Genomic DNA, 72,089 nt, shown 5'->3' with positions numbered 1-72,089 from the left:
CCCATGTCATAACAATGATCTACGACAGCAAACTTTCATAACCTGTCCCTAAACTACTTTAGACTCATACTGTACCTCTCCTTGGCCTAAGACAGACATTGCCCCATGTGAGCATGTGGTCATGCCTATGTTTTGTTTGTCGACTATAGGATTCTGAAATGTCAGTTGTTTTTCTCTAAAACAAAAGGTAATGGGGAAAATCCTGTGTTTTGGAATGGGTCAATGAAGTCTTTCCCAACAGCAATAATATGGATATATTTAGAGCACACCTTTGGGGTGTGCCGTAAGTACTCCCGCTATCGCAAATCAAATCTCAGAGGATCGATCTCCGTCCCTCCTCTGATCACTTCTCAGTTTATTCTTGCCCCGGGATCCGTATGTACTGGGAAATGGATCTGCCTGGGGACAAATAACGTTTTTTTCTCTCAGACTATACATAGGAGGACAGAATAACGAGTTACACGACCATATAGAACCAGGGTACTATGGAGATGAGGATGGTTTTTAAGGGTAGCTCCCCTAGCCAACTAGTGTTGCGTTTGCTGCCCAGACAGGACAAAACCAGGGAGCAAGCTAAACAATAACGTATTTGGTGTGCGGTCTGGTCTTCAATAGTATGCTCAAATAGTATAGTCCAGTAGTATTCAGTCAAATTATTATTTTTAAATATTGTAGGATTGGTTTTGACGATTGAGGCCAAGAAAATGTTTGTAAAAAAATTTAATTTTAACGCACGCGCACACACACACACACACACTCATAATGTTTTCAGTATGTGTGTGTGTGTTTGTGTGTTTGTGTGGGTGTGTGTGTGTGTGTGTGTGTGTGTGTGTGTGTGTGTGTGTGTGTGTGTGTGTGTGTGTGTGTGTGTGTGTGTGTGTGTGTGCTGCATTAACATCCCCTATAGGGTGCTAATTCATTTTCTGTCAAATAACCAACACTTGTTCACCGATCATTGTCCTAATAAAAAACGTGTGAAGGTCTTTAACATCTAAAAACAAGCAACATTTAAATTAGCTTCAGGCCTGTATGCATTTGTAGTCAATGCTGATCAATAGTTATTTAAATTATGTTGTCAATAAAATCACATCCTATAACTGATCAATAAAAAAGGCTGGCCAAGTCAATAGTAAGACTCTAAAACAGAGAGAGAGGTCCGGCTGTCTGTTCATGGTGCAATGAGCACCAATCTGACCAGAATCCAGAATCTTGCTATCGACACTCCCAGAACCCCTCCCACCATGCCCCCCAGCCGGCGGAGCTCAGCCAGCTTGCGTCACGCAATTGCACAGTAAGTAGACAGGAAGCTTTTATTGAGTTGTTCTATTTCTGAAAGACTCCAGCCTACTGACTACACCTACACCGGTTAAGCGGTGTTTGAGGTTTTTCATGTTCCGAATGGCTACGTTAAGCCTGTGTAGGCATGTGCCCCAAGCACATACTATTTCTAATATTATGACTAATTAAGGAAATAACTTGGTTACAATTAGCATATAGCAGGCTAACAGGTTTCCTTATGGTGCTCCCAATGACAACAAATCTTGATGGCTCTTTTGGTCTTGCCGTTTCTCGAAGTGCTACAATGTTCTAATACCCTTGAGAAAATTTAATCTCGGTTGAAAGCAAAAAAGCTGATGCTGCACTCGCTAAACGCCTGGCTGTAGATAGCTTAAAGACATAATAACAACAGAAGGCCTGAACAGTAGGTCATCATCACTGAGAACAACGCTGATTTAAAGACATCGGCGATCTTAAAGGCAAACATGCACTAATTGAACAACGATACAACTAAAACCATAGTACTTAGAATAATGTTGTTATGCCGTTAGTTTTGTTATAATTTTTTTTGTTGATCTGTTTAACTGATGTTTTTCTACTTCATTTAAGATTGCTTGATTCTGATTGGCTGGGAGGAGGGCATTAAGCCGGCAGGTTTCCCGCTGACTTGTCGGTTGTACTTCGGGGCAATCCCGGGGCAAGAATCGATTCTGATAGGCTGCGGGGTGTCCATTAATCCCTGATATATGGACACCTGCTAAGTAGTTCCAGTCAAATTGTCTGTTCAGCCTTCAAAACGAGAGCTGGTAAATTGTGAAAATGCATTCAACTGTAATCAGAAAAGGAGGTTATGTGCGAGTCTGGACCCTATAGTATCTGTGGTATAAAGGCTTGGACGAATTTCAAATTATATATACTTCAATACAAGAGCTGGTAAATTGTGAAAAATGTATTCAACTGTAATCAGAAAACGCAGTTATATGCTATAGACCCTAGAGCAGTGGTTCCCAAACTGTGTGCCGCGGCACACTGGTGTGCCGTGAGGCAAGTCCAAGTGTGCCGTGGGATTTTGTGACAACCATAGCCTACTGCAATATAGTATACAACAATACAAAAATAATTATTTTAATTTACTATATACTACTTTGAATGTACTCATTCCATAATACAGAGGCAAACTCTTTATCTAAAAACTATTTAAAAAATCCTCAAAGAGGATCCCACATTTCGCTGTTTGCGCAGTTGCTTTGGAACAGGGCTCCATGGAGCTGCGCCACAGGCAGCCAGTGAGCGCGCTATATATGCCGAACACCTTCAGACCTTAAAAGAGAGGTTTGAGCACTATTTTCCACGTGTGGCGGACATCGAGGACAATGACTGGATCCGAGACCCATTCAACCAGGAGTCCGAGTCCTCAAACGAGAAGCTCACTATGAAGGAGAGAGAGGAGAGCGCAGAGCTCCGTGCGGACCGCACGCTGAAACTGAAATTTAGTGAGCTCACACTCGATCAGTTTTGGTTGGCTTGTGCATCAGAATATCCAACCATCTCCCACCACACTATCGACCAACTTCTTCATTTCCCCACCACCTACCTTGTGAGAGAGACACACTTGTTTACATGAAGAACAAGACCAGGTCACGGCTCTCTGTTGAGCAGGACTTGCGAGTGGCCCTCTCCTCCGTGCCATCAAGGATTAAAAAAATCTGTGCGCCCCGACAGGCACATGTTTCCCACTGATTTGTTATTAGTAGGCAGAATATTTACAAAAAAAGCCTGATTCTAAATGTTAGTTATAATTTGTGGGTCAGACTCAGGACCATGCAGCTTTCTCATGGACAGTTCTCTGCTGAATTTCTGTTTCATTTGCCTCACCTGTCTGGTTGAAATGGGTGTGTTTGATTAAGCCCAATTTGATCAAGTTTAAATCTTTTTGTGAAGTATTTTTTTATAAATATTTCATGAGTAGAATAGTTGTCTTTGTCACATCTTATTTGGCATTAGTAAATAATTATAAACTTAACAGATAAACAGATGATATTAGTGATAACACGTGTTATAAGGCTATTTTGCACAATAGGTGTGCCTTGAAATTTTTATTTGTCCTTTGGTGTGCCTTGGGCACAAAAAGTTTGGGAACCACTGCCCTAGAGTATCTGGTATAACGGCTGGGAGAACTTTCAAATTATAAATATGTACACTTTATGTTGAATAGACCGTCGCGTTCCCCATTTAAACGAATGGTGCGGCGATTAGTCTTCAAAACGAGAGCTGGTAAATTGTGAAAAATAAATTGAACTAATCAGACAACGCGGTTATATGCTATAGATCCTAGAGTATCTGTGGTATAAAGGCTGGGACGAATTTCGAATTATAAATATGTGCAATCCATAACGTTAGCTCTCTGTCTCAAAGCTGAGTGGACTAGAATACCTCCCGTTGCCAAGTCGTATCTAAGGTCTGTCCTATTTACTGGAGGAGTGAACAACGTTTCCGTTGCATAAGAACCTTAACAGACAGGTAATGATTATTCCAGGTATTAGTCAAACCTGGAATATTAGTCAAACCCTCAGGCATTACCAGGGAAACTTAATTATGGCTTGTGAAAAACTTTATATTTAACTTTATAAAAAACACATGAAAATATAAATGAATGATCATAATTTATTTTCTTTGGCAAGTGACCATGGTATAAGCGGGATAATGCCATTCGAGGTGTCCAAGACATGTTTGATCGATAGTAATCAGAGGGGACTACTTTTTGAGGGAGATGACCTCAAACAGAGTATGCATTTAGTAAGCATGCAATACGAATAAGAAAAAGCATCATTATTATTTGAAATGTTTTATTATGTTGGCAAGCAAGAAATAGAATAAACAGGGGTAATCACCACAAGGCAGGGCAATAAACAGTTTGATATGCCCGGCTCGTGGAAGGTTACCGCCCTCGACTTCGTCCCGGGCGGTAAGCCGTCCACGAGCTGGGTATAACAAACTATTTATTGCCCTGCCTCTCGGTGATTTTCCCTTACGTGTTGAACGGTTAGAAAAGTATTTTGTCAGTTTAAAGTTAAACGGTTAATTGTTGAAATTCCTAGGTCCAAGCTCTTATAACTTCGATATTCATAACGTACATATACATTTGTGTGTGTGATGTGCAAGCAAAAAGGATTACAATAACTTAATATTATTCACATTAGGGATAGTAAAAAAAACGCTGCTAAATACAATGCATGAGTTAACCGTCTATGATTTTAATAGTCTTTCATGAAGATTAATACTTGATGTCGTTTTTGCAGAATTTATTCATGAAAAATCTAATCTCATAGACATCATATCTCCAAACTTGGTAACAAGGGTTAGGAAACAACCATCCCTCCTGGAAATACAACATCTGTACCCCTTTAACCCTATTCAGGCTGTTCATGCCTTCACACTCCTAATGTGTACATCCAACTGCATCATACTTAATGGAAGGGCGCACTCACACTTGGCAAGTTTGCCTGTTCTGTGCTGCAGGAAGATTCAGCACGATTCCCCCCCTGCCCACTCCCCCCGCTGGCCCGTGGTCACACTGCGCCCCATGATTGCTCCTTCATACATACGTCATCACGTCGTAATACGATAAATACGTCATCACCAAGCGTGGTGTCCAGCTGCGACTGAATGCTGCCGTCGGCCCAAATTTCAAGTAAACACTCGACTTCACTATCGCACCAACGTAAACCCACTCGTGAACCGCTTGCCGCCATTGTTTAAAATGATTGTTGTGGGGAAGAAGGGCATGGACCTATAAAGAAAGAAGGGCGCATGGACTACTTCATCCAGCTCACGTTGCGTATCCGCGTGTCATCTCATTAGCATCTGTACTTTGGCCTCGGCACACCTCTCCCAAGTGTGCCGTGGCCAAGGGGCTGTTCTGTGCTGGAATACGGATGGCGTGGTCACACTAGCCAAACGTTCTAGACTTTAGTATGCAAATGAGCTCGGGCACGGGGCTGCGGCCCTAGTGTGAGTGGCCCCTAAGAACATGATTCACATGTTGAAACGATTACTGTTGAAACGATTCTTGCGGGAATTTGCAATATTTTTCATTTTTGTTTACCGTTCGCACAAAATGTGATCACCATTTTCTCGCAGTCTCGATGTTATCCATTTTTAGCAGATTTGGCATTTGGGAATTAATCATGTCAAGCGATTCATTCTGTCAACATGACACTTCAAAGGTTCTTGTGAAAACGAGGTTACTAGCGGTGTCCCCACCATTTAGAGGCCTGAGGCAAGCAGAAGTGAACAAATCTGAGGTTATGAGATCTAGCCATTTATTAATGTGTTTGTGGTCATTGAAACACTTTTCTACAGAAACCTGTACAATCTATCTGGGAATAAATGTCTCTGTATTCCTCATAATTACAAAATAAGCATCCCAAAAAAAAACATAAAACAAGAGCATATCTTGTAATTACGCGATTATCACTTGTTAATCTGAGTAAAGGCCTTCATGTCATTGAGTTCGATATCATTTGAGTTAATCTAGATAATGTTATACCTATGCTTAAAACAATGCAACATTTTATCCACAAAAAATAACCATTTTGAATGTTCTTGTTCAATCTGAACGCTTTTTCGTTTGGATTTTAGTTTGGACTGACAATTCTCCGACCTCTTGGAGGCCTTGGAGGACATTACAATGCAGTTTGCCACAGGTCAATTGTTTGCGATGCCAACTATAATATTCAATATTAAAAAAGAAAAGGCCAAACGCATTAATAAAACAAGTGAGGGTGTCCAGAGTCTTAACGAGTGGGTGGTGTGCTTCAGAAAGGTCCCCCAGGCTGATTCAGAAGAATGAGAAAGATCTGTCAGAAATATGAGAAAAAAAGACATTGGATAGATATATTGAAGACATTTCTGCATGGCTCTCGGGTTTCACATTTCCCCTCATCAATTCTAGCCTCGTGAGACCATCCAAATATTCAAGTTTGTTTTTCTCGATGGAGTCTGTCCTCGGCTGGACAGTAATTGATTGGCTAGGCCGCAGCCTTACTTTGTTAAAAGAAACTCCAGCCAATCATTGCTCTCTTCGCTCCTTGCCAAATCCGGTTGGAAATATAGCAAAAATCTCCTTCGGTGCAGATTTCTGTTCATCCTTTAACATCGTTATTCAGTCTATTTCGTTTAAAAGTTCTGATTGCTTCGTAGATTGCTGCACTTTCCTTATGCACTGCCATTATTGTTTGGCTGACTGCGACTATGGCACTTCGTGCTTCTTCATGAACTTAAACTCCCTCCCCCTCTGTCCTTTTAATATTTTTGGAAAACGGGCTTGAGAACGGACCGATCTGCAGAGAGAAACAGGACGTGGCTTTAAAAGATCAGGATGGTTTTACGAGGCTACGCCAATTAAACGTTATACACAAAATCCAATCATGTATGAATTTATTCTCACATGCACACAATAACATCCACGTTCAAGTTGAAGCTGCATGTTATTCAATTGAATCTTACTTCTCACTTTCAATCTGCATTCGGGATATCTCTGTAATTGGAAAAGCCTGAACGGAAAACATCTGGGAATGGGAACGACTGGATCAGGTGACATAACAAATTCAGTTCCTGTCCTGATGCGGCACATATCCGACATTGGGTTTTATTTTTTACACATCTCTCAAGTTTCCTTGACACTCTTCCTTACAGATCAGTAGTCTTGTGATCCCAACTCGTCTGTTTAATCTCAGACCTCATCTGTCGTCAACGCCTTGTCTTCCAGTGGCTGTCATTGTGTGGCTTAAGACTTCTTTCACATCTTTCTTCCACTTTATTTTGCTAAACCCATGCTGACGGCATTCAAATCGCTTCTTGTATTAATAGTGAGGTAGGATCCATTCGCTGGAGTCCTACCCCATTGAGCATCTTAGACGTTGTTTTTGGAGGCAAAACAAATGAGGGCCACAAATACAAAGACATTGTTGGCCTATTGCTTTCTTGCTATAACTTTGGAATGTTTGCTACAATAATTAGATTGATTGAATTGATTCAAACCACCTTGAAAAGAAAAACCTGTGATTTCTGAAAAGCTGTAATTGTCAGTATGTGTGTGTGTGTGTGTGCGTGTGTGTGTGTGTGCGTGTGTGTGCGTGTGCAGGGCATCAAGTTCAGATAAAGTTTTGCAGAGTTCTAGAACCCTCAGCTCCGAACAGGCCAGAAGCCGCTCTCCTCCCGTGGAATCAGATTCCAGCCTCATCAGTTATTTGCCTATTTAAGTAGGCATTTAATTATTTTCCCTTAGCTGCAGCAACAGAACTGCTGTATCTGCTCCCACTTTAAATGGCGCTATTTTGTTGCGATATTTACCACGTCATTGGAGCTCAAATTGCAGATGATCAAAAATCATCTAAAATTCATCACCTACAACATTGCTTCTCCTATTAAAATTAGAGTGCAAAGGCAGAGTTAACGAAAACAGTTAGTAATGCCAGGCTGAAAATATAATCCGTTGAATAAAACATACTGAGGTTAATTAACGTTCTCACCTAAACAAAAAGGAAACTGAAACCTGATCCTTATTCGGAATGAGATCAAACAGCAGGTTCCGCTCTGGCGGCCTCGTATGCAGACAGCCAACTGAAGCTGTGCTCGTCAGGCACCGAAGCGAGTGCCGGGTCCTGTGTTTTCCTCAGTGACACATGTTGCTGACGTAGTGCTTTATCTCTGGCTGCCAGCTTACATTGAGAAATATCTGCGGGGCGTGCTTATCATCTTGGAGTCGTTCTGTCAGCACAGACAGACAGGACAGGTGGCAGGCAAAAAGCAGCATCCTGGACCTGGGCCCCTCAACTTACATGCAATCTGTTGCACTCTGTGGCGAAGCAGCAGATGGATGAACATCATTATATCACAGGGTTCACAGCACCATCCAAAATTAATGTTCGAGGGGTTGGTTGAAGAACCGGTTAAAATAGTTGTTTATTTTCTTGTGACCATTTCTTAACACGAGAAGTAGCTTGTGAGGTAATTCCCCAAGCCTTTTATCAGGGTAAGTGATGCAAATGTATGGCAGTGCAGAGGTCACCGCACTAAGGGATGTACTGAGACATATGGGCAGCCAAGGCAGGGGCAGATGTTTTCCTGGGATGGGGGGTTTATTGGATGGTTATTGGTAGAAAAGTAGCCGAGTAGGATGGATTCAGAGAGCGACGCGGAGAGGGACGGAGAAAAAGTGTGAGATTGAAGGATTACCCTAATTTATTGTGCTTAATTGCATGATGGGTTTTTAATTTTGGCAATTCATCATCGAGTTCAATGGGGTTCATTCCTTTTGCCAAAGGCATTCCTCGCGACTTAGAAGTCATCCCAAAATTCATTTCAGCTCTGAGAATGCTGTTTGAATAGCGTTTAGACGAGATCACCATGGCACATAAGTACAAGATCAGTAACCTAAACTTCAATCAACTCTTATGAGCTCGTTGTCTCCAACCAGAGCATACCAGCGCTGTTCAGCATCATCTTTTAAGAGCACCACCATGACAACCCTAATCATGACTGCCATCCCGTCGGTCCTTCCCCTCTTCTTCACCGGCGTTGGCCTGCTCGGCATCCGGGGGCGATGGCGGCGATGCGTCCTCTGGCATAAGACCATTCCCCTATTCAGGGCCTTCTCCTAATCCTGACATCAGTACCAATCCATTACACTCATGTACCACTCACACCTACACACAATTTCGAAGGACTCAAATTGGCCGACCACGTCTTGGTGGAGGTGTGTGGGCAGAGAACCGGAGAGGCTGGCCAGCAGCCAGGTGAGAATCAACAGAGACGGGGGCCCGAGAGAGAAATCAATCGGGGCTCCATGGAGCTGCAGCACAGCACTGTGCCCTGCAACACAATGATGCCCCTGTTCAATTATTTGTGCGACCACACAGTGCTGCTCGTGAATTTTGTTTACACAACCCATATGTCATCCGGAAAGGAATCTGAGCCGAACTAATCGCTAGGTTTTTGAGACCCAGCAAATAAGATGAGGCTGATCCAGGATCAGCAATTATGAGGTTTATTTGCATGCAGAGTACATTTGTTTAAGAGCTCTGCAGTTCTCTGAGGAGATCAGAGAGGAGAAGTATACATGAACTAGCGGGGAGGTTTGAGGCGATACTGTCTCACGGTGACATGTTGTTTATGCTTTAACTTAACTTTAACGGTGAGATCATCAAAGCTATGGAAGCGGTCTGTGCGGAGAGACAGACAGTGCTTATGTAGGGTTGCCCGGGGATGAGGGTCTTCTGCTAGCCTGGCCTCGGAGCCCCAGGTGTGTATCCAAGTCATATTAAGCAATAGCACACTAATCAAGTGAGATGTGTTATCACAGGAGTGGGGTTTTGAGTTGGATTGATATTTCCCCATATCGCCTGTAAAAAAATTGCTGTAGCAATGTCCATGCTACATGCCACCTAAGGGGCTATTATTGGGCATCTCCAAATCCAGGACACAGGGTGGTGGTGTATAAACCGGTTAATTGCAGTGGTTGAGTATATAATACAGAGCACAAGGTGTGACAAGCTGCCATGCAGGAGATCTCCCCGAGTGTGTGTGGTGATGGCTGTTTAAGCTGGGTGCATTGATTAGTCAATGCACAACAGGTGTGCAGCCTCAACCAGCCCATATTCCAATCAGTCTGACTCGGGTCAGGTGAGGCAGCTTACACCATCCATCAACCACACACACCCCACCTGACTTTATATGCTCATACCGAGATGGGTCATTTCAAGCTTCTTTGCCATTTCATAATAAAGCATATATTTATCGTCTGCATTGTCATCATGGATTGATGAATAATTGAAGAACCCGATGACTGTTGTTGAAAATCAAAACAAAAATGTAATCTGTATCAACCCATAGCAGCTTATGAAGATTGGTATAGGTTTTCTTGGTATAGCTCCGGTTTTCTTGATTGTAGTATTTATTTCGCTGCGTTGTTATTTTAGCATGTTTGCATTAGCAGCTGCCGCACTGTCCAAGTGTCACCAGCCTCCATGTTTTGACAGTTTAGAATGAGGAATATTGTGTGTATCTTACATCAACCCCAGGATCTTACAATCTAGGTAGCTCCTTCCAGTCGTGTAGTGCATAATGTGTGCAGTGTGCCTTTACCAAGTACTCTATCTCACCCTCCATCTCAGAATGTCAAATAACCTGTTTATAAGATAGAGCTTTTAATACAGGAATCCAAATAAGGAGGACTCCTATTCCTCGATCTTTATCGGAGCAAACCAAGATGGCAAGACGAGGTTTAATGTGACGAGATGTGCCACAGATGACTCGTATATTTACTGAGATATTAAATGCCCTCATCTCCAAATTCGCTGACATCAGGAAACCAATTCCCCCATCTAATGCTGCTGCTATCTGCAAGGCAGTGCTAGCCTTTTGCGAGGGAACAGGCAGGTGAGGCACAAAGCAACGCGTGTCGGATTCAACGGATTCAAACAAACATGCCAGTTCAAAGTGTACAAAGAGGAATATTATTTAGAAATGTGACGCAGAAAGAAAATACATTTCAATTCAAATAGTTGATTCCTGTATTCACGTAAAGGTCAACTGCTCCAACGTGTGGAGACCTTGTCTTGGGAAACAATGGCAACATATATACAGACACAGACACAGAGGAACAAAGGGATGGATACATGCATTTATTGTTGTTTCAACTGAAATGTAATCCATAATGAATGGTTGTGGGGTACACTGTACAAATGAGTGCGTGTTGGCTTTCCCTATTACCGCTCTCCCACAGCTTATTGATCTGTCTGGTCTTTCTTGAACTCATGAACTTTGCAACAGCAAGACAAACCAACTTGCACGCAGACATAATGGATGAATGTAGAACACATTGTAAATCATAGTAATGATCTTTATTTATATCCTCTATATATGACATCTCTACCTAATATATATGGATATTGAAATATATTTATCTATATATATTGTTATATTTCATGCTCCTGTGATTGACAGCCAAGATGTATTCCCCGGAACAATCACGGAAGAGGCGTACTGATTTGTCAGAAATTGGTCTAGTAGTCTAAAATCTTAATGGGCTGGAAACAGATATTGTTCCAGCGCATTTCACTCACTAATAGCTGTCAGACTAGGCTATTTCTAACATATTCACTCTTAAATATGTCCTGCAGAACCTTACAATTGGACATCTTTTAGTCAGTCGATAAATGAACGCAACGACAGGTCAGAACAATTCCCCTTGCTATAAATATGTGTATTGTTTGTGTTAATCTGAACTTTGTTTGGTGTGACTTTCTTCGAGAAAATCCAGACTTTTAGCGTGACAATGGGACGTCCTCCATCCTCTTCCTTTATGTACGTCTGTAGTATATGTGGTGTCACTGGTAAGGTGTTTCCCATGGCCTTACCATTGCAGACATCAGGGTGAGTTGCTACAAGGAGATCTGCATGCTGAGGAGATTTTGTTTTAAACTCCCCTATCACGTGGTTCCAAGTTTTGCACAGACTACCTGAAATCTTTTAATTTCCTTAGAGTTCCTCCATAAGGGGGTCTGCATTATAGATATCTTGATTCCTTGTGAGTTAGCAGGCCATTAGAGATGCGAAGACAAGTTATTCCTGTTTGTTAGGAGAACAGGCTGAAGAGCGGGTCTTAATATTACTCTGCCTTTCAGGCCCTCAAGGCTCTGGAGCAATCTATTCCTGAGAAGGACGTGCAAGTCAAAAGAAGAGGTTTTACATCACTACTAAAAACCCATTTAAATAGCCTTGCTTTTATGTAAAATCCTTCCTCGCTTGCCTTTTTTAATGATGTCGGGAACTATCAAAAAAACGGCACAAATTGAGCCATTATTTGTAGTTATGTGCCTACTTTTTTCCCTAACGAATATTTTGCTATCAGTTCACGATATTGTTCTTATCCTCTTAGCGTTTACCTATCCTAGACAACAATGAAGACGGAACAACTAATTAGCAACCCAATTGTATTAATATGGGCTGTCTTCATCCAGGTGGAACGATCCAAAATACGACCACATACCAAACGTGCGGCTAAACGTCTCGTCAGCCGTATTTGTATTCATAAGAGTGGAGGTAAAGGCAATGGTTTGCAGCACACTGACTAAACCGTTGGGGACATTATCCTTACTCTGTGCGAAGCTCCTGAACCCTGACATCCACCCAGTGTTTGCCAACCGAGAAATGATGCCGGAATCCACGTGACGTCCAATTATGAGTGGACGTAGAGGAGTGTGTCGCGGGCAGTGTGGCTCAAAGGTCCTCTGAGGTTCTGAACCGGATGAAACGCCGCCGGGACGAGGACATCTCGCCTGCTGACAAACCTCAGTCTCGCGGTCGGACGGACGGACAGGCAGTAATCAAATTTCTCTGATCGCATCCTTCAGAAAAGGAACCGCTAGTGAGTGTGTGTGCGTAATTAATCTGGAGAATTAAAGCACTGGCCGTCTGAACGGCCTGGATCCCTCTCTCTGAGCAGCGTTTAGGTGAACCGCAACGCTCCTCTCCGGTGTCCCCTTGGAACAATGGAGACGCCGGAGACTTCCCTGCTATAACAGTCCATCCCTTTTCCTATCACCGTTATCGTCCACAAGTAGCCAACGGATTGTGGAGTCAGGCCTGGAGTGGAAGGGGAGGCTTGAGACAGTTCATTTGACCGCTGTACCCACACTGATCTACCTGCCGATTAAAAACCCAACCCCTCTTTCCACGCTATAATTACCCCGGCGCGTCCGACGCCTCAGAATAACTGTCTTGTGCGGCACCGATCGCCCTGGTACGCGGTCAGCGCGGCGGTGAGAAGCGGGGAGCCCTCGCGCGGCCTCCCAGAAGCGTGCGACTGCTCATTAATATAGATGGGGTTTTTATAGCAATGGCTGTTGCACTAAATAATTCAGAGGGTTCAGGGAAAACACATGGGCCATCTCGTGTCTGCAGCGCAGCTAGCTCCACGCCTAAATGCTGCTTCGGGGCCGGGTGAACATGCGACCTGGCAGGGAGGCAGGACAGGGTGGGGAGAGAGACGGTGCGGAGCTGTGACAATCCTACATCGTGAGTCATTACTGCATCACCGGTGATGCGGCACTCGCTCACACATACGCAGTGGCACGCGCACACACACACACACACACACACACACACACACACACACACACACACACACACACACACACACACACACACACACACACACACACACACACACACACACACACACACACACACACACACAGGCACAGCAAAGCACACACGCACAAGCACGGGTACCCAACACAGATGGGGGAATAAAGTTTATATTTTTGACAAGCCAAACAGCTTGAAATTATAATTGTTTTAATGTCTTTCTCCTTAAATGACTCAAGCTACACGTGATACCTTTAGAATAGTGTTTAGTATAAGGTGACGTTGACTGTTGCAGCGCCTGACAAAGATACTTCAATAGGACCACACAAAGAAGCACCTGCAGCACTACTGCTGGAATTAAGATTCTGCTCAGACATTCATCACACACACAGGAACACAGAAACACACACACAAACACACACACACACAGGAACAAACACATACACACACGAACGCGCACGCACGCACGAACGCGCACGCACGCACGCACGCACGCACGCACGCACGCACGCACGCACGCACGCACGCACGCACGCACGCACGCACGCACGCACGCACGCACGCACGCACGCACGCACGCACGCACGCACGCACGCACGCACGCGCACCGCTAGATGAATGAGGGGTCTATTCCTGCTCGTGTTCCATTAAATCATCCTGTCAACGTGGGCATGCCGTCTTTATTGTGCAGATGGTTGTTGTAATGCCTATACTAAAGCTCGCTCCGTCTATTTCCACCTTAATGTACAGCGGTGTACATCACTGGAATATGAGGTCGCTGAATACATCCCATCCATCAATGATGGTCAAATCGCTTCACCACAGCCCTTTCTTATGTTAAAAATTACAAATTTTGAACATTGTAAATCGAACATTTACACACAGTTGTAACTGAATTTGTATTGTATTTGTGTTTTAGTTTTTAGTTTTCCTTCCATTTATATACGTTTTCTTCACATTACAGAGGAGCTGTGTGCCGTTGTCTGCAGCAGGTCCTAAATGGTTTCAAATCAATGCAGTGTTTCAGACGTTTCCATTTATATTCCCCCATCTTCATCTTCGATTATTTCAACCTTTTCTCTGCAAATAACTATTTGTAAACAGTATTTATTCTACAGAAACAGATAAATACATTGATCTTTACAATGCTGTAGGTCAGGTTATGAACTCCCTTGTTATCTTAGAAGTGCTTTATGCAGGTTGGTTCATTCTTCTGGGGTCGAGAGACTTGATGATGGAAATATTTCAGCTCTAAAGGGTTCCATTACACTGGCCTGTGGATTGTTATGTTTATGTGAGGTTCAGAAAGAGCTACTATTATCCATAATGAATTTCCGCCCGGGTGATTTCAATAGCTCGCTCTAGAAACGTGCTCACTTGAATTTCAATCATCCCTTTTCAGTATTGTGTTATTCTGTAATTTTCTGATTGTAAAGTCAGGAGTAAATTCATTGACTTTGCCATATTATACCAAGGAAATACTTTTATTTTTCACGCTGATAGCATGCTACACCATGTTGTTTAATGATGCATGCAATTTTTAAGGGTCGTCCTTAAAAACAAAACAAGAAAAATATTTGTAATGGTTACTAATCATTATTTTGCCTCGAAGCCAAGCCAGCACACAGCAAGAACTTTCTTTCACCGGATATAAAAACTATGAATGGGAGAATATGTTGATCAATGGTGTGAATGCTTCTCCTTCTTCAGAGGACAGGAGTGTGAGATACTGTGCGTGTCTGTTTGGCAACATGCTTTCCCCCAGTTTCGCACCTCCATCATTTTAAGCACACCAGGGGCCTGTGGTGTCCTTGTCGATGATGTTACTGTCTATTGTATTTCACTGGCAATATCAAAGTAATTGTTTTATCTATTAGGATTTCATTTTTTTCTACTTGCTGTACATTCACTTAATCAGTCTGTAGAGTAAGTAGTTCTTTCAGTCAAACGCTGCAAGAAAGGATCCTTCATTAAATGGAGGACGCGTTTGATTCTTGCAAGGGATGGAAAATGGAACTTTGCAGACAATTCTGAAAAATTGAAGCTCATGTATCAACTACAAGACTCCAGACTGCTAAACTCTAAGCACAATTCCATTGTTTTCACATTTTTGCTAAACTCTAAGCACGAATCTCATCATTTAGCACACTTGGTTCACCTGGATCACATTGGCCTTCAAACGCAACAACTAATTACCAATATGTGTAACTCACTTCTCACCTGTTCAAACTCAACTGGCAAACCACCTCAATCATGTGTCAGAGCATAAAAGATGACTCGGTGAGCTCTACTGTGTCTGGTGGTCCTTTGGCCTGATCAGGATTGGAGGAGGGATACATACTGATTTACATGTAGATCTGTTTCACCTCATTTATATTCTTATTTTTACTTTTTATTGGCCTACGGAAAGCTTTTTATGCAGTCAGTTCAGCTGAACATTTTACTGTATTACAGTAAAAATATATATATTTGCTTTGTTACCTTTTTGTACTTGTTCTTGCACTGATTTCATCATTACATCCCCCGAGAGACAGTCTAAACATTTTCTTATTGTGGTGTTTTTCATTTTACTTATCAGTGCAATTACTGTACTGTAATTTACCAAAATAGGTAACATTGGTGTATTGTCAGAACAATGTTGCAGCATCAAATATAGGTGTAGAGTATGCCTCTGGGAAGCTGGGATTGTGAGTTTAGCCCATTGGAGTTCATTGGATAGACAAATATGCATAGTATCCTATTCTGATACGATTGTGTCAATGCAATATTTATATGATATATTCACAGTATTATATTACAATATGGCAACAGTCTTTATACTATATGTACCACCTAATTGCAACTTTAAAAAATAAAACTATTTCTTAACAATATTATACATTGGAATATGTAACATGGCCTCATGAAGCCAAAACATGTGTAAATAGTATTTTGATGGAAGTGTTTTGAATTGATCACACCAGTGTCTTATTGATGCTCTCTAAGAGATATTCATTTGAGAGCTGTGTTTACTTTTTGGTGGAAAAAATCAATTTTGAGAAGAGTTTTGTGTAGTTTTGACTAAATGATTAACTCTTCTCAGGTTTATGTTTAGAGTTTTGAGAAATTGAGCTATCATTTCAGAAAACTTGTTTAAACGATTGAGAAAAACTGTAATACCAAAACAAAGGCAGTCACAAGCTATGATGACAAAGTGAGTGTTTTCAAGTGAAATATCATACCAAGTGCGATGTATTCCTTCCTTTAAAAGGCTAATTGGTTGCCTGCCTGCAGAAGGAAAGTCGAACGACAAGAACAGGTGAAGAGAAACAGAACAGATCAAGATAATTGTGATGGGAATGTGTGCGCTCAGTGTTTTTCTTAATCTCCCTGGATGTTTTTTCATTTAGTTTCCATTGATGGGGACAAGCCCCCACAGCCATCCCGGGGCCCAAGTTATTGCCTGGTCATTGATCATTCAAGCCTATGCAGCCTCTTATGAGATATGGGATAAATCCACTGCACAAGAGAAAAAAAGTATACTTTTCATTTGGACCCTACCATAACTCTGTCAGCTTTTATGTGGAGGGGGTATCTTCTCAATTTCTGCAAGGCCTATAGGTATTGTTTTGCTGACCATATTGATTGTGCACAGAACGCAAGTTAAGCCAGAGTACTTTGTGTTGTATTGGACTCATTATTCCTCGTGAACCCCTATGCCACACACAGTGTGTCCTGTCGGGCGTTGGGCATTGGGGATATTTCTTTATTAATACAATTAGTTATCCTTTGCTGCCCATTGTTCAGTTCAGCTCTGTGCAATTGTTATAACAGGCAACGCTTGTGAAATGCTGGGAAAGAAACGATTACTGTGTGATGTTGTACTATTTTCTGTTATTATTTAATCTTTAATGACACACATTCCTTTATTCAAATCTAAGATATGGTAGTAATATGCAGACACTGTTTCTTAGGAAAACACTTTTATTAGAAATATCTTGTATAAAAATGAACATGCTCTACACATCTTTATAATTTCTATAGATAATTCATTAATATCCAGGCACTGTCATCTCTTTTTATATATTTTTTAGCTTTACCTTTTTTGTTAAACAAGTCAGTACATAAATAAGACATGATCAATCCATTGTAATAACATACATTAACTTTAAATTTGGTCAGAACTTACATACTCTATTTTTTGCAACACAGAGTGTTGGGGTAAATTAACAAAGATGGTGGCAAAGAGCAGGAAATCGTCATATTCACAAACACAAACAATCTCACAAAATACTCCAAATCCAAACCATTAAATAAAAAAAAAACATTTGCGGCAACACCTCTGACATTTGTTGAAGCGGAGAGATTTGTTACGTAAACCAAATGATTGGCTATATATTTATATCCCCATTGCTGTTAATCCCCCCCTTGAGCTTTCAATAATTTTCATCAAAATATTCCCCTGACTTTGTTATGAGTCTTTCACATGCAACATACAGATTTTTGCATTGCTGAGGGTAACAAAGATGACTCGATGAGACAAACTCCATATGGTTGTTGTGCAAATCATCCTTCCTCCATTGTGCTTACTTAACACAGAACGTCACAAGGAAGCTTCCAGGGAAATCCCTAAAACAAAGATAATCATGTATGGAAAGAGGCACAAAATGGAGACATGGGCCCTTATTTATCACGCAACCACACAAAGCTTCACGTTAGACCAAACTCAAGTCCACTTGAACCGACAACGTCATGATTCAGGATGAAAGAAAGCGTCAGTTGGCAGTAGGGGGCATTATTTTCTGCATGTTGGTAGGGATCGGGGGTGACATACCACTTACTCTCTGGTTATTTGTCTCCTTGGTTATTTTGTCAGCGTTTTCAGATCACCAGCATATCCAACCGGTTAGTTTCTGGATATGGTAAGAGCTAGTCTAGGGGGAGTACATTTTGTTTTGCCTTCAAAATATTATTATTTATATATATATATATATATATATATATATATATATATATATATATATATATATATATATATATATATATAAATAATTGATTTCCCCTCCATTTTTTTTTTAACTCCCAATTTATTTGTTGAAAATACCACATCCTCTTTAGACATACTTTAAATAATCGTCATATTTTACATTTGTGGCATATAAAACGATTGCATGATAGATAAGGGCCAATAAACCTAGACAGTGTGCATGTATGGTAGAATCTCAAAGTGTCTTGGTGTGTGTGTGTGTGTCTGTGTGTCTGTGTGTGTGTGTTTGTGTGTGTGTGTGTGAGAGATTGTGTGTCTGTGTGTGTGTCTGTGTGTGTCTGTGCGTGTCTGTGTATGTGTGTATGTGTTCAACACTAGTCTTATGGAGACGCCACCGTGAATGACCATGACACATGTTGCATTCCATAGACGTTGACAACACAGCACAGAAGACGTGAGGCTCCCACAGGCATGCTTGGGGACTATACACAGGGTTTATCTGGCTAGCGGCACGTCGGACGCCATCATCTTTAGTACCGTCACAGAACGATAACGAGGAAACGGGCCGGTCCTCGCATTTCGTTTCGAGTTTTCCGACGCGGTGCTTCTTTTTTCGTTTTTTCTGATTACAGTAAAGCGAGTGGACACTGGAGTGTACCGCTGTTTGTGTGGCCTTACACTGGCATCTCCGACACAATGCCGCGCACAACTGTTTTGTCTGCGATGTCGCTTGCGTTTGAGCAAAAAGAAACGCTTGCATTAAGAGCAAATAAGGAAATACGCACAGGTTCAAATGAGACTCGGACCTTTAAAAAAAGCAATCGTGGTCATATTCTCCACACTTTAAAAATAACAAATATACTGCAGGCCCTGAACGGTTCGCTCACCTGGCCCGCGTCAGAAAGTAATGTTACTGCGCTACACTCGTATTACATCACAGAAAAGAGTGGAAACAAGGAAAAATACTTTGATGGGATTCTCTCAACAATTCAACCAATCTGCCACCTGACAACGAAATCCCAAACCCCCCAAAAATACCATTTCTTTGCAAGCCTTAATCACTATTCAAAAACAAAAAGACATGACATCTTCTTCTTCCTCCTCTTCTTCTTCCTCTGCACAAGGAGTGACATTTCCCCGTCCCCATTACCCCTCGGTCCCTTCTCTCCCTTGGAGCTCAGAGTTTCTCCGGTATTTTTAGCGTTCTCTCCAGTGTCAGGTGCTCGCTCCTAAGGCAGGCTTCTCGCTCGTGGCTCCCTTGTGCAGCTCTCTGGTCGGTTAGATGGCGTGATTACTGTAGCTTATGTATGTCTGCTTGGAGGCCAATGCTGGAGACGGGGACAGCCCAAGAAAGACGGAGACAAAGAGAGAAGAAGAAGGGGGACATTCAATGTCGCACTTACACAGTTCATCGCGACTTTGTCAACCGCTATGTAGTCTGGACTATGTGTTGATGTACAGTCATATCTCTATAGATGAACGTTTAAATGGTGTCTACTGTAGAGTCAAACCAGGATGTCTAGACACCTGATAGAACTCGCTGGCAGCCAGTATTATCTTTAAATTGTGAGCCAAATCCTATTGCTGATAAATTCTCTCGGATAAATGTTGAAAGAAAAATCAGACTAAATACAAGATTTAATACAACGTAATTTAAGCTCTGACCTTGCACAGCAATGATGCTGATCAATCGGTTTCAAGATTATGATGTGTTGCATAGTAATCATAGATGACGTCTACATTGATGTGGTCCATCTGTACATATAATATGAGAGCAGTGTTTTTGTGTCAGGACTTCACTCTGTTGTCACACCTAGGACCCATTGTAAGGCATTCGAGTGGTATTGTTTTGTAAAATGCACTAGAGTTCTTTCAGATGCAGGTCTCACACCACATGCAAAGAGCTGACATCATGTGGGCACCAGGCAGAGCATGCAGGATAACAGTGCCTTCCTGGTTCTATTCAAATCAACTCAGCGAGAAAAACACAAATGTTAGCAAAACATTTGTGTTAACATCATAGCTGTGTTTAATACAATGGTGTTTTATTTTATTGGTTAAATTCCATGTTAAAAAAAAGTAAATGACAATGGCAAAACTGAACAGGGAGTTTCCACGACACCAAATCTGTCTTTTGACTGCTTTTCACGACCACTTGTTGCAGGAAGACAACACAGTGCACAATAAGTTTGATGTGCACATGCCTGCCCGTGTGTGTGTGCATGCAGCCGTATCACTGCTCCAATATGAAATCATCCTGTGCATGCATGCTTGGAGGTAATCACCCGGCCAATCTGCCCACGGCAGATTTAATTGGTTAAGCCAAAGAGGGGGCGAAGGCAATCAGAAGGCAGTTGAAAGACAGAGGGAGGAGGTGGGGGGGGGGGGGGGGGGGGGGGGGGCTTAAAGAAAAGAGATGTGTGAGGTTGTTAAAAGTCATTAAGTTTCTCTCGGTGTGGGTGCCAGGTTAGGAACGTGCGCACGGGTTACACGATTTCCTCTGCACTTCACCCAGAGCTGCCCGCCGTGTGGCAGCCTTGATAAATGGACCTTATTTGAATATTTATGCGCTGCCAGGCCAAAATAAAAAATAGATGGTCGAGGAAGAATTGGATCTGGCAGACCCATCTGTCTTTCCCTGCTCCCTCTTATTGTTGTTGTACGTGCCATTACCGCAAATCCCCCCTTTTGTCAGCGGGGGGAACAAATCGTAGGGGACATGCAACCATCACTTGTCTGCTGCAGTCAGGCAAAGTGCGGTGATCGTCCGCACGTTAACAGCGGCTGCCATGCTGATTGGTTGTTTGAGGCCTCGCACAACAACATACCCCCCCCTCTCCCTCTTCCCAAGTTAATTTCCCATTGGTCAAAATGTATTTGTGAAGGGAGCGGGGAGAGAGAGGAGGGGTGGGGAAGGAGAGGGAGGGTGGTTTAGGATGTCAAATATTGAGGGGGTGTCGTGTCTTAGCCGGAGGCTACAAAAATGGTGCTCTGTGCATCTCTTGGGCAGGCGTGGAGGAGTGTCCCCCCCCACAGTGAAACATAGCATAAATGAAGAGCAATGTGGTTTTAGAGGCAAGGAAGAGAGGCAAGCTGGTGGTCCACCAGTTTACCTGGTTCTTTACAGTCCCTCACAGGGCTCCCCTCCCTCAACACAGTCTGACACACAAGCACAGAGAGCAGCCGTTAGTGGTCACACAGAGGGGATCTGCTGGTCCCCAGCAGCAGGGAGTCATCATGAGTGCATGCACGTCCTGCCACTCTCTCTCCTCGCTCCTACGCTGTTTAACACAATGTAACGTCGGGCCGAGGCGGAACGCCTGCACGCGGCGCGCCCGCTCCGGGTTTTAGCGTCCCCGCCAGGGCTTGCAGCAGGCTTGGGAGATATGCCCGTTACCATGGTGATCGTATTTCGGAAACACCGCCAGTGTGACTGAAAAGTGTATAAAGCTGCGTGATTATGAAACCCGGTACTATCCCCGGCAGATTAGCTACTCTGTCTGCTATTGGCTGGTCCTGCCCTGCCTTTCTCCCACATCCATTCAGTAGGGTGGAGATAAGGACCTTAAGGCACGGCATTACTTCAATCGGGGGTCAAAAGTATATCGAAACGCATCATCTGCTCATTTTCAACCATTTACTAAAAGATTAAATAGATAACTTCCTTGCGTATGATATATTCATCCTTTTTTCCGGTCACTACTCGAAGCAGATAAACGTTCTGAAATCATTCGTCATCGTCGGGACATGTTCACACGCCTGTTCACACTTCACTGAAACCATCAGATTCTCCTCCGCCGCCTCCCCGATACTCACCCTGTGTCTCGAGGCTCTCGCACAGCTCAGACTTGGCCTCCCCGTTGGGCCGCAGGCCGCCCTTGGGGTTGAACTTGTTGGACATGGTGGCGGCGGTCACCACCGCCTTCAGGCTGCGCTTGTGCTTGGGAATGTTCTGCTCAGGGTGGAGGAGGACCACGTAGACCTTAGGCATGTACAGCATGCCCAGAGAGACGGAGGCGCTCAGGCTGACCGAGATGGTCAGGGTGGTGGTCTGGATGTACAGCTGGGAGGTGGGGGGGAGAGACAAACAGGCACAGTTCAGAGCGCCGTTTCCCAACATGTTTCATTTTTTTTTACATTGTATTGGTTTTATGAGCAGTTATTAGCAGTTAATCAAAATGATTAAATCTAAAGTTGCCGTGAAAAAGAATTGAATCTGAGTACTGACTGAAGTGTTAAGCACAATTTCATGTTTTTCACTAAACTGAAAGTGTTGTTTATTGTTCATACCAAAAAACATGCACCTACAAGATACATTTTCATTGAATTCTCTGTCTGTTTGGGCTGGTGAAAGTGGTACTTGGCTGATAAGAGATGTTGGAATAGTGATAGTTTGAGAATCACTGGCTTAATAATAAACAGATCAGGTAAAGTCAAACACATTCAAGTGCACACACATAAAACAAAACAAATACGGGTGTGCTGAACAACAACGTGAAATGGAGTCAGGAGTTACATAAAGTCCTGCCTTTCCCTTTAGGAAGGAGTAACCAGTTCCTCTTGGTTTAAACAAAGGGGGTGTAAAATCAATCGTAAAAAACATGTGACAGCCGTCTCACTAATAGACCTGCCTTAGGTTGGGACTGACAGTATATTTGCAGAAATCATAAATGAGTTGTGTGGCATGGGAATAACCCTACAGGACTCACTAGCCACGAGCAACTATAAATAATGTTTTGCAGCATAACATATGTTATTTGGATCTGCTCATGCTATCATTAATCTTGTTTTCTGGGGAAAGGGGACAGATTTCTACACAACCTAATACCAAATTAATCCTGGCTAGCTTGGCTACCCGTGTTTAACCCAGCGTGACTACGATCTAACCCTTCGCATGTGTAATCCGTCAAAAGCTAATCAATAAAAGGGCCAATCGATGCACATATAATGCAATATAGTTTCATGGAGAGAAATTTGCGGACAGAGGTGAGACATAAAGGCCCGGGGTTGCGGGAGGCAGCCGTCCGTCCGCCTGCCGCTTTGCATTCATGCGAGCATCCGCACACCTGTGAGGCAGAATGCAGCCGGGGCAGCTCCCGGCGCCCTGACAGCTGAGGGAGCAGAGGTGTGCGAGATAACTAAGAGTTATGGAGCACTCCCCGATCCATTCCACTAGCGCAGGCAGCAGCACATAGCAGCAGCAGCAGCAGCAGCTCTCTGCTTTTTAAAATATATATATATACTATGGTGGAGGTAGGGAGCCATCTCCAGAGAAGATTACACCAAAGTCCTCGGGTGAGTTAGGAACAATATTGCCACCCTTCCCTCGCCTTCCATCTGCAGTGCAGTGTGATGCAGGAGGTTCCTGGACCGCGTGCCTCAAGCGTTGGCCTTGGTCGAGGAACACGCTTTACGGTTGCCGCTCTTGCTTCAGTAACAGACCGAGAACCGGACCGTGGATATACTACCCCACATCCCCGCAGGCATTTGGCTATGACGCTTCTTTGGAGCAGGGTATGCTACACTTTGTCAAAGGCATCAAAGGTATCGGGCATCAAAACCTGATGTTTGATGCCTGGTGCATCAGACCGGCCTTTGAGCGAGACATGGGTTTGCCGGAAGGCCCTGAAGCGATAGGGCGGTGGCATCACTGCTGCATGACTGCACCAAACCCATGCCGTTCTCAGTTTTTTCAGATGGAATTGGTGTGGGTGGTTCAGACGCAAACAAAACAAAGACGTTGAACGTTTTCCCCCCGTGATCCTTCTTTGTATTTGCTGTAAATTGCAAGATTGAGCCCCTTCTCGTTAGTAGGCGGGGGACTTTCAGAATTCCAAAAAACGAAATGACTTCTGTCAACGCTAAGTGGCTCTGCGATTGTGTTAGGCAAAGTGACTCTCTTTGGCTGGCGTGAGTAAGAGGGGTTTGGGAGTGTTTATGGTAAGATGAGACATGCCCCCCCTGCACGACGTTCTGTTAACCTAAGAGAGAGTTACGGGCTGGGCAGCATATTTTATTGGTAGGATGTATCAGTTATAGGATGGGGTTTCATTGATACAATTATTGAAATCAATAAAGATCAACAAGGACTACAGATATGTCCAGGTAATTGAAGCTACAAGCTAGTTCAATTGTTATGTATTTTAACTTTTATTAACTCATCATCATAAAGCTTCCATGAATATCTCAAATGATCGCCAAAATCAGCTGCATAGTCACGTCCTTATTTTGACAATATGCTATAGGCCTACAAGTATTTCCATTGTTGTCAAAAATATGTAGTTATGTCGTCGTGTTTATCAGTGACAGTAATGCATCATTCATCGGAACCTGATGGAACATTAGAAACACAGTTCAAAACAATGTCAAGGTATTACGACTATCACCAGAAGGGATTTATGCTGCCTCGTTGACTTGCCATTACATTGGGCCTTAGATGTTTGCTTACCCGCTGCAGAGATTTATCACACATTGTTGATTTAGTAGACGGGTGACCCTCAACAAGCAAAAACCCTGCTAAAATAACCTTCATCACCCTGTGGCATGTATTCAGCTCTTACTAATCAGATGGTTGACGTTCATATTCCATATTCCTTCTTCTATCTGAATGTAACCTCCCACATCTCAACACTGTTCTTGTTGCGTTGCAGTGGGCTGAGTCGAGGGCACGGGATAACCATTAAACATATTCCCAGATATATCTGCAGCATTCCGGAACAGTTAACGTTCCCATCGTCAAATGGAAATGTTTGTCTGATGTATGGTTTTCATTGTTAAAGGGGCTGTAGGTGAGATTTAAGAGCTATCATGTGGGGGTAATTTGTTAGAAATGGCCCAGCTATCTCTCAGCTATTAGTGAGTGAACCGCTCTGTGAGAATATTCGCTCTGAGTTTACTGGCCTGCCTCCGTATCAGGCAGTTTCGATTAAAGACTTAAGTTAGACTGCTAATTTCTGACAAATAAAGGCATCTGATTGGTCTGGCTAATATTGCCTTTCGATCCAAGGGGCGGAAAATAAATCTCTTCCTAACGGCTGAGAAACATAGGCTGGGAGGGAGCAGAGAGGCAGGGGACTTTTTGGGTTGTTTAGCTTTAAAACCTTGCTACTCTCTTACTATTCACAACTCTCATGTCCTACCAAGACGTTAAGGTGAAAAGTGGCATGGTTCTTTACAAGCAATCAACAAGCCCTGTGATCAGTCAGGTTGTTAAAGCCCTCCATAACGGGTAAAAGAGGGCTTCCATGCATGGCGGTAGATGGAGAGGAGGTCAAGTCAGTCCAGAAGGAGCTGGAGAGAGACCAGAGGGCCGCAGACACCGCAGACACCCCCCCCCCCCCCCACCACCACCATCGCCTTTCTTCACACCTCCGCTGACCTCCCAGTATATTCTTCATAATTTTCAACCTTTTATATTCTACCACTCTCCTGTATTTCCTGTCCGGGATCAAATAAAGTACTATCTTAGCTCATTGAATTGCCTCTAGATGATACAAAGTAAAGATGAGTGAAATATGAGACATGGAATATGGAGACTCTATGGTCAAAACATGGTCTCAAAGTGAAGCTGCTCTGTGGAGGAAACCCGCTTTGCAGCCTTTCAGGGCCGCCACGTGGTGTTGGAAACATGCTAACGGCTGCTTTTCAGAGGGTTATCGTACAACTCTATATTTCTTAGCTCACTAACAGCACACCCTAGCTCTTATAGAAGCCTTATATGGAAAGCTGTGCAAAAATATGGCCTGACAAAAGTATAAGTAGCAGACCTTTGAGGCATTTGGGTTTTAATACCGCAATGTTTTTGGGTTCTTCAACGCAATAATGACTCAATTGCTATTCAATTAGTAGAATACACACTTTTGGGAGATATTTAAGTACGGTGTGTGCTTAACCTTCCATAGGCTGTATTGCTTAATTCTGCAATTTCCTCCTAATTGTCTTCCTCCACAAGCAAGCATCATTTCTATCCATCTGCAGGGATTTAGGGGGATTTACTTTTTTTTGTGTTCCCCAACATAAAGCACACACACACGCTCTCACACACACACATATACACACAATCCAACAAGTTCACACACAATTTAAGAAACTTTGGGGCACACGACTTAGGCACACGTGACTGCTCTTAATCATTGCAATTCCCTCAGTTATTAATCTCATGATTTATGGTGTCACCATACAAAAACGCAAAGAAATTATGATTTTTCAAACAAACCAGAAAAACTGTTTCAAGCGAACAAAAATGAACTTCTAGGAGTGTAACACCTCCCTTTGCTTAGAGTCATTGCACTGCCAAAGCTCCCATATATATATAATTGGAAAACACGTTTTCTATGTTCAAATAACAACGTGCCATCATCACGTCATGATTCGACCCATCGTTTACCTTTTCTGCTGACTGAGAAGTCCCGAAGAAGATGGGGATGAAGGCCAGCCACACGATGCAGGTGGTGTACATGGTGAAGCCGATGGGCTTGGCCTCGTTGAACGTCTCCGGCACGCCTCGGGTCTTGATGGCGTAGACGGTGCAGGTGACCATGAGCAGCATGCTGTACCCCAGCAGACAGATGAGCGACAGGTCCGAGATGTCGCACTTCAACACCCCCCGGGCCATCAGCGGGTTGGAGGTGCGCTGGTCCTCGTAGTCGATGACGGCCTGCGAGGGGTCCACGCCGAACCAGATGCACACCCCCAGGAGCTGCACCGAGATCAGGGTGAAGGTGATGACCAGCTGGGAGGCGGGCGAGATGAAGCGCGGGGCGCTCACCGACATCTTGCCCTGCTCGAAGATGCGGTAGATGCGGTTGGTCTTGGTGAGCAGCGCCGCGTAGCTGATGCTCATGCCCAGGCCCAAGAATATCCTTCGCAGCGAGCATATGCCCACGTCGGGCGTGGAGATCATCAGGAAGGTGGTGGCGTAGCACAGGAAGATGCCCGTCAGCAGCACGTAGCTGAGCTCCCGCCCGGAGGCCTTCACGATGGGCGTGTCGTTGTAGCGGATGAAGGTGAGCACCACGAACATGGTGGCCATGATGCCCAGCACGGCGATGAGCACGGGGAACACAGCCCAGGGGGAGCTCCACTCCAGCTTGACGATGGGGATGGGGTCGCAGCCCGTGTGGTTGGGGTTGGGCCTCAGGTCGAAGCGGCACATCTTGCAGCTGTACGTGTCGGCCTGGTACTGGTAGCCGTCGCAGTTCTCGCAGTGCCAGCAGCACGGGATGCCCTTCACCGTCTTCTTGCGCTGCCCCGCCTGGCAGGGCTGGCTGCAGATGGAGGAGGGGACGTCCTGGGAGGCGCCGGGCCACTGCATCTGGTTGGTCTGAGGGGAGGATGTCGGAGTTGGTCACGCTCGCACCATTTCAGACAGCCCGACAGGACACCTCGTCTGTTATATTCTGTCATTGCTGACGTTTTTTGCAAAAGCGTACCCTACTTTTGAAAATATGCATAATCCTTGCTCATTATCTGGCTTCATGATAGCGATATCGAGCAGACAATATCTGAAAACCATTAACGAGAACCGAAACAATAAATACATATCTCCATGGACACACCATTCAATTTCTGTTTGTTTCTGTCTCCTTGGGTATTTTAAACTGTGAACTCGGGCGATGAGAAGGCAGTCACAGTGGTGTTCACCACTTGACACAAGCCTGATCCTTTTCAACAAAGACATAATTGTTTTATAAAGCCTTGTGTCTACAGTGCTTTATCTTGCCAGAAACATCACCCTTTTTTAATTAGCTAATCAAAAGGCTTGTCGCCCCTTAATTGAAGGCAGGAAATTGAACGAGTTTGTGGCGTACTGATATCTCAGGATGGGATAATGCTTGTTCAACAGGCCTGTGCTTGTTGTGACAGTGTTTTGTTATGTCAGGCTTGCCATGCTTGCGAGGCTTAATAAACTGAAATAGCATTTGGGAAATGAAATCATGCACAATAACATATGGGTGTTCATGTGATTGTTTTGAAATTATATGTCCATATGGTGCCATTTATGCTTCTCCTCAGAGCCTGTGGTGATGGCAAAACGGTTGCAATTTGCATTTCTTCTTATACATTTACCAAGGTGTTTACAAACTGTAGCCGAGCTATATTGAACACTCCAGATCCTCTAACAACATAGGACATGTGTTTTTAATAGCTATTGCACGTTTGACATTGAAATCACTGTCGGCCTATGTTACATTGAAACATGTAATGCACTAATGCAATGGTTTTCTTAAGTACTGTTGAAACAGCAGCAAGAGCTCATACTGGACACAGTGGAGCCTCTGATCTCAATGGAGGATTTCCGATTGGCAGACATTCATGTGTAATATTCTATCTGTTACATTATTCAGAAGGAAAACCATGGTATTTAACATTGAAGGACAACCGTACGTCTAAGTGGAGGTGATCGGTCCAGTGGCCGATGATCTTGTACTCCATGGTGCTGTTGGTAATCTGGTACTGGTAGATCTCATAGCGACCTGGAGCATCTCCATTCACATTGAACACTACCGGTGTGCCAGCAATACCTGAGGACAGAAGGAAATGTACACAAAGGCTAAAGGCATGGTTAAGGCTAAACATCGATAAATGGCATGCCCCAAACTAACCCAACCTGCTCCTTGGAAACCTGCATCACATCAAACCCGCCTTTATTTATAAAGCGTTATTATTTGTGCAAAGCAGCAACACAAAGTGCACATCAAGGGAAACGACCCAAACCACCAATGTCCATTTGGGTAAAAGCATTTCCCCCCCATTTTTTTAATTATTTATAATTTGCTTAAACTATTGCCGTGTTATTTGCGATGAACTTCATGAGACAACGTCGATGTTCCACTTTACCTGTTTACTTATCCTACGGTACAAACAGCCTCAGCGTTCAACGACAACGCAGCAAAACAAACGCTGATGTATGCACCACCCGCATCAGAAATCAAATGAGACTGCGAGGGGTGCTTCAGGCCAATGCGGTTACGCTCCTAATGATGGCAGCGAAATGGATGCTGACAGGCCGCTGCTCTGCTCTGCCTCTGCGGAGGGCCTGAGCCGCGGTCGGCTCGCGTTCGCACATCGTTTCCCACTCCTTCAGTGAGCCCATTGGTCTGTCGTGCCTGTCTTGACGCTAACCCGCAACGTCCCCTCTCTCTCTCTCTCTCTCTCTCTCTCTCTCTCTCTCTCTCCGCGCGCTAACGAACGACAGTGCTCATTCCGATTACCGCCGTCAGATCCGCACGCCCTTTCATGTTGTTTTTGGGGGGTTTTCTGACACGCATCTCGTGCCTGCATAGCTTGTTAAAACGCCTGTGCGTGCATGTGTGTGTTTGTGTGTGTGTGGAGTCTTTAGGGGCTCATTTTGAACAACGGCCTTAAATAATGTTCTTTCTGTGTTTATCCACTTCACTTCCCTTTACATATCCAAAATCTAAAATGGATGAAAAGTGTTTTTATTTTTGCAATGTACCAACGTGAACAAACATGGAGCTGAGAGTTTTTTTGCTGAAATTGTATTATGATCCAAAGTCTTGATAAATGAAAGCTTAATAAAAACGGATTCTCTTCCCTGCTCTGATAACGTTGGGATACGATTTTGTGGTTACTAAGCAGAATTCAAAACGCTGTAGGTGTTAAAGTTAACACAACCTCTTAAAAATACATTACACTATACCAGCCTAAAAAATGTGCAGAAAACAGATAAGAAGTTAACATAAAAGTGAGTACAAAAGGCAGTGCCCCGATTAAATGTTCTCACAGGCCTTACATCATGGTTAATCTGGGTGGAGAGAGCCAATTGATCAGAGTTAAAGGGGTTGTTTCTCGTTCCAAGGCTTCTTCACCCACTTTGCTTATAAAGTGTCCTGTTGCAGGTTTAGATGGATTGGATTGCCCGTATTGCCTTTCTGCTTGTTAGGAGGTTTGCTTCCCTTCCCTGATATCTTGTGTCAGAAGGATTTGATACACATGATGGTTCTGAAATCTGTAAACGATTCTGCCAACTACATCTCTATCTCCTTGCCTTCCTTGAGTAAAGAACTTTTTACCTTTCTTTGCAAGAATCACCTCCTGGAATAAACATTACACTGTGCCTAATTAATGTTCTAGTACATTTCATATCACTGAGAAACCATGTGTTGAATAAATAGCTCCCTTTCTAATTTATGACCAGACCTCTTGGAATTAAATGTGGTAAATTACTTTCTTGAGTCCATTTTTACAGTGAAAGGTGGTCTTAGAACCTCACCGCCTGGCGCGGTGAAGGTCCATGCAGGGCTCAAAGGGTCCTGTTTGTGTAGTTGGGAAAAACATTCACAAAGGCGATGCTGAAAAGGCACATCGTCCCTGAGACTACCTGTGATGCCTCAAAAGAAACAGGGAAAGTGTTTTTCCATGCAAAGCAGAGATAACATAGAAAAAAGCATCTAGCATGCATCAATATGTATCAGCAGTCATCAACAATATTGTAAGCCGGGCCAGGTTTCCTGTTTCCTTCAGTCAGCAGGGCAGCCTGAAGAAAGTTCCCAGCATTACGTTGGATGAAATGAACTCTTCCCGTTGTTTTTGAAAAAGCTTTTACGTTTTCAATTCATCCGTGCACAAAGTGTCTAAAGCGAATACGCTTTTAGCGGTAATGTGTTTGTAGCATTGATTTCGAGCGGCCTTTGTTTTAGCTACAGTGCTTTACATTCCTGAGTCGCCCATTCACTCACGTCATAAATAAATGAATACATTAAGTGTACAGGTTTCTATAGGCTTTATCAATTCCATGCTGACTTTTTCTTAGAGAATTAATCTACGTGGTTACACACTGGGTTAATATTGAACTATGTATCTTATAATATGCTGCTAAAATGTGTTGTTGGTGAAGGTTGAGGGCATATTTATGTGTCCTTTCTTTCTCTGACATACTGGTCAAATTATGTCTTATTTAACTCTTACGACATTAAAGAAAACCAGCTCAAGATTAGCATTCTGTGAATTCACTCAGACAAAAGAGATTAAAACGTTTTCATATAAATTCAATCCTATGGACCAAAGTCTTGACTGCCTGACAGTGTTCATGAATGCATAATTACCCCTGAAGGTTTGAACTGAGTCACAAAATTATCCATGCTCCGCTAATGTTACATTTTTGGAGAGTTTGCTTGAACCTTCGGTGATGTTTCCCCGCTTGTGTGTGATTAAAAACATTATCTTCGACCAGACCCCAGTGAGACATGTCATCTGTCCATGGCCTTTGGCCTGGATCAATAGATTACATTACATTACATTTACTTGCTGCCGCAAGCAAATATGATAATCCTGCTATTGGGATAGACAAAGATATTTTCTTATACTACATATTTATAAAATAATATACTGAAATATTTTTTACATTTAATTATAGTCTAAAATAATGACATGCTACATTTGCCTGTTATTTTCGACTCCTTCCTATGCCATATTTCTGCTGGTTTTGGTACACATAGTAAAACGTGTAAAAAAAAAAAAAGTAAAAGTAGTCAAGTAGTCAACTGAAAAAGTAGTCAATTGCTAAAAGACTTTCCTAGTGTCTTCCTATTGGTCAGCTATTCCTGGCAACGATGGGTCAGAGGGAAGGCTCACCTGTGAAGTTGACATCGCGGATGTACTTGAGCAGCAGCGTCCCGTTGATGGTCTCCATCTTGGGGCACAGGCCCACGTTGCCGGGGCACAGGCTGCGGTGCATGTTGTGCAGGGCGTGGGCCATGGCGTACACGGCGTCGATCACAAACTGCACCTTGCCCTCCTGCTCGTAGGAGGAGTCCCTTCCGATTCGCTCGTGATCTGAGAGGAGGCAGTGCGAGACAAAAGCATTGATTTATTCCCCGGCAATTAAAAAAGATTGTTGCCTTGTGCAACATGGGATCATTATACTTGCAATAAACCTGATGATGGCCCTGGGTTTGCCTCACGGTTTTGTTTGTGTGGTAGCCTTCGCCTATATGTTGTTGAATCTTATTTGCTTGGCTAGGCGTTTGTCTGCTGTGTAAAATGTTGGCAGGAGTCGCTGCTTGTTTTTGAAAGAAGGAGGCGAAGTCTTTCAAGGACGATTATTCACATTGTCTTGCCCCATACAAAGGAAACGGTAACATGAACGAGAGTACAAGCTCAACAATCAATCCGTAATATGAGTGCCGCACAAAAACGCGTCGAAGGGTCAAATCGAACAAATTCTAGTCCGTTGAGTGTTCTGATTCTCCATTCAATCCGTTGTTCGCAATATTGAATATATTAAGAGATGGGCCCTACATGTTAAGTACCAAAAACATGCAGTCTGCCGTAGCGCTCAATCAAAAGCCCCCCACCCAACACATTTGCCCTCTTATTATCGTGATACATGAAAATATATAGATATAAAAGTACATATGTTTGTGTTGTCTATGTATAGACCCCACACAGGGCTTCCACTTCTGAGCGGGATTACTTCCACCTCGGGGTCGTGTTTGTGCGAGGCGAGGGGCTCGCGTCTCGCCGGTGATGCATCAATCAAGGGCGGCGGGTGTGATGGAGTGGAGGAGGAGGAGGATGAGGAGGAGGAAGAGGGAGCACGACACGTCTAATCATTCCTCAACATTAATGTAATTAGTTATGACAGCTGTGTATTAATCACAGGCGAGGTTCTGCGTGGCGCTTTGAGAACGTGTTAATCATCGGGAAAGGTTTCAATTACCGCCGTAATGCTTTGGTTATCCGAGCACAGGTGAAGGCAGAGAACAGGCAGAGCCGGGGTGACAACCTGCCGCTGGTTGGGCCGCAGAAGAACAAGATTATGTTTCAGATCAAGACAATGCTGCCCGTCAGCCATATTGTACCTCTGTTATCCTCAACTTCATATTCAAATTATCCAACTATCCATTTGTATTCAAATTTTTTATTATATATCGTATCCGGGGGTTAGCTGACTCTAATTACGACAGGGATACAATTTGTCAAATGTACTCACTCACTGTCTCTCTCTCTATTTCATTCTTTCTCTCTTTCTCTGTATCCTCTCTGTATCTGCTTTCTCTATTTCTTACTCACACACACACACACACACACAACACTAGTTCTCCAGGTGGCCCACACAACGTTCCCATATCTGGCCGCCGAAGAGAAGCCCAAATCAAAGCTGTGACACAACGAGGCGACGGCTGCAGACACAGACACAGAGGCGGTGCTCGCTTGCACACAACACACAGACACAGCACTTTGTTGTTTCCTTTGATGCATTATGCATGTGCAGAGGGGCGAGTTGTCGGAGTCACGAGAGGTGAAATCCCTCAGGGATCAGCCCTCTGACCTCTCCTTCTCCCCTTCCTGTTCACGACATCTTCCCGGGGATCCCTCATCAACGAGGATTGGCTTCTCTCACGGCGGCTTCGACGCTGGTCTCCTTTTCCTCCCTGTCCCTCGGGAGACATCAGCGTCTCCGCCTAAACCTGTCAGAGATCTGTGTGATGGTGCGCCACCTCCATCTCATCCCGCCTGAGAATAGATATCTTGTTATCTATTTTCATTTGAGACACTGTTTGCCTCTCCATTAAGCCCAGTTGATTATGAAACTAAACCTGCTGCCTGTTTTCCTGAGGTAATGACTCATTACCGGCTTTCCTCGCAGACCATGTTGCATTTATCTTCCAATCTAACAATACGGCACAGAGTTAAAGACGATCCTAAGGAGCGATACAGCTACTAGTCTAGTCCTCGTGGCTCGATCATGGCGTTGCTTTACCAGCTCGGTCTAAAGGAAGCGCTCATTAGCCTCTTCAGATGTGTTCACAATGTAGCAGCGGGTCCCCCCGTCAGACCAACCTGGTGGACGCCTGGCACGTCACTCCTCATTCCTGCTTCAGCGGCCGCACATGGAGATCAAACCCTCAGGTGCTGGCGTTCCGTGTTCATCAGCGTATCTTCCACCCCGCAGACGGCATCGCTCAACATTAAACTCCGCCCGACCTGCCCTTTGTTGTTTGCTAATGAATGCATGGGGCTGTGATGGCTTCCTGCAGCCCACGTAGCAGGCACCTGCCACCGTCTCTCGCAGCCTGTAAAGAGACCGCCTGGAACACCTTAACGTTCAGCTCTGTGGCACTGTTGTTGGGGGGGGGGGGGTACACCGGGTTCACGAAGGCTCGATGGATAGCTATGTTTGATTCCTCTGTTCTCTGATCTGCACTCTTAGCTGATGCCTCTTGGAAAGCTGTCGTATTGTCCCATATACAAGGGCCCCCTGGGCCCTGATGATGGCCGCTATCAAAATCAAATGCGTTATTATTGTTCTTACTGCACAGCCAATTATTCTAACCAATTGTGACTTCACCGTTGTTTCCACAATTTCCAACCTTCACGATGATTGATTTTAAGGATACAGAAATATAAATAAAAAGTGAAATACAAATGGGACAAACAAACCAACATATGGTTCTCTGGCACTTTTATCAGCCAAGCCACTGCTGGTGAATCAGAGCTCACGATACTCCCACAAATAGCACATTACAGCTTCCCTCAACATGCTCACTTTCACACCGCTAAAGCGCCGCCGCTATGCTAACCCGTGACAACACTCTGCTTCCTGTATTATTATTAAGCACGGAATGAAGCATGAATATAAAATAAATCATTTCCTGCTTACACACTTACTTCCACAACCAGTTCATGGAATCTTTTGAATTTCCTACTGTAAAGCCCCTGCACCAACTCTGCTCACTAGCTGTTTCCTTAGTGTCGGTAGTTTGATGTTTGTCACCTGTCTTAATTATGCACCATTCACGAAAACAAGCGATACAAATTACCGACAATTATTTTCATACAGTCATACTAATTGGGATCATGTCGTGAATATGTCCTCCTGTCCTCCTACGACAGGTGGCTGAGCGTGAGCAATCATCACCCATGTGACAACCATTTTGTTGCACCTTTGTGACTGGTTGCCTATATACATTTTGATTACCAACCCTGGGAAAATTAAGTTATATTTTTTAACCAGGTTAACCATGTTCATAAAGCCTGCATGAATCATCATGGTAGGAATGCATGAGGCTAAGTATCTAACATGTGCTATTCTTGGTCCATCTTTAGAGCATTGTATAGTCACTACAGCAGCCCCCCCCCCCCCCCCTGTCCATAACCCCCGTCATCGCATCATGCAGTCAGATCCCCTTTGCATCGCAGTCGTCTTTCCCTAAGTCCTTATGAATCCTCCTTTATATATTTTCTTGACTTCATTTTAGGGTCAAGAAAATGTGGTTAGTAGAGGACATACAACATACTTTATTTGACTTATGCAACCGGCACTTTTGAGTAAAGCTGCATTTTCCACCTACCCTGAGTCAGATCTGTACCCGGGTTCACCGCCCTGCACAGGCAGACACCTGGGTTCATGCGTTCGTTCTGAGGGCGTGTTAACATCTTGGTAACGTGCTTTACAAATTGAAATAACTAGCAATTACCATGCAAGAAAGGATACATTTGAAGGTGTCCAATTTGTAGCAAGGTAAAAATAACAACATGGAAGCATAATGATACACAATCATCTCTTCTGCACGTCATAGGCACAACGTCTCACAACTTAAATTATGCTGAAATCGAACCTAGAGTGAGAAATGATTTAGTTTGGTTTAATTAACAGGAACTTCAAAGTTTGTATGTTATACGACTAGGAAGGTATATTTCCTGTCTTTTAATGTAATTACACTATCATTATTACGAAGTCAGTAGCCTAGTGATACTTAACCAGAACATGAACCCTCATAAATTATACAAATTGTATGATTTTCACTAATGTAACATTACACAAATAAATATAACCATTTACATCCAGATAATACAACGAAATCTGGTCATCACCCATTTATTGATGACTTTTTAACTGTAATTTGTAAACATTTCCGTGATTCAAAATAAAAGCTTAGCTAATAGAGTAAAAACAAGGTAAGAACTATCGTGTTATATTCATGAACGGTATATGGTAATTGATGAAACTTCCAACCGTAAGCCGACAGAAGTGAACTCCTAAGGAAGAGCGGCTGGTGTGATGTTTGCTTTCTGCAGCGATGACGGGAACGAAAGCTAATCTAGGAAGCTACAGATCCACCAAGTGCTGCTTCACTCCACATGCCCATTCCTTTGGGGAGTGGGAAAGCCGAACCAGCAGCTGTGACATGTGTACAGCAAAGGTGTTAAGATTAAGTGGATTAATATGCCGGGAATATATGAGTGGATTATAGATGTAGGCCTACTGCAGTTCCAGGGTGGAGGGAGCTAATGCATCTCTTGCAAGATTTCAAAAAAGTTATTAAGATTGAATGAATTTCAAAAATCTGGGAAGTCCGGAGAAGGGAATGGAATACGGGAAGCCCTTCCTGCCTGCTCTGGCCTCTAGTATGTCAGGTTGGAGCGTAGTACGGAGTTGACAGTCCTAGTGTTTTTAGAGTGCATTGCAACGTATTATAACATAGATACTTTTCAAGGTAAACCAAACTAGGTTTGCAATTATGATACACAATTCAGTGATAATGTTGCGTTATTTTGTTGATACTCAATTCCGACTATTGAATATGTCTCATGTTTGTTTTTAATATAATCATTGATTATATGACAGCAATATTAGGTATTTAATCCACAGATTTTATAATGGGCTCCAACGATGTGAACCTACATCGTGTGAAATTTCACAGTAGAATGCTTAAACTTTCTGTTACATTCTTACCTAGAACTGCTTTTTGGAAAAACCTGGCAACTAGTAGAAATTCGTAGTGAAACACCAAGTACGGAGACACTTCCTGTTCAACAGGTGGCTCCGCTTCTATTCACAGGAATCTGTTTGGTTTGTGTTGCTGGAATTATCTAGAGCATACTCCAAAATCAATGCTTACTTGACTCAGCGGAAGCAATTTAAGAACCCTGAGAAGGCACTGAATGATTTTGAAGTCTTAATTCCACCAATTATGATAGAGACATTGCCAATCCCAAGTAAAGCACAAAAGCTTTATTATATTTGTAATGCTGTATTTCCCTCGTTTGTCTTCCCTAATACTCCACCATCCTCTGTCTCTCTGTCTCTCTGTCTCTCTGTCACTCTGTCACTCTGTCACTCTGTCTCTCTCTCTCTCTCTCTCTCTCTCTCTCTCTCTCTCTCTCTCTCTCTCTCTCTCTCTCTCTCTCTCTCTCTCTCTCTCTCTCTCTCTCTCTCTCTCTCTCTATTCCACACACACATAGTGTTGTACCTGCATTACAAACAAGGTATTCTCAGACCCAGAAATCCTCCTGTTACTTCTGGGAGGATACAGCAGAGCCTGGCTGGAAACTGAAACCTGTAAGGTGCAGAGTTATACCCATATGATATGTCTAGGGGAATCACCTTCAGTGTTCCCAGGCTCTGTTTGTCTACCGTTCCTCTCTTACAGTACCTCTTATCTCATATAAGTGTGTTCAACTGAGCATTAAACACACATGCACGCACACGCGCACACGCGCACACGCACACACACACACACACACACACACACACACACACACACACACACACACACACACACACACACACACACACACACACACACACACACACACACACACAGATACACTTGACACCCGTAAAAAAACAACAACCCTATCGTTCAGTTTTAATGATTAGATCTTGATTATGTACATAATCATTATATGATGCTGTCGTTTTTAATGACGCTCTAACGCAATCCTCTCATATATTAAGCATTCGGGGACATGAAACACATGTCACTGATACAGAACATCGATAATGTTAAGATGTAATGCGTTTCCATATTCATCTTGCAGTAAGAAGCAACCACGGTTAACGTACACTCAACTCAACTGTGGGTTGTTGTGCGCCTCATTAAAGCAAGCCTGGGTGGTTTGTTAAGAGGTCTGGAGCCCCTAAACCCCCAGGGCACCCGGTGTGCTTCAGCTAGTGAACTCTAGTGCACTATTTCTCCCCTCCCTGTGTCACAGGGGCTGTGTTCATTCAGACGGTCCTAATAAGAGATAGACACTGAGTTCAATCAGCTCCTGTGCAGCTGCTTACACTATATCAGGAGAGGGGCTTTAGTTAATAGACATGATCGGTATCAGGGCTAGTTGCATAACAAATTGGGCGCGCACTGAGCTCCTCTATTGAGAATAAAGACGAGGGACGATAGGAACTAAACATAAACAAACAAATGCATTCATTAATTTGCTGTGTCACCATTTTATAACAGATTATTTCAAGGTATTCATTAACGTACGCAACCCCTGTGTGCGAGTGTCTATTGGACCAGGTCTTTTGTGGCCTTGGAGACACTGCATGCTGTGAGTCAGTGACAGCAGTGCTTGGCATTCAGCTGCTTCTGTCGACGTAACTCAGATCCGTGGATGATAACTACCCTATTTTGTATTCCATTCTCTTACCTTGCTGAAAAACTCTCAACAACCCATCATTATTAACACCAAGGCCCAGACTCTTATATAGCTATGGCTAAATCCAAATGTCCCAAGACACATGCTGCATCTTCTGAGCACCAGTGTGCATTTTCTATCCTCCTGCATTTTAAATTAATCCCTACGTATCAATCCGATGTAAAGCAACCCTGCATCGTTTGACCTCATGTGGCTCCGAACGTGTCCGAGTGAGCCGGGCTACTCGCCGATCGGGGGCGACGAGCACAGGGTCACGTGACCGTATCTGACAACCCCAGCCCGCCTACAATGACTCACGCCGACTGTGAGGGATGGAACCACTTGAGCCTGTAAGTCCTACATCTCGCCCCCCCCCCGCCCACCCCAAATCTTCCCTCCTCTCCCTCCCCGAGTGTCAGTCGAGGCAGTGTGCTGACCCGATGGATGCCGCCGTGAGACCGTACTGACCCCCCCCCCCGACATGACAGCTTTAATCACAGGAAGATTTGCTGATGTGTTCCGTCTGGTTCCGGCGACATAAGTATGAAGGACGTATTCATCTTAAATGGAGCGTGGCGCCCGCTCGGGCGAGAAGCCACGGCGAAAAGAGCCATTCATGCATCGCCTCTCAGCTGTGAGATTCTCCCGCCTCTCCGCTTTCCCCCCCGAATGAATCAATGGATCCGCTTGATTGGCCCTAGAATACGGTGCGAGCCGCTGTAGCAGCAGAACCCCCCTAAACCGGCAGACATTAGTCTCAATGTACCCACGGAGCTACAACGTATAAACCCGCTCTTTCAGAGCGGGTTTATACGTTGTAGCTCCGTGGGTACATTGAGATGCCGCAGCATTGTCTCTAACTGCTGCACATCCACCAACCGCTGGTGTTAATACCCCCTGCATATTTCATCAAAGCACATGAATCCTTCCTGGCCTTTTGTGAGGCCTCATGTATAATGCACGGCTACGATGCCCCCCTGCCTATCTGCTCTATAATGTCTTGACTCTTATACGGCGTGGTGTTTTGTATTTTCTACTATATTGGCGGAGGGGGGGGGGGGGGTTAGCGGTCCCAGTTCATTAGTGCTGGATTCATGGGGGTAGAGGGGGGGGGGGAAACCAACCAGGGAACAGCCTTTAAACAAATCTACTTCTACTGCGTGTTTAGTCGTATGTTTTTTGACTGCACCTAAACACGGCGTCTGAAAATGGAGCAGTGTAGAAAAACGAACAAACATCTCCAACGTCCTGCATGTGTAGCGGAAGCCGTCAGCGGTGGATTAAAAAAAATGGCTGACATGTTGGAGAATAACGCCAGCACTCGCACAAGTACAATGGCGTGCACTCGGCATAGTGCTGATACCAGAATAGACAGCCCTGCTATCCCCTGCTCATCTCATCATACTGTGAAGGTGAAGCCTGGCAGCTGTCACTAAAGGATTGCTTATAGCGAAAAGGTCGGGTTTAAAAAAAAAGTAAAGGGCAGGAATTTGCAGTTTTGTAACTGCCTCCGTTTACTTGTACATTCAAATGATGAGGGGAAGCGCGGGGGGGTGGGGGGGGGGGGGGTAAAGTGGCACCCCAAGCGTTTAAGGAAGTAGGATGAGACTCATCCTGGCCTCATTCTCCTCATTCAGACTCAAAGCTTACTCACCTGAAAGCAGTGGGCTTATTTTTAGTTTCAGGTTTTAACAATAAATATTTAATGATGAATGTCAGCTCAACCATTTTTTTTACCCTTTTGACAGACGTGTTTGTATCTTGCACACCAGGGCTTTTTCACTACACAGATTTCCAGTTGCAAAGATTGAAGATGAACCACCATTATATATTTCATTTCTTAAAAAAAATATTAAATTAATTAACAATGTAAGGAGATGAATCAAACCTGTACACATTCTTACCATTGCTGGCAATTTGTCTAGTTAATTGTCAAGCTCAGGGTTAAACGAGCTTTGAGGATTTCAGATCCAATCTGCTCTGTGAACCCAGATGAAATGAGCTGCATGGTTCAGCTCACCCCTAGTCAGAGCAGTGAATGCATGAAACCAAAGCCTACAGCGAGGGGAAATACAACCTCAAACACTCTCTAAGAGAATTTAAAGTAAATGCTATATGCCTTTTGCTTCAATCATCCATCTAACCGTGTTGTAAAGTGATTAAGAATGTGTTTTTAAACAGCTTTAATGATCCGAAAGACATTTTGAGTTATCTAGTTTAATGGCCCACATCCAACTTGTGTTGAAATTTTCTTAGTCCGATGGGAAGCCTAACCCTTTTTTAATCAAATATCTAGTGCAGCCGTAACCGTACACTGCCTTTTATATAGCCTATGGAAACCGTCTATGGACACCGTCAAGCTAATGACGCATGGGCTAGCCCAGAGGTCAGCTCCTATCAGGAAAAACATAAATCCCCTGAAAACTGTGACTACAATCACATACTGTCCCCGAGGGAGGTGGCCATACAGTGCCTGCTTCAAATGAGCGTCATGTTATATGATATCATAAACTGCAGTATATTGGGACTCGTCCTTGGTCCTTGGTGGGTGTCCAGGAGTGCGAGGACTATAAACATACACTAGCCTCCGGCTTCAGGCTTGCTGGGTTGTTTACCTTCAATCTCTTTTGACATCAATATGCACAGCGTATGTATATAATCAAACATTCATGAGGGGACGGATCAGTCCAGAAATGTCAAATGTATGGTCAGAGACCAGCGTATCAGTCGACTTCTCCTTTCCCTTTTGGACTGAAATTAATGGATGTTGTGAGGAGAATTAAAGCCTCTGAGTTGCTGTTGTCTGGTAGTGTGGCATGGGCCCCTAATGGTAATCACCATGAGGCAGACTAGTGGCAGGGGCCCCCAATGCTAATCACCACTAGAGAGACTAGTGGCAGGGGCCCTCAATGTTAATCACCACTAGATAGACTAGGGGCAGGGGCCCCCAATGTTAATCAACACTAGACAGACTAGCCCAAAAAAATAAAAATTAGATAAATCTATATTTTATTGTCAATTTGAACTGGTTAATTCAGTTCTTCAAAGTGACTTTAAGTAATTTGTTCCATTAACATCTCTTTATTATCGCTTAACCATGTGTGTTCTCCCATTTCACAATGAGCGAGCACAAGAGGCAATTGTTAAATGCAAGTTTGCGTTAAATTGATTTCTTGGTTAAATCTGTTTCCCCAGTGTCTGGAGTCTAATATTTTTGGGTTGAGTTAGGTTAACACACACACACACACACACACACACACACACACACACACACACACACACACACACACACACACAGACACACAGACACACAGACACACACACACACACACACACACACACACACACACACACACACACACACACAGTGCAATATACTTCAATGGATACTATGACAACAAACAAAGGTAGAAACTGAAAAACGGAGAAGGATACTAAATTATACTAATATTCACAAAAAAAGGACACAAGACAGGAAATTGCACCAATCTGGGTAAATGTGTTTCTGCACTCCTGGGGCTAATCAAAGAATGGGTAACACTGGCATTATACCTCATAAAAAGCCTGTGACAATTGATTAAAAGCAGTCACACTGAAAGCATCAAAGCTTTCCTCTGAAGCGTGAAAACGTGGTCTGTTGTTGTCGTAGCCAGGAATCTGGTAGTGTTGTCAGGGGACAGAGTTTAGATACTCGTGTTTATTTAGCACTCAGGTTGGCTTAGTCTGTTTATCGTTAATGTCTCCGTACTTTAAAGCTGTTCGTTGGTAGGTCAGTTGATTAATTGTAAAGGAAGAACGTTTCCTTTATGTGAAGATGGGTAAAGAGAATTTATCAAAGACGAGAGGTTTCATTTTTTTTATTCTTGCTCTTTCTTTACTTAAAATGCACAGCCATGCATTAGTGAAATTTGAAATATATTAAATACCAAACATGGACTAGAAGAACTAAGGCTTGAAAAAAGCAAACCTGTATATAGGCCACACCCTTATAAAGGCTGCAGTAACAAATGCCCAATTTAAAGCACATCATATCATATCAAAAAGGCCCCCAGAGCTGCTGAAAAGCCTCACAAAGACCCTTTTGATTTTAACTTTATTTCAAGTGTTTTGAATTGAAATGCTGCAGCATAACAAATCAATGAATCTGTGAAAAGCCTTTGAAATCCCTGTGTTGTTTATATCTAAGGATTTCTGTGTGATTGCTAGGTTAGTGTCAAAGGATTACATGCAGGGCTCAAGACAGCAACCAGAAAGTAATATATTTTTACCACTTGTTAATAATGAGTGGTATTGACACTACTGCGATGCGTGGCAAGGTCTCGAGGAGCGCTGGAAGTCATCACGCGTCTGTACGGTGGCGCCGGTGTCAGTGATCTGTTTGGATACACGACCCACTTAAGTTCCAATGAAGTCACACTGCTTTGATCATAAAACTTAAAAGGCGGTGTGTACATTGTGCAACGTTTCAATTAAATGGCACCGCAGCACTTGCACTATTCAAGAGCATGCGAAGAAAAGCACTATTCTGACAGGAAATAAATCGGAATCTGAGATTATTACCCAATTAGCTGCCTGTTTATTATTGTTGGGTAACTTGTTTAACGGGTTAGGGTTTTGTTTGGTTCCAGTGGGGGATTACCACAAAGCGGATATTGACCATGTCTCAAACTTTTTGAAAGGTGTTAGTATAGAATACGGGGCATCATCACAGAGCAAACACCACGCCCGATTTTGGTTATACACCTTAGAAAATAGGCCGCACTCGTATGTAGGCCGCTCAACTGTAAATTGTCTGAACAATGTTTAAATATAGGCCGCAGTCTATGTTCACCTAGTTACGGTTCAAAGCAGCAGGAAGGGGCAAGACACCTGTTAGCTTAATGTGGTTTTAATGGGACTTAATACGGATTGAAAAAATTATAATGCATTTGAATCGCTTTAGAAGGAAGATAATCTGTATTAATTATATACTATATTATATTGGTGTCAATCTGTTGACCTCCTATACATAATGGATTCAAAGGCAGCATATAGGCGCTATATAATCATTGAGTAACATCCCCTCTCTGATCCCCATTAAAATACTTAAAATACTTTACTCCCTTGATTCATGTTTGTGATTAGATTTTTGTTTCCTTACATTCCAACTCAACAGGTCAAGCCCTAAAGGTAGCATACTGCTGCTCAGTCCTCGCTGGGCTACATTGGCCATGAGGCATTTTGTACATTTTCCAGTGAACCTTTAATGTTTGGAAGTAATTAAATAGTTTGGTTATATTACAAGGGAATGGCCTCAGATGGGCATCCTCTGAGTCCCAAGTTAAGTTGCACACAGTTCCATTTTCCATAGCCTATGTGAACCCTTTAGTTTAAATTGGACTTGCTGGGAAGTATGGTAAATGGCAAACATTTGTATCCATCAACCATGAAGAGTTTCTTGTTGTGTTGTTTTTTTGTGTGGTATCTACACACTTTGTGTTAATAACATTTAAACCTGCACCAAGTACGTTGTCTCATAAGGAACCTCTGGTGGCTTGAGTTGCAGATAGAGTTGTTCTGTATAATTTTCACACCATAAGGATAGCTTTGGATTTTTTTTCAGCACTTTTGGTGTTAGGGGCTTTAGCTATTTTTTTTGTTTGGTCAAGTATTGAGCAAGGTTTCTTCCATTTTGTTGTCAGACAGTTTTAATAACAATCTGAGCCTGCCAGAAAATTCACCCTTTGAGGATGTACAAAGACTAGGCCCTATCTGTTTCTTGGTTGAAAGCTGAAGGTTGTCCGTATTAGTCACTTAGAGACAAAATTATGGGAAAATAGGGTCCAGGTTGAAAAATTACGGAACAATTAAACGATAAATATAGAAAAATCCCCTTGATGGATTAAGTCATGGATGGATTAAGTTATGGATGGCTGCCTTTATTCTTGAGAAACTCTGTTATTCAGATATTTTGGGATTAATGGAGTAAAAAGCACAAAAATTACATTCGTCCACGTTTAAATGTATGATTTATGTATGCAAAAAATGCTACTTATATATTCCTATTCTGGCCTTTTCTTTTAAGATAATGTGTGCATGACAAGAATGTCAGAAACTGTTAAATTAATAAAACACATTTTTAAGATTATAATGTGCAACCATACACGGGGAATAGTGGTCTTAGACAATTTACATTTCTAATGCTGTGGTGGATTAGTGAAACGTAGAATCATCAAATAGAAACTCCATGTAAACAATGTGATTTCATTGCCAACACTAATGTATTTGATACAGTGTGTTGTGACTCCCCCAGGCACACGCTAATAGGAATTATCTGCTTGAGATGTTTCACTGATATATTTTAGTGTTTGGGGCAAATTGCCACTCAAATTATGCAATCAAATCTAATCTGATCCTATGTAATCTGATCTATTTTATATTCTCAGAAGGTGTTTGAGGACACAGCGTCATGTTTACATTGATATTATGTGATCTATTAACACGAAAGCCGGTATTGGTTTGTGCATTTCTAGGCCTAAACATTCTTGAGTCGGCCATTTTAGTGTAATTCTGTCAAACACAAAAATGGATATTTACAAGACCTTAATCTCATTACATTTTTCCACACTGTCAAATCCCTGATACAGATTATCCTGTGTGGTTATAAGATAAGCAATCCTGAATTTAGTGTATCTAGGTCCATTATTTATGGGTTGGGATCTACGTTATGGCAAAAACATGTCAAATACTGTATAAACATGAAAGGCCATATTTTCAAACCCAAACTGACTGCATCAGGAACCAAGACTCTAAGGTCGCTTGAAGGACTTGTGAATTTGTATGCCGTGCGTACATCATGCCCCAAAAAGACCTTGAAGTCAGAGGACCATCATTTCAATCACGACAACCTCAGACCGACTTGGGGTGGAACTCGAAGGTCTTACACACAGAACCAGTCTCAAACCAATGTGTCAAACAGCAAACAAGAAGAAGGCAACATCAAATTGAAGTAATAATGACTACAGGCCCGCTGTGGCTTGGTGAATACCAGGTCTGACTTATACCATGGATAAGACACTAATAAGGACTTGAGGGTGTTGCATATTGACAGCAGGGAACAGCCATTGCCGTTTGAGAGCAAAAACCCTATTAGTGCCAATGCAATTTGGCATCAGCATCTGCAGTACTGCGACTGGCTTCTAATCATGCACTATCTGGGTGGCTCCATAGTTTAGATAAAACCCAACTCATTCTTGCGGCAAAGACAGTAATGAGGTCAATTGAACATGAGAGGGGAGCATGGAAAAAGTTACAACTTTCCACATTCTTTGCACTTTGCAAGAAGGAAGGCATTTAGCCACAAAGAGCTTAAGTCCGGTTTAGTACAGGATGTCTCCTGGGTTGCCACTTAAGTTAAAAAACCCAATGAACACAAGGAATCAATGGCCTTTAATGATGCAGCCTGATGAACTATAGGCTGCTGGGGGGAAAAGACTAACGTCTACCATTACCTTTTCAATACTACTTCAACCATGGGATCTCACACAGGTGATTCAAATGACTTGCCAGGTTACATCAGCCTAGACTAGACTTGTCAGAGCACAGCTGGCATTTCTTTGGATTTCAAAAATTGGAAGACAGTTTCAGTATGTTTGGACCTGCCCAGAGTATCTAACAGTAGCTGTGCAGATCATTTTTTCCTTTTAGCAAGACAGGTGAGGCTATTGAATTGTTCTTTAACGTTTATCATCTCGATAACTGCTCTTTTGTTCTGATTTGGAGCTACAACAGCAGAAGAGATGATTCATTTAAATTCATTGTTTTTTTAATTAAAATGAAATCACATTATGACCCGGCAGAGCCAACAGTGTCATCTTGGGTCTCACAATCACTTGTGCATTGTGGGTATCACACTCACTTGTGCATTTCTTGACGCCAGATCCTTTCTTCAGTGCATGGCGACTCAGCTTGCATTGGAAGTTATTTTCCCAGAACTCAGCAAACCAAATGTTCCGCCTGTTGTTCTCCAGCGTGCGGCTGGTAAAATACCGATCGAAACCTAGAGACATTACGCAACAGAGATGGACGGATCAATGTTTAATAAATTATATAGCTCCAAAGATATCTGTACTTTCCCATCAGCAGTTGACCATTTTATAGCTAGTGATTAGCAATAATATTACACAGAATTGTATTAAAGAGATGAATTTATTATATTTGTTTTAATAATCAAAACATCTGTGGAGGTCCTTGATAAATCCAGATCCATTGTTTAATCAACCCATCACACAGTAGGGCTGAAAGCTGAGTGGAGGGAGTACATCATTACGTGAGGAGGTGGTTGGTTCATTCATGTCATCGCAAAAATAAGAAGCAAGGATGTTTTTCCAAGCCTTCAATATAGAAAAAAAATACCCCCAATATCCCCCCCTATAGGTTTGCCTATGGCAGGAGATAAAACTGCAAGGTTACCTCGTATCGACTGTCTCTTGGGCAGGATGGTAACGGCACCCTCGGCCATCTCCTCCTGATTCAAGATGGGGGATATCTTGGACCCCCAGCTGTCTGAGCCCACCCAGATGAAGTGGCCAGTCTGATTAGCTTTCTTAGCCGCCTGGAGGAGTCTCCTATGAAATAGCAAAGAAAATAGTGCACACAATCTTTTTTATTTTGTGTTAATTTTTTTTCGATTTGTGCCATAACAAACGTGGTAATTGCTCTTTGTCCAGCTGTTGGCAGCTTCTCGGTCAGCTTGAGGTTGACGGAGAAATGTGGCCTTGCCAAGCCTTTTGTGTTATTCAAGGACTATAATAATAACTTGTTCCCAGGTTCACCAGCGTGATTCACAGTTTCCAAACCAAGAGAACAAACCTCCAAGTCCCCTCCAAGGGCTGACCTTTTGGCAAACACAATACATTCTCCGGCGCTGTGTATGATTATCAATTCTCATTATGAACCGCGCCTCGTGAACTTCCTTTGAGTTTATCTTTTGTACTTCACGCGGTGCCTGAACCTCCTCACATTGACCAGGGTCAAGGACGAGGCAAGGCAGGCAGGGCTGAAATCCCCCCCGGCTTTGTGTAATTACTACATATCCACACTATTACCGGCTATCAGCGCAGGATTAAGTCAATGAGCCCTGGGACCGCTGCCCCCGCTGCCACCAGGGGAGAGCTCTGGCCGCTGCCGCCTGCTCCCTGTCAGACACACCGGCCAACCAAACGCTGATCTGTTATCCCATCTAGCATATGACGATCTAGCATTTCCTTATTCCATTATTGTCATGTGTAACAATATGATAGCGAACAATATAATCATATGATTTGATGTGTGTGTGTATAGAGGAGTTTTGTTGCACAAAACCCTAGCGGATAGTACAAAAAAAAGCTGCAAAACATATAGGCCGGTGTTTTATTTTGATAAGATCAATCTAGTTTTGTTGACAGCGTTTGTGGTTCAGGAGTGAGGGTGGGGGCTCACCTGATGTCATCCTCGTTGGCAAAGATGATGACCACGCGGGCGTTGGGGTTTTCACTCAGGCGACGGATGATTTTGTCAAACTCTCCGGTTCTGGGCTCGCGTGGGATCTTCACTGACTGGGAGATGCACAGACCCCCTGCAGAGACGGACCAAAGATAGAAAATGTGTCATTATCGGAAATACTCTATTAATACTCTACTAATATAGATGTCTTCTAATGTGTGCGTGTGCATGTGCGTGTGCGTGTGTGTGTGTGTGTGTGTGTGTGTGTGTGTGTGTGTGTGTGTGTGTGTGTGTGTGTGTGTGTGTGTGTGTGTGTGTGTGTGTGTGTGTGTGTGTGTAAATACATGATGTTATAATATACAAATATATAATTTTACTACTCTTTTTCAAGTTTGTGTAAAAGAGTATTATTTGCACAAAACAATTTCCCAAATGACGTCCATAGTCAATAATTGCCTTTAATCCATGACCTTCTTTGATGTTTTGGAGATTATGTAGCACCAAACAACAGAAGGAAATGTTGACGGTGTGAATACGAGCTCCCTTCAGAGGCCAAGCTAATCACCGCCAAGTCAAAGTTCATAAAAAGTCCACCGCTCAACAACGAAGCCACGGTTGTATTAACCCTAACCCTATATTCATAATTCCCTCAACGTAACAATTCCAGCGAATGCTTTCGGCGTCCTGCCAATACGCCACAGAGTGTGTGCACATGATAATGAGCCAGCATGACCTGCTGCAAAGCCAGTGCAGTGAGCAATCAATGCAACCACTACACAACATCTCTCTGGTGCAGGGTGCTCGCACACACACACAAGCACACACACACACACAAACACACACACACACACACACACACACACACACACACACACACACACACACACACACACACACACACACACACACACACACACACACACACACACAGGTACACACACACACACACACACCCCCCATGGATCATAAAACAAAGCCTAAGTCTGCCTTAGGTGGAGTTGGGGAAACTGAAAATTGGAGCAAGAGAACCGAGGCCAGAACAATATGGCCGGGGCTGACGTGCTTTTCCTTATGGGTGTAAGAAAAACCCCATCCGTTGGTTGGAGTCACCGGGATCCTGTATAGGCGACCAGCACCACCCCAGTGATTTTTTGCACCGCCCGCCGGTGTATACTTCAATGCAGCTTTCTCACAATCTCCACTTCTGCTATTTCCAACCGGAATGGGTTTGGGTTATTTCCCTTGCCCAGATATGATGCCGCGTCTCATGCTTGATCATGTCCCTGTGATTCCTTGACAGTTCTAGGCCCTGTGCATCGGCAGGCTAATGGATGAGCGATTCTTGCACAGGCGGGGATTCAATGGTTTGTTTGTGTGTAGTGGTCCATATCCTGGCTTGAAGGACATCTCTGTTTGTTTGTTATTTTGAGAGTTGTTGCTGTGGTTGATTTTCTACCTCCTTGAATCGAGGCTGTTGGTCAACCACACACAGCGTTAGCGTTTTCTGATCTCTTGTAACATTGAAGGAAGGAAAAGTACAGAGAAAAAAAAAGGCTTGGCCTGTACCCAGACCTGTTCTTATAATAAGTAATTCAATTTTAAATGGATAATGTATATTCCCACTGTCTTTGGCGAATCTCTAGAATTAAGTTTGTTTACCGAGTATACCCTTTGTGCTTGTAATATATTGTCAGCTACACTGGGACTATAGAAGCTGAGCAACTGCGATTTTAGTAGCTCTCTGGTTCTTCGAGGATGTTTAAATTATTCCATTCTATGTCTTTGCTTTGCTAGTGCCCCGCTCCCCCAATCCCTGAACATATGGTCAGTTGGAACAGCCTTTTCATTCACGTTTCGTTCCTTTAAACTAGTAGTAGCAAGCCTGTCTTTCGTGGCCTTCTCGAGGAATTACCAGAGCCAACAGTGGAATAAACCTAGTTCTAACACGTGTAATGATAACACTAATGCTACTTTCTATACATTATTACACAATGCATTTTTGTCCTGGTAAGTGGGTAAGCTGCTGGTAGGTTAGTAGGTGTAGATGTTATTAGATGAGTAGGTAGTTAGTAGTTATAGATGTCAACGGGAAAGAGCCTTTATCTCTGTGATCAGAGAATTATCAAAGGCACATTAAACGTGTTAACTTTTTCATTTTCTTTTTACAGAAATGTTCCTGGACGTGCAATTTTTCAATAATGCAATATCCATCAAGGGCCTTTTTATTCTTACATTACTGGAAATGTTTAGTACTCTATCGTGGTAACACAAGCTCATTATATCTGTCTATTTTATCAAAGATTTTTAACACCCTGCATGGAGTTAATATGTAAAAAAACAAAAGGGGTAATAGCTCGGTGGAGAGCAAGTATTTATTAACCAGATCCCTCCCATATCTACCATCCTCATCCAGAAAGATCACTAAAGACTTAACAAGACCACAGACTCCTAAGAGATGAAGAGTGGGAATGTCCATAAAGATATTGATCTTTATGGCAAATCATACTGCAATTAATACGACAGTAATCTAGTCTAATCAAGTCTTGAGATGAAAGCCCTTCTGTTAATGTAGTTTACTTTTCTGCATGGGTCAATTTATCTGCTTATAATTACACATATTTATTTGTTTTGATCGACTTATGAATCGTCTTCCGATTCATAATGTGGAGGAAAAATGTCAAGGCGTGCTCCAGAACAATTTCATGAGCAATAAACACCTGGAATACAGGAACACATGTTAACATTCAAAACATGACAGTACAATGTGTAAATCACAACTCAGTACTAAAACGCACTGCCAAGACGAGGAACCAAGAAACCTCATGCACTCTGATAAGCCGAGCTATGTGTCAAAATCACCTCTAAAAATAACATTCCCACAGAGTCTGTGTGTGTTTCTGTGTGTGTGTGTGTGTGTGTGTGTGTGTGTGTGTGTGTGTGTGTGTGTGTGTGTGTGTGTGTGTGTGTGTGTGTGTGTGTGTGTGTGTGTGTGTGTGTGTGTGTGTGTGTGTGTGTGTCAGTGAATGTGTGAGTGTGTGCGTGTGCGTGTGCGTGTTAAGACCAGGCCACTTCTCTCCTGGAAGCCTTCCCCACAAACGCTGTGCTTATCCTCATTTGAAACCCATGGGAGGAACACTGCTCCAGTCAACACAGGCCCCTACTCCGATTACTACACAGCGCTGTCTCACGTTCGCCGGATGGTTGTGCGGAGGGACCCATCATAGGTTCAGGTGGGCGTGGCACCCATGGGGTGCTGCCTGGGCATTAATAGCTTATTTATTGGGTGACCGTCAGCGGTAAATTATAATAATAGTAATAATGAAAACCCCCAGGTAAGGATGACTTGCTGAAACGTAAATACAGCAAAGTGAACAGACAATTATTATGCATCCCAAAACGCCACCTCCATTCCTGAGACAGTTCATATTAAAGCTGTCTCTGGAAAACAAAAACACACCATTGTTAGAACTGGATAATGTGGTGAGACACTTGTTGCACTGCTTGATCTGTCTAAAAGCACATTCAAGGGATGGGATTGTGTACTTGTTTTTTATTATTACAAGGCTAATATATTCTTTCTGGTTGCTAGCCAAGAATATATCAGGCTGACCTAGAAGAGCACATAAACGTCCACACAGAATACCTTGACTGTTGGTTAAATACCAACAGAGAGGAATCCCACAAAATCCAATAAAATCCATTGATCTATTCCTTCCTGCGTCTTAACAGATTGATTCGACTGTATCAGACTGCGGCATTCGAGTGATGAAGGACGAATCAACCGTGAAGTATGTCCAACATCCACCCTCTGAGCAAGAGATCGACACAGCCTTAAAGAACTACATCAAGGGAATGCAGTGTTGAATTAAGCAGCTTCCAGCCTGCCTATATTGGTTTAATATTATAGTTATTTTGGGGGTGTTTTCCCGGTGTTTTTTCCCTCCCTGTGTTAAATGAGTGAGGAGAGGAGAGGGGGGAGGTGTCGTGATAGGAGGACAGATAGGAAGGTATACATTAAGCAATCAGACACACTGCCCTTCAGTCTGAGGGCCCTAACGTAATCCCCGGCGACAGTATATCCACTCTGCTGAAGTGCCCCTGAGCCCTATAATGAATCCCTGCTATCTACAAACAGGGTTGCCTGCTTGGAAGCTGCTCCTGAGGGGAGAATCACAAGCTTCAATATGCCATTATTGGTTATTATTATTTATTAAAATATAACAAAATATTGTTGTCGTTCGTCGTTAGCATCATGCTGCCCTACTGACTCAGTCTGGAGTGACCAGGACCCAGTCCTTTCTTCTCAAAAATAACTTGAGAATTGCTCGCACAGGAAAAAGACAAGAGGAAGAAATGTCCTGTTCCAGTAGTATTGTCCGAGGGGAAAACACACAAAGGTGACAATGACAAATGGTGAGGGGTTTCTCTTAGTCGTCGCTTTTGATCATACGTACGACTGCCGTGAGTCCCACGGGTGAGTCATGACTCCCTCTCCCGCTTAATCTAACCATTGCAATTTCACCACATTTCTTTTTCCAAATGTAATTGCGATTCTAGTCGGTTTCAATAGAGGAGCGACCATACGCACTGTAGCTCAGGCTCTGTGTTAACATGGCGTTAACAAGCACTCAGGTAGGGTCTCCTTATAGTCTGAAACACAGTCCACGCTCACCATGTGTTAGTCTGCTCCCTTTTGTCCATTCTGCCTTATATTTCGTCATTGCTCTTTCTTAAGTAGAGCTATTTTACAGTATCAATTCTCCTGAGGATTAATAAAGTTCTAAAGATGTTTAATCAAACCATAAGAGTTTTGGACTGCAGCCCATTCTTCAAACTCCTCGAAGGAGATGTTTGACAGTTCAACAAGTTTCTTGCAAAGAGATTGATTCGGAGAGGAAAGCAGACAGACGGCAAAGAAATGGCACCCAGCCTTTTCAAAGTGTTGAGAAATTGTACTTATGGGAGGGCGGCTAAGAAATAAATGACTTTTTATAGGCTTGAATATGTGACATCATTCTTCATGCCCAAAAAAGCAAATCAGAAAACAAAAGCCTCTTTTGTGAATTCAAATGAGTTCTTGAGGAAGTGAAAAACCATTTCGGGCATTGTTTAGGCTGGACGATTTAAGGAGCTGCCAGGAAGCAGCCCGTTTGAAGCGAGCCAATTAGTGGAGAAGGGCCCGTATAGGGTGAAAACACTGAATGAACATCTTATTGTGGCAAGAGATTGAAAGGGGGTTGTTTTCTGGCTTAACAATGTGCATTGGAAATATGCAACGTTCAAATAGTCGAGTGGGCAGGAGTCCCAGCAGCTTGTTTCCAACTCCCACCTGCTTGACATGTAGCTGTAAATCTCATTTACCCTGGAAGTAAATATTAAGTTCTATGGATGTGAGGATGACTTAACTATGAAATGCTGTTTAAACTGCATCGCATAGATTCATATATTGAGCGGGTGTTTAGTCAGTAGAAAAGGCATCGTAAGCTAAGCGACGCTGTGTCTCGTGGTTGAAAAATATCCACATTTAGGAAATTATTTTACCAGGGAATTGTTAGCAGAAAGTGAGCTGAGCAAGAGTGGTTTCTGCTCCTGCTGACGGTTAAGAATCAAATAAACATAAGCTTGAAAAAAATGACTTTCTGTCCCCCGTGCCATTTATCAAATGGCTTTGCAATGTGCTCTGGGGGAGATTCTCTGACTATTAGGGAGTTTGATACACCCCTCCTGGTGGGTAGAACTGCTCCCTTGGGCATGCAGTTGCAAACAATACACACACACACACACACACACACACACACACACACACACACACACACACACACACACACACACACACACACACACACACACACACACACACACACACACACACACACACACACACACACACAGACAGACACAACCTTGTTTTTCAATAAAGTGTGCCGCAATGTTCTGGGCTCTGAAACTGACATTTATTTATTTAGCGGCTGTTTACTGTCACGGCGATGTGAAGCAGCGGTAAATTAATACTTTTTGTGACAATATCCGCCTTGTGTACGATTTAATAGACTGAGGCTTTTTTGCCACTGGATTTGGGGCTGTTTTGTGACAGCTGTAACAGGTGATGGGCAGCCCTGGGCACACAGAGGGATAGAGATGTCTGAGGGCACAGCTTAACATCCACAGCAGCCTACGCAGGGAAACAACTCACAAGGCTTGGTCTGAGGACAAGGTGTACCCAGTCTCACTGATTAGACTTTAGATTAATATCTAAAGTCTGAAGACGGAGAGGATACCCGGGCAAACGGGGGCGGGTCAAGAACTTTCGCCATGATTTTTTTCGACCAATCGGATTGCTGGAGCTGGGGATGTGTTTGGGCGTAACGGCCAAATGCAAACTCGACCAACAGTGGGCTCAACACCACTGTAGAATACACATTAAAATCCTGTCGTGGAAATATTAATTGTAACTATAATATACAAATATATATATTAATTATATTAACCTTTTATATATAATTATATAAAAGGTTAGTCAATCTAAAATGAATTTTACACATTCTCCTTGGCCTAGGTATACGTCCCATCCTCTGTAATTGAAAGCTGTTAAGATTTTTTGCATTAACATTGCCACTGTAGCCACGAAGTCTGATACTGGGGTCATGCCAATCGACTGACTTCTTTTTCTTCTTCTTTGGGTGTTGTTTTAGATTCCTTTAACTGTCTTGGGGCCTCACTTGCAGACTTCCTGCAGACATATCCATTTCACCCATAGTGTATTCCAATTTAGCTTGGCCTCTCCCGCCAAGGATGACCTCAGCCATGGCCAATTCTAAACTCCCCAGAATATTTACATAACGCAGCGGGAAACCAGATGTAAATCATCCCCATGCCGTTTCTGATTTCCAGCCAAGGCTATGTGCCGTCTCCTCCCAGAAGGTCTCTTCAATCTAATCTGTGCTGCATCGAATGCACGTACAAAATCATTTACAAAAAAACACATTATATCTATTTGTATTGATGCATAATATATTAGAATATTAGCAACAAAAAAAAAGGATTTCGATAAACTGAACTAGCAGAAAAGCATTGGCTTCTACAAGCAGTAGTGCTGCTTGGTATCCATTGGATACGGATATGGATGACCCGGCTAAGGGGCCGTGACAGCACTCTATGGGAACACAGCAGGTATAACTACTGCTACACGCGCCGGCCTTGGAGGTGATGGATCAAGAGTAAGCATGTGTTGGCATGTCTATTTACTTAACCCAAACAGTGACCACGGGTAACAGTAATGTATCTGTCAGCAGCCCTGCCCGGCTACCGGGGGGGAAAATCCAATTTATCTTTAGAGCACATAAGACGCTCTTAGGGGCCCCAGAGAGCATCATGTGACAGGAAATGTTATTTCACACATAATCTTCCCTTAAAAGTGGGCTCCCAGCAGGTGCCGAGAACATGGCAGACGTTATTCGATATTACATGCGTCGTTGCCGTGTGCTGGGCTCTTCCTGACTATTGGAGAGTAAAACACGCCCACACACACACACACACACACACACACACACACACACACACACACACACACACAGACACACAGACACACAGACAGACAGACAGACAGACAGACAGACAGACAGACAGACAGACAGACAGACAGACAGACAGACAGACAGACAGACACACACACACACACACACACACTTTTATACACTCAGGGAATGCAGCTATCGATTAGGGGGGCAGATCTACGATCATGCTGAAGGGAGAGCTTCCTGTCACACACACACACACACACACACACACACACACACACACACACACACACACACACATTGTTTTGAAGTACCGCAGCTTCCTGCTCTCCACACCTACCTGCTGAGCTCTTTATGGGTACTTCTAAGTGTACTTTTAAACCTGGCAAATCCCTTTCCATAATGACTCCAAACCATTGGTTATGGCCTTTTCCCCACCATTATGTTAAAAAGAAATCCATTACGGATCCATTGTTCTTTGTTTTTATGTTTGGTGTGCCTCTGTGCCCACCCAGACATCCGTATAAACTTTTATCTCAGAAGGTGAATGTAAAGGATTATGGGATGTTGTCAAATCCCTTTTGTGTGTTGGCAACTTGGCAGCACTTTGATATGGAAACCGAGAAGAAGGTCGATACGTATCAGTGTGTGCACAGAATCCCTAGGATCAGCAGTATTCACTGTTTTGGGAACTTGATATGGAACATAACTTATTTAAGTCTTGCAACCCGATTTTGGGGTGATGACGTGGGTGGTTTAGAAGTAATAGACAAAATTGAAAACTGTTTCCAGGAAGAATAAGAGACTTAATCTAAATCATTCTCCAGTATTCTGTTCTAAATGGTTTCACTTGCCAGGTCCCGAATAAATAAATAATGCCAAAATGGTCCCGGGGCCAACTGTAAATTCGACTTCAGAAGGCCTAAATGATTAAAACTGCGATGTTTCGTATGAAAGGTAAATGATTCATAAGTAAAAGAGAAAAACTTTCCCTCGGAGCGTTGAGTGATGTGCTTTCCGACACGGGGATTGAAAAAAAATGACTCACTTGACAAGCGTGAGACTTGCCTTGTAACCCACAGAGAATGTGTGGAAGAATGGGATTAAACGCCGCGCACTGCAGCTGCCCGTGAGCCACAGCGAGCGCCAAAGGTGCTGTCAAATCAGCGAGCGCGAGTGGGAGGGAAGATTCAACTGTAGTAGGCCTGGAAGGTCCCATTGCCCAGGAGTTGCTGGAGAATATTAACCTTTCACTGCATGCAGTGTTGGGCACAATTGAGAATGGCAGGACGGCTGGTCTAGTGGGAGGCTCTGTTACACCCTCTAATTTCTATTTGGTAGCTTTCCCTGAGCCTGTTTGCTGTGCTATGCCTGTATTTGATGTTGTGGGGCCGTGTTTGATGGGGATTTCATGCTATCAAAGCAAGGGCGTGAACTGTGGATATGCCTTGCATATGCTGTCTAACATCATATCCATTTGTGAAACGCATACCGTACGTGTTATATCCCGAAAGAGATGAAACTGTTAATAGCATTAATGTTTGTTGACAGTGTCTGATGCCCTACAACATGAGACGTAAATGAGCCCGGGATGCGGTGTGTGAGTGGATGCGGTTGCTTTTTATATCTGGATGGTAGGATCCCCCAGTCTGCGTTCCTCCTCAAGATTTCTTCCATGCTAATTAAGGTACTTTTTGTGGTAGTTCTTGCCCTCTTGGGGGCTAGGGTCAGGGGGGTGTCATAGATATATGGTCTGTTAAGCCGTTTGAGACTGTACCAGTGATTAGGGGCTATTCAAATAAAATTGAATCGAATTGAATTATACCTAGCATGATTCAAACCATATGTTGATTTGAACATCGCTGATGATTCAGCCACACACTGCTGCAAGTCATTGATGTTCGTAGGCTCCTTCCACCCGCTTGAACAGCACACTGCTTAGAGAGATTTAAATTTGAGTGCAAACCCAACACAGATGCGTGCAAACTCAGTGCTGGGGGCGGTTGTGTTGAACGTTAGCCTGCCAGTTGTAAACAAGGTTGATGTTACATAGAGCTGTTCTCTCCACGCATGGACACACACACAAACACACTCACACACACACACACACACACACACTCACACACACACACACACACACACACACACACACACACACACACACACACACACACACACACACACACACACACACACACACACACACACACATGCAGGCAAGTTTGTGGTCTTAATCCCTGACCCAAATGTTTGCGGACATATACATACACACATGCGCACACATAAAAACGCACACACACAAAAACAAGTAATCAATTATCTTTACAAACACACAATCACTCATGCACGCATGTGTGCGAGCAATCAACTATTCACACAAACACACATGCAAATACAAATACAAAAACACACATACGCAATCACTCATGCACAAGAACAGACACAGACACACATACAGACACACCCTCAACCACTCAAACAGAAACAAGCACACACGGCACATCCGTTCCCCTGGTGCTCTCTGTCCTACCTGCAGCCAGCGTGAAGGCAGCAGGCTGCTGCTCTGTAAAGGAGAGAACGCAGTAGCAGAGTGTGGGCCTGACGCCCTGTCAACTCAATTCACCTCATATCTCCTTCAGCCTCCTGGAGGCCTGCACAGACATCATCGCTGCTTAATGAGGCCTAGCCCAAAGAGCAGCTGTCAGCAGGCTAAAGAGGGATTTCCTCTTTCGGAGGATTTTGAAATAAAGCGCTACGCACTGCTTGGCCTAATGGAATTCAATATTCATTTGTTGTCTCGCTCGCTCCCTCTCGCTCTCGCTCTCTGTCTCTGTCTCTTTCCCTCTCCCTCTTGCTTGCTCCGCCCCCTCTTCCTCTCGCCTGCTCTCTCTTCCTTCATGGCGACTGCCCTTGTCGAGGTTACTTAACAGTGATTAAGTAGCTGGACCCCTGTGGTTTAAACAGACTGGACAACTAGCTTGCTCTCTTACTCTGGGTGCTAGAGATAGTAAAAAGCTTTTCGAACATCAATATTAATCAAACAGAATCACTATAAAGCAAAACTGCAAAATAAGCCAGTGTCCATTGCAATGCCTCGGAAATAAAAGTGCAGAGGTGAAGATGTTAAATGACAAAAGCAGAGCTCAAATCTTTTCCATCAGGGGTTCCTTCCCGCTCTGAACAACTCTCAGACTCCTGCATTGTGCTCTGTGAGTTTTGTCTGCAAATGATCTGCCGTCGACTTTTCACATTTTTTATTGCATTGCCACTCTTCTTCATCGCTGGTCGTCACGTACCCCAGGACTTCAAGGACTGTTAACTTCACTCTGTGTGTCTCTGGTTTTCACATTATTGATCTTTCCGTCACCTTTATGAAAGAACCATTTGAACTACCGCCATTTATATCCGGCCTCTTTTTTTGATAGTCACTCATGCATTCCTTTATAATAAATGATCCAACCCTTGATTTGAATGTTGATGACTAACCCTTCTCGCAGAGATGATCAATGTGGCACCTCAGAATTCAGTTTGGTATAAATAATAAAAAATAATTTGTGATAATCAAAATAGCATTTACTTGATGGAAATATGCATTGTGTGCCAACACCAAACATGTTTGTTGTGCTTGTATCATCAAATCCGCTGAGATTTCCATCGGTTATGTTAGAAAGCTTGTTTGGAAGCTGCTTTTATGCAGTGATTTCTCCCTGCTTACTGCACACGTCCAAATATAGAAAGCACCAGCACAGTTCAAGAACCAACGTGGGTGGGCGATAAATGATAGAGATAACAATTCTGCAATGTGGCAGAATACAAAGAACTGTCTTCAATTGCTATTAAAAGAGCAATTAATGGTCAAACTAAATCGTATTGCGCAGGCTTAAAATGGTTCCCGACATGCATAATAGAGATTTCACGGACGAGAGGCAGGAGCAGACGAGAGACAGACTGTAGTAGGGGCAGGCAATTTGACCAGGAGACACGCAAGCATGGACAAACACAGTGTCTGTACACTGCATTGTGTACAGACCACTTGAAAGGGCAGCGAGATTAATTCACATGCTTTCAGGTTATCTTGCCAACAAGGATACACATACACATGCGCACACAAACACAAACACCCTTCTGTATGTTATGTGATACTATAAAATGAGCATAATGCAAATAACTAATTCACTCTTTTTTTTTTGTAAATGCAGACGTCTGCCAATACATGATAATTCAGTAATACATGCGTATAATCAGAGTACCGTCTAACTTCTTCTGCTGGAATTCTATTAACACCAAAAAGGAAATCTATAGCGCAATCCATCAGTACAATTTTTGCGTCTTTTCTTTAATTATCCCAGAACGCATTGATTCCTAGTTGTCCTATTGGCTGCCGCATGATGCTTCAGCAGAGCAGCCCCATATGAAAGCAATACAGATACAGAAATTGAATGAGAACTATTTATATTAAAATGAGCTAGGCCAGAAAATACTTTCCCTCCAGTTTCCTAACGATGCTTGACAATCATTGCCTCTTTGATTCTCCGACTGCGTCAGAGCACTCTGTCTTCAAAAAGTTCCAGTGCAGCATGGGTAGTTCCGCACATATTAAATTACAATAATATTAGCATGTGAATTACATTGGCCCCAAGGTCTCAAGTCTTTTCATTTAATTATCATTTATTAACATGAGTGTACAAATCTAATTTTAATGTTCTGTTTAATAATATTACAGATTATTCTAGTTAAACTTCTGTTATATACCATAGCCTGCACGCTTGATGGCCAAGCAGAGACCTTGGCTTTGGCCGTGCTTTTCGGCTGAAAGCACTTCTACACATTTGTAGAAGAAGCAAAGATAATAGCACCGATTATCTCTCAATTATACCTCCCAGCCATAATGGTAAACAACAGACTCTTGCTCAGGTACGACTGCGACTGGGAGTGCACCTCACTCCTGAATGGCCCCTATTGGTTCACACACGCACCATGTCAGAGTTCTTTGTGAGATGCTGGCGGGCGAGATGTCGTGGGGCAGTTATCATTCCCACAACAGTCAATTCACTTTGTCAGTGCCCAAGCCCAGGTGAGAGACACATTTTTATCGCATGGTTATTAAAATAGGGTTTACACACTACAGTTACTAGTGAGATAGTCAGCGTAACACAGTTGGTCCAAATCGTTATTCCGAAGTGTGTGACATTACTTCTGTGCTCACGTCAGTCTTCTCACATCTTATACATCAATCAAAGACTGACATTGGGGTCATAGCATGGCTCGCATTCATCCTCCTCCTTAAATATCTCCTTATTCCATGAAAGATTTATTTTCCCTTTTACCAGACAACCTTTGTCTCGAAATCTGTCTTGATCTAGACCTTGCCAGATTAACAGACACAATTCCTCTGCCTTGAACTGTATGTTCAAACAAACACACACAAATGCACGCACAGGCAAACGTCATAACATTTCACGTGCTCATGCATTCACTCCATGTTATTCATTAATATGAGCTTGTAGAGATCCTGAACAACCAACACACTTACTATTCACAACATGCTTTTACTTTTCTATCAAGAAAGTCAGTCAGGTAGACCCAGAACCAGCAACACAGGTTCGAAAGTACCATAATGCATTCAACCTTATTTCTATTTCCACTCGAGATTATACATTCATATTATTTTTGGGCTGAGAGCTACTGAAGTAATTTCTTAAAGGCTTTGGGCTGCTGAAAGCCCATTACATATTCATTCATTCGCTTCAGACGTTTCATTTTTGCACAAGAAGACTATCTGAATGGTCAAGGAGGCACAAAACCTCACTGTTTGCAAAGGTGTTCGTTGTTACTAAGTGCTTTTTCTTTTCAAAAGATCTTTTCACATAGTGGTATTAAGAATAAGTTATATTCAATGTCAAAGCAGGAGGATATTATGGTCTTAAAAAAGAGACGATAATGCAGAGGGTTGACTTAAATATAAAATTGACTTAATACCAGTTAAGTAGTATATACCGGAATTTATTTCCTCTATCATGACATAAAGTTTGGATATTGCTTGTATCAATTATTTTACTGATATTTACCGATGTGATTAAATTCGTAAGTTCTTTATTTTTTACATGTTGTCCGAGAGTTTCAGACAACTTGCTTGCTTAATATTGATAATGGTCCTCGTGGAGTCCGAATAAATTAAAGCTGCGCTATTCAACCTTTCTACTGCAGCTATTTGCTCCTTTAAAAAACATCTGAACCACAAAGTTCCTGAAGAGTGAAAACATGCCCATCCACAAGTCAATCTACTCGGGAATTTATTCTCATGTGCAAAACATTCCAGTGTTTCCAGGCTGTTCCGATAATTCAGCTGAGCTCAGATTTTCTTATCTGTAGAAATATTTCCTGTTCCCTGTTCCCTGTCAGTACATCTCCCCCCAAATGGGCTCTCATTCGAATAGTCTGAATATTCAACCGATTTACTGCCAAGCAAAGAGCAGGGCTTTTAATGAACTACCTCAGCTAATGTCAATCCTTGCAACACATGTCACCCCGCTCAACGGCTGAGAATCGATCTTCCCTTCCCTTTATCGCACGTGCGTGTCTTACTATGTGATTCCGTGGCACTTCCCCTCAAGCCCCTATACATGGCTTGCTTGCTGCATTACCTTCATTAGCTCCCTGTGTGAGTCTGGGGAGGGGGGCTGAGCGGTGAGGCCCAGAGCTGGCGGGGGGGGGGGGGGGGGGGGGGGGAGAAAGCGGGAGGGTGGGGGAGACCCACGGAGACAGGGAGAGAGTGGAGCGCTAGCTATTAGATGGGGTGGGGGTGGGGGGGGGTGTTCTCCATGATAGACCCACCACCCTCCAGCCCCCCACACAGTCAACCCCTTCAACGTCAGCGTCGCTGCAGCATCCATTTGCTCTCGGAGACACTCGAGTTAAGAGAACAGCATCATCCACGCCCCTCTGGAGGGCTCTGTGCGAATGGAGGTCTCGCTTGGTGAACGGAAATGTTTCCACTTATCACGAGACGCACTTCTCCGTCCCCATAGGAAAATGATGAATGTAAACAAACCGCTGTCAGTGGAGTGGCAAAGTGACAGATGTTTCGGGGCGAACACGTAGTTTTTTGCGCAATCCATTCACAGCAGCACATTATCGTTACAATCACAGCCACGGCGGTAATGTGTGTCGACACGGCGGCGGCGTACGAGTGTATCAAACCCCACGTCTGGGGCAGTGATGATATTGCCGTTATATTGGATGGTCGTTTATCTGGGCCGGCATTAACTATTTATAACCTGGTGCTCTTTCCCTCTGTCGGAGGTGTCCTCCGTCGTGCAATGTCCACACTCGATTTGAAAGTGGAACAAACGTGGCACTCGATGACTGAGTGTTGATATCCCAAGGCCCTGAGCCAAACAAACTCAAATACCAGGAGTTGTAGAGGGGCTCCTCTGTGTTTGGTTACACGTCGGTGATTGCAAGGTAATCTTAGCTTCAGGTGTACTTCCTTTGGAAAGAAATATATGAAGAAACTATGTGTTGGCTTCGAGGTCCGCTGGTGAATTCACCAAGAAGCCCATAATTCATCTTGGAGCCATCCATTGTTGAGCCTTGTCATCCCTGCACTTTTCAACCAATATAGATATAATACTCAGAAAAGGCTATATTTTTGTTAACATAGAGCTTTAGTCTTATCACCCATACATCAGCATATTTTATGAGTGTGGTTGCTACTGCAAGCACATCTACTGTTCTTAAGTTTTCTTTATTCCGTTTGCCTGTTTTTTGTGCAGCTAACGACTCCTGCATACTTTCAGCTGCAGAAATCATTAAACTATCAAAAATAGCTCTCTAACATCATGAAGGCTTATCTCAGCGTTTTTCAACTCTTTCAACTTTTTAAACTATAACAAAACGCATTCTGGTTGCGTTATGCCTCAGCGTTGTTAAATACTTGATCCTGATTGGTCAATAACCTTCCAAGGGTGTACATTATCTTTTAACAGTTCAGATTCTATTCCCTACAAAACTATCCACCTCATGGTTCCTGGATTATACAAAAGCAAAGAAAGAACAATCGATTTGCAGCTGATTAAGTCAATAAAACAAACACCCTGTAGATGAAAGCAACTGATATCTCATCACTGTTGGTAAACAATGTGGTGGAACAAGCCCCCTGAAAGTGCCAGGACCGCTGAGTCGCTAACCAGCTTCTGCAAGAGAATCCAGACTCACTTGTTTGGAGTTCACCTGGACTCTACAATGTAATGGGCGTGAGGTTGGACCCAAGAACAGCACAGACTGAGACCAGCGTTGGAACAGTTCAACAGATTATTGTCCAAACAGCGTCTTAAAATCCACAGAAGGTACACAAGAATAGTCCACAACCTGAGCTAGCCAAAACAGTCAGACTTTCTAGCAGAGACCTCCGGGGATGGAATCCAAGCAAACTGGAGGCAGACAAGGGGCGAGCAGGCAGAGGGGTCAGGGACAGAAGGCTGTTTAGGTTACCAGGGCAGGGGCGACGAGGACGGGTCAGGGACAAGCAGGGTCGAAACCAAGGAAGCAATCCGGGAAATAATACTAGAGAGCTTTGCATGATGCTAAAGACAATATAGCAGAGATTGAGTGCAAAGAGTGGGTTTAAATCAGGTGAGGGAAAACAGGTGAAGGTGGTTGTGAGGTGGGAGTGGCAGGCAGGTGATCAGGAAAAGTACTGGCAGAGCTGGCAGTAGGATGGAAAGCCAGGAGGGGATCATGACAGTACAGAGCTGGCAGTAGGATGGACAGCCAGGAGCAGATCATGATAGTAACCCCCCCCCCCCCCCCCCCCCCCCCGGCAATGGACGGCCCCAGACCCGAGCTGGGAGGGTGGAGGAGGCCCGAAGGAGTGCTAAAATTCCTCAGAGGCAGCAGAGTCTACGTCCTCCACAGCAGCAGAAGAAGAAGATGAGCAGGAAGAGGCTGCCACATCGGTGCCCCCCCCTCACCAGAGGATCAGAAGTTCCATCAGCAGATGGGCCCGCAGAAGGTGGAAGTGAGGACGGGGCAGGCTGGTCAGGATGCAGACGGTGAAAGTCTGAAATGAGCTGAGGGTCCACTCTGAACCGAGCCGGCACCCAGGAGCGCTCCTTCGGACCGTACCCCTCTCAATCCACAAGATACTGCATCCCACGTCCACGGCGGCGAGAGCGAAGGAGGCGCCTGACAGCGTACACAGGACCGCCATCAATGAGCTGAGGAGGCAGAGGAGGCGGCATGGGAGGAACCAGAGGACTTTCTTGGACTGGCTTGATCCTGGAGACATGGAACGTTGGGTGGATCCTCATGGACCGGGGAAGCCGAAGATGTACCGCCTCTGGGTTGATGATGCGAGCGATGGGAAAGGGCCCAACAAGCTTGCGGTTCTCCACCTTTATGGGCAGGTCACGGGTAGAAAGCCAGACCCTCAGGCCAACCTGGTAGGCAGGAGCAAGAGTGCGGCGGCAGCGTAGCGGTCAACAGACTTGAGGAGAGCAGTACGTGCCTGGTCCCAGGTACGCCGGCAACGGTGAACGAAGGCTTGTGCCGTTGGGCAGGCAGCCTACCTCTCTTGGTTGGCAAATAATGGGGGCTGATACCCATAGGCGCACTGGAAGGGTGAAAGTCCAATGGGAGAGCAGGTGAGGGTGTTGTGGGAATAATCAGACCAGGAAGCAGGGTTGTGGTTGATCAAGCAGCAAAGAGTGGTCTTCAAGTCCTGGTTCATTCTCTCAGTCTGCCCATAGGACTGGGGGTTGAAGCCAGAAGACAGACTGACGGAGGCCCCAACTAGACAAAACTCCTTCCAGAACATAGATGTGAACTGGGGCCCAATGACAATGTCAGTGGGCAGTCCATGGAGACGAAAGATGTTCTGGAGAACCAGTTCAGCTGTCTCTTTGGCAGAGGGAAGATTGGAAAGGGGAATGAAGTGAACCATCTTGCTAAAATGGTCGACAACTGTGAAGATGGCAGTGTGGCCTTTGGATGTAGGTAGGCCAGTTACAAAGTCGGCCGATGAGGAACAGGCAATGGGTGCAGGAAGCCGGCTGTTGGACGACGAGAGGTCTTGTTCTGGTTACACACAGGACAGGCGTTGACATAGCCTCGGACATCCTCCTCCAGTGATGACCACCAGGAGCGCTGCAGCAGGAGGTCTCGGGTCCACTGAATGCCAGGGTGGCAGGTGAGCCGGGAAGCATGCTCCCACTGGAGCACATCGGAACGGAGGTGAGCCGGAACAAACAAGTGGTCAGGGGGACAGGAACTAGGACCAGCCTGGTCCTCAGTGGCAGCCCGCACCCTCTCCTCTATCTCCCAAGTGACAGAGGCAACGAGACAGGGGGCCGGGACGATGTTGGAGGGCTCAACCGTTTCTTCAGGACACTCTGGAAAGTGCATCTGGTTTATTGTTATGAGACTCGGGTCGATAGGACAGTGATAGGACAAGTTGAACCTGTCAAAGACCAGTGACCAACGGGCCTGTCTGGAATTCAGTCCCTTGGCAGATCGAATATATATATTCCAGGTTGCGATGATCAGTCCACACAATGAATGGCACCTTGGCTCCCTCTTGCCAGTGGCGCCACTCCTCCAAGGCCAGTTTCACCGCCGCTAGTTCCAGGTTTTCGACCCCTGCACCAGAGTCAAGTTCCCCGTTTCCCCTGAAGAAGTCCGGGTCCCAGTCCCGGAGTTCCCCAAGTTCCCTGTTTCCCCTGAACCAGTCCGGGTCCCAGCCCCGGAGTCCCCAAGTCCCCCATTTTCCCTGAAGCAGTCCGGTTCCCAGTCCTGGAATTCCCTCGTTTCCCTGTGTCCCCTGAAGCAGACCGGGTCCCAGCCCCGGAGTCCAGTCCCGAGTCCCAAATTAACGCTTCCGGGTCACGAGCCTGCTCTCAAGCCCAGCAGTGTCAAGCCCACCGCCGCATTCCCCGTTACCAAGTCCGGTTCACCTCCTGAGTCCAGCGACCCCAAGCACACACCCAGGTTTGCCCAACCATCGTGCGGACCTCAGGTGGTTTCTTTACCTATTGGTCAGCTGCGGGTCCGCCCTCCTGATTTGCCATGCTGGTTCCGGCGTTGTCCAGGCCGCCCTCCTAAGCAGTTCAGCCAGCATCCCCTCCGTCCACCTCAGGAGTCCAACCGGCATCCAGGCCGTCCTCCCGAGCAGTCCAGTCGGTCCATCCGTCATCCCGTCATCCCCCCCCCCCCCTGTTTTGACTTATATTTTGTTTAGGGACGTCTGGAAGCCATCCCATAGAGAGGGGGTACTGTCGGGGTCCTGGGTTTGTGTTTCTTGTGTTGGACTTTTATGTTGGTTTTTCAGTTGTATCTCCTGGGCTTGAACTTCCTGTGTTTGTTTGTAGTCTTCCATGTGCTTCAGTTTGGTTACCCTTGTCTTGTGATTCTGTGTCTCCTCGCCTCACCTGAGTCCCGCCTACTATCCTCATCATTACCTTGTTCCCTGCCCACCTGAGTCTAGTTATTAGTTTGAGGTTGATTGTTGTTTTGTCCAATGTTCTACCTTGTTCCCTGCCCACCTGTGTCTTGTTAGTCATGTGTATTTAAGTCGTTGCCTTGGTGCAGTTCCTTGCTCGATCATTGTTTCTGTTGTCGCGTGCACCTTGTGCCTCTATTTCATGTTTCCAGAGCTTTGAGTGAATAAAACCTGTTGTTTGGAAAATACTCTTTGTGTCATGCATTTTGGGTCCTCAACCTTAGCAGCAGGCGTGACATGCATAGCTACCTCCCTTACCCCCCACCACCCCTTCTCCTCCCTTAATATCCTAAAAACACTTACACACTTATTGTGTGTTGGAATGTTCTGACACTTAAAGATAGTATGGCATTTTATCCTAGCTTTCTTTGTTGATTACAGGAATGGGTTAACCTGGCTAAGTAAGTGCTTGGCAATTGCATTATGAATATCTTCATTGTACCGACAGCTATATATGGTTGTTTCTCTCTCCTGACAAATGTACTTATTGTAAGTCGCTTTGGATAGAGCGTCTGCTAAATGCCCTAAATGAATGTAAAACCTTGACCGCATCACCACCCCTGCATCATTCAAGAGTGTCCCATCAGGGGACATCCCGTCATGGTTAATCCGAAACCATCACATACCAACCCACACCGTACAAACACCGACCCCTTCACACTCTTTCTCCTCGCGGCATAGAGTCATAACCCCTATATGACTCACCGTCTTCCCGGGACTTCTGGATGAAGGCGTCAACGCCGCTCTCTCCGTAGTTGCCTTCGGACGCCACGGTGGACACATAGTTCCAGCGCATGGCCTTCACCAGGTCCACCATGGCCTGGGCCTGGTAAGTGTCCGGGGGCACCACCCGGGAGAAGAAGTCGTAGCGGGAGTTGTCGCTGAGCTCGGGGGCGGTGGAGGCGTAGCTGACCTGGGGGATCTGGAGGACAGAGAACAGAGCGTTAGAGAGAGGGGGGGCGGGGGGCTGTAAGGCGTAGCTGACTTGGGGGATCTATAGATGGAGGGCATAGTGTTAAAGAGAGAGAGGGAGGGGGGCCGGGAGGCAGCATGTTGTCAGGATCAGGGTTTTGTTGATGGGGTGGTTGTTGTTAATGATAAATGTTGTAGTGTAGCAGGATTAGTGGAATTTGTATCATGGATGTTATTCATACCTGAGCTTGTATTACTAATGTTATTATTTCATTTTGTTGCATTGATATCATTATCATTATTAGTATTATTCCTACTATCCTCTTTGTATTGTCATTAATATCATTCTCATACTATCATTGTCATGCCGGTGAGATTGTTGTGGTTGGTGTTTTTGTGCGCATGTCGACCAGGAGCAGATTTGCTGACACGTGTAGCCATTATTTTCTATAGTCAATAGAGACCCTGTTGTCGTTAAGCGCAACACTCCATCTCTACTGCCTGCTATAGTTCTCCAGGTGTGGTCACTGCTGCCGTTCCTTGGCAGGACCTATCCTTCTGCGTCTATTGGATTGCTCATGTTTGCTGCGACACCTGCTGCCAAACAATCTGTCTGCTTCGGACTAGATACATTTTTAGCAAAGCAATTTGACAGATTGTCTCATATCTTGATAAGAATTATACGGTGTCGTGTATTGTTTATTTTCTTCAAAAAAAAGGGAAAAAAACACTAAGTACACACCTTTCTTACATTCAACACTTTCCCCGCTCTTGCACACAAACCTGTTATTAATGTGCCAGAAAAGCTCTGTAATAATCTATTTTTTAATAATGGCGCTGACATCACTGAGAAGGAAATAAAGAACTTCCTCGATTTAACTACACTCTATTCTGGATGATGATTTACCATTATTGTGTAAGAGCTCATTTCAAAGTGACAGTATGCTATACAAGGCATCTTCACATTATAATTTAGTGGAGATGTGAATTGGCAAACTAGCTTTACCATTATAGAATCTATTTATTTTACCAATTGTGTTAAGTGAAATATAGGCCTTAAAAGAGGCCCATCTATATCTCATACATAATTATATAGACCCATAATAAACCAGCTTTGTTCTAGTACTAGCCTACTCGATACCACTAGCATGGGTTCAGTTTTTGACAGTTATTGAATGATTGATGTTACTTTCATACACTTTTACACACTGTTATGGAAGAGTGATTTGAAGGAGCACGTCACTTTCTTTATCCATCTAATTGTAAATCAAGGATTAATATCTTAATATACAAGATCCTTTTATCAAAATGTTCTAGTTAGGATTTATAATGACACAATTCAATGGATTAGAATTTGACTGCATGTTCCTTAACATTTATCTACATTACCAAATATTCCTAGCTGTCCTATAAAATGTTCATCCACCCCGACTTTTTACCAGGAATGGTCTAAGGGACAAGCTTTAAAGATTAAGAAGAGTAGTATTTTATCGCTTGTGACGGACACAAATCTCCAGGGGAACGCAATTGTAAACATCTTGTCAGTTAAATGGAAAAATGGTTAATCTTTTAGTACTGCCTCATAATTTGTGTAACAGATCCACAGGGCTGCAACTTTCACTCACTGCAGGTCCCCAGTTGTCCTTAAAACATTTGCGGGTTTGCTTGCTTTTCAGCACACTATCCTCCCCTTGCTATCCCTACTTCTTTAGTTTGTTCCCCTTACACTTATTCAGACAGGAGCCCACACAGCTGTAGGCATGAGCTCCTCGGCTGGCTTCTCCTTTGTCTCGGCAGCATTGATGCCTCTGACGTGGCCAACATCAACGTCCCATCGATCGGCCACCGCTGAGCTCAGAGCTTATTCCCTGCAGCCATTGTCGAGGCAGAGACAGGTCGCTGCACCTCCAGATGGGAAGCATGTTCCCTGAGCATAGTCCCCCCGCCACACCCTGCATTCCAGCACCAGGATGGATGTGCTCGTTAAGGCACAGGAAACAATGTGAACGGGTTACATGTTGGTCCATGTTGTAATACAAAAGGAGACAAAAACAGAACCAATCTGAACGTGTCTTCATTAAATTCATGGGAAACTAAAATAATAAAATTACATCACAGAGGGACGTATCTACTACACACCTGCTGAATGTCTTGGAAATACGTTTTAGAAAGACTATTTTGTAGATTGTACGGGTGTGGTCTGAATTCCCGCCATACACCTACTATGAAGCTCCGGGATTTCCATATGCCTGATTAGAACTGTGCAAGAATATGTAACAGTATAGTGATGTGGGAGAACTTCTACTCAAAAATCTGTTTTGGCACATACCGGGTCGAGAGATGTGTCAGCAAACTGAACAAATGTGGACAAACCTGAGGGGGAAACGGGGAATTGCATAATGGGAGTGTGTCGCGAGGCGGGGTTGGGAGTGGCGGTGATTGTGAGCAGAGCAGAGGGAAAGGTCAGCAGTGAAGTTGTCAATCTGGCATCGTATGTAGGCTCAGCCATGCGGGTTCTTATATGGACAGCTATATCCCCACAGCAAGTGTAAAAGTAGATCTTTGTTCAGGAAAAAAAAATAATCAATGGTTTTTATTATACTATTTTAATTTAGATCAATTTTGTAGAAATAATTAGTGACAGTTTTTGCATACCTCAATAGGATTTACAGGTCATTAAAGTCTACCCACTACTGTGACCTACAGTACACTACACAGTACATTACTCCACTGCAGATCAAAGTATACCCACTCTTATAAACTGCACTACACCCCTGCACATCGAAGTATACCTACTATAAACAACAGTACACCACTGCACATCAAAGTATACCTACTATAAACTCCAGTACATGACACCACTCCACATCACAGTATACCCACTACTATAAACTACACTACACCACTTCCCATCAAAGTAAACCTACTATAATCTACACTACAACTCTGCACATCAAAGTATACCCACCGGTACAAACTACATTTCACTACACCACTACACATCAAAGTATACCTACTATAAACTACGCTACACCACTGCATATCAAAGTATACCCACTACTATAAACTATATTTCACTATACCACTCCACATCAAAGTATGCCAACTACTATAAACTGCACTACACCACTGCATATCAAAGTATACCCACTATGAACTACACTTCACTAGCCCCCAGTTATCTCTGCGACCTCCTCCAAGAATACACTCCCTCCCGCTCCCTCCGCTCAACCTCTGCTGGACTACTATGTATCCCCACATCACGACTCACTTCAATGGGTGCCCGGTCATTCAGCTGTTCAGCACCCAGGCTCTGGAACTCCCTCCCCCCACACATAAAACAGTCAGACACCATTACAACCTTCAAGTCACAACTCAAAACTCACCTGTTCAAACTCGCACACAACGTCTAACTGATCACTGTTTTGATTGTTTTTTTTGTTTTGTTTTGTCTTGTTTTTGTTTTATTTATTTCTTATTGCTTATGTTTACTTATTTATTTATTTATTTATTTATTTTTTCCACAATGTCTTGTTTTTTTTTTTTTTTTTAAATGTATGATGAATATATGCTCTGTAAGGTGACCTTGGGTGTTTTGAAAGGCGCCTCTAAATTAAATGTATTATTATTATTATTATTACTACACCACTACACATCAAAGTATACCCATAATAAGCTACACTACACCTCTGCTCGTAGGACAACAGGCGTCCACAGCACTGCCCTCACACAGCTGCCTCCAATTGGGTTAACTCCTTCTGGGCGGGGAGGAATCAATAAGGCCCATTGTGCTTGCTTGCAGAGTGTGCTAAACAAGTCCCACATGCTATTCTGCACATTGTGCAGTGCTACGCTGGGAGAGACCTTGGCCCTTGACCAGTCCTCTGTGGCGTGTCCTCAGCCACTGTGAAGT

The 72,089-nt window shown here is 43.8% G+C and overlaps 1 protein-coding gene across 1 annotated transcript; it reads right to left on the bottom strand.

Annotated features, from left to right (window-relative positions):
• Positions 1–18,472: 18,472 nt before the first annotated feature.
• Positions 18,473–68,180, bottom strand: grm4 (glutamate receptor, metabotropic 4). Its single transcript, XM_056594077.1, has 9 exons — positions 67,970–68,180; positions 48,248–48,383; positions 47,240–47,394; positions 46,686–46,826; positions 31,994–32,194; positions 28,784–28,920; positions 26,784–27,719; positions 22,214–22,460; positions 18,473–19,725 (listed from the first exon to the last, which is right to left on the bottom strand). Exons 1-9 carry the CDS (start codon positions 68,079–68,081, stop codon positions 19,676–19,678), a joined length of 2,115 nt encoding a protein of 704 aa, XP_056450052.1. The 5' UTR covers positions 68,082–68,180; the 3' UTR covers positions 18,473–19,675.
• Positions 68,181–72,089: the final 3,909 nt, after the last annotated feature.

Source organism: Gadus chalcogrammus, chromosome 1 (genome assembly GCF_026213295.1).
Source record: "Gadus chalcogrammus isolate NIFS_2021 chromosome 1, NIFS_Gcha_1.0, whole genome shotgun sequence".
In the NCBI taxonomy this organism is placed as follows: Eukaryota; Metazoa; Chordata; class Actinopteri; order Gadiformes; family Gadidae; genus Gadus; species Gadus chalcogrammus.
This window is presented reverse-complemented; position numbering and strand designations above follow the sequence as displayed.

Bases quoted from the DNA above. Each gene is read 5' to 3' on its own strand.
- grm4 (XM_056594077.1), bottom strand. From the start codon at position 68,081: ATGGTGGACCTGGTGAAGGCCATGCGCTGGAACTATGTGTCCACCGTG. The intron at 48,384-67,969 runs GTGAGTCATATA...CCGTCTCTGCAG, and splicing joins CCAGAAGTCCCGGGAAGACG to GGGGTCTGTGCATCTCCCAG. The intron at 28,921-31,993 runs GTGAGCCTTCCC...TTCTGTCCTCAG, and splicing joins CCGCGATGTCAACTTCACAG to GTATTGCTGGCACACCGGTA.